This window comes from Drosophila pseudoobscura, chromosome 2 (genome assembly GCF_009870125.1).
Source record: "Drosophila pseudoobscura strain MV-25-SWS-2005 chromosome 2, UCI_Dpse_MV25, whole genome shotgun sequence".
Classification (NCBI taxonomy): domain Eukaryota; kingdom Metazoa; phylum Arthropoda; class Insecta; order Diptera; family Drosophilidae; genus Drosophila; species Drosophila pseudoobscura.
Genome location: NC_046679.1, coordinates 31,779,344 through 31,851,432, shown reverse-complemented (window position 1 = coordinate 31,851,432; position 72,089 = coordinate 31,779,344). Strand labels below are relative to the sequence as shown.

At 44.2% G+C, this 72,089-nt stretch overlaps 3 protein-coding genes across 5 annotated transcripts in view; 1 reads left to right on the top strand and 2 right to left on the bottom strand.

The window, feature by feature from the left end:
- LOC117183229 (uncharacterized) overlaps positions 1–1,617 on the top strand; it is a 7,829-nt gene extending 6,212 nt beyond the window's left edge. For both annotated transcript variants that reach the window (XM_033376413.1, XM_033376412.1), the window contains exon 2: positions 619–1,617. In XM_033376413.1, coding sequence (XP_033232304.1) covers positions 637–1,584 — 948 coding nt within the window. In that variant the 5' untranslated portion in view covers positions 619–636 and the 3' untranslated portion in view covers positions 1,585–1,617. The remainder of the gene's footprint in view (positions 1–618) is intronic.
- A 42,911-nt stretch (positions 1,618–44,528) lies between these two features.
- On the bottom strand, positions 44,529–46,159 carry LOC117183275 (uncharacterized). Its single transcript, XM_033376643.1, has 2 exons — positions 44,750–46,159; positions 44,529–44,679 (listed from the first exon to the last, which is right to left on the bottom strand). Exons 1-2 carry the CDS (start codon positions 45,533–45,535, stop codon positions 44,650–44,652), a joined length of 816 nt encoding a protein of 271 aa, XP_033232534.1. The 5' UTR covers positions 45,536–46,159; the 3' UTR covers positions 44,529–44,649.
- An 11,525-nt stretch (positions 46,160–57,684) lies between these two features.
- On the bottom strand, positions 57,685–70,778 carry LOC117185672 (uncharacterized). 2 transcript variants are annotated; one of them, XM_033385962.1, is made up of 2 exons: positions 70,427–70,778; positions 57,685–59,055 (listed from the first exon to the last, which is right to left on the bottom strand). In XM_033385962.1, the coding sequence occupies exon 2, from the start codon at positions 59,035–59,037 to the stop codon at positions 58,090–58,092; it is 948 nt and encodes a 315-aa protein (XP_033241853.1). In that variant the 5' UTR covers positions 59,038–59,055; positions 70,427–70,778; the 3' UTR covers positions 57,685–58,089. The 2 variants fall into 2 exon arrangements, with proteins under 2 accessions (XP_033241853.1, XP_033241852.1); XM_033385961.1 differs by lacking the exon at positions 70,427–70,778 and adding an exon at positions 59,124–64,870.
- Positions 70,779–72,089: the final 1,311 nt, after the last annotated feature.

Here is a 72,089-nt window from a genome sequence, read left to right as displayed (position 1 = left end):
GTGAAGAGTTTCAAAACTCTCTTCTACAAGGCCACGTCCACTCGGAGGTATACGTTTGAAGAGCTTTCTACGCTGCTCGCGAAGATTGAAGCGTGCCTCAATTCCAGACCGCTCTCACCGATGTCCGATGATCCGACGGAGCTGCTAGCCCTCACTCCCGGGCACTTCCTTATTGGGGGGCCCTTAATGAGTACGGCCGAGCCCGAAATAAAGGGGAACCTTAATTCGATCATCAATCGGTGGCAGCATTTGAAGGCCCTCAACCAACAGTTCTGTCAAAGGTGGAAGGAGGAATACCTCAAGGAGCTCCACAAGCGGACTAAGTGGCAGACGCCGACGCCAAATCTGCAGGTTGGCGATATGGTGGTTATCAAGGAGGATAACCTGCCGTCCAACGAATGGCGGCTCGGAAGGATAACTTCCGTGTATCCCGGTGCCGACGACATAGTCCGTGTGGTAGATATCCTTACTGCCCGCGGTACCCTCAAAAGACCGATTGTCAAGGTCGTTCTCCTGCCAGTAGAACCCCGTAGTTCCATCCAACAATAACGTGAATGTGCACTTGTCCCATTCACAGCACCTTACTAATACTTCTTCGACTTCTCTATTCCATCCTAGTTCCATCCTCATCCAGACATGGCCCCACGGATCCGCGCCAGCCGCACCACGGAGAGCCAGCGTGATCGAGGGATCAACTCGTACCGTTGCCGGGTCTGCCGAAAAATTCATCCGCTACGGACCTGTCACCATTTCCCTCGCCTGAGCCCTGAGAAGAGACTCCGAGCTGTCCTCATTAACAAATATTGCGGGAACTGCCTGGCCCACCAACACTCCGGCCAGGATTGTCGCAGTGGCGGGCTGTGCCGGGTGTGTGGCAAAAACCAGCACACTCTACTCCACATACCCTCGTCTCGTCATCCAGTCCGCTCGGCCTCAGGAGCATCGTCGCCATCTACAGCACCCCACGTCAAACGCCGACCTCGGCGTCCAGCCCGCTCAGCCTCGGCTGCATCGTCACCATCCACGTCGGCCCACACCGACCGCCGCCCGCGTCTCCCCGTGAGCCGCCCCGTGGCAGGGCCCCCCGCACCATCCGTCGACTCACTTCTACAACATCGAAGCCTCATCATACTCCCGACGGCGCTGGTGGTCTTGGATACGGGTTCCAAAAACTTCGAGACGGCGGCGCTCATCGACCCATGCACGCCGGTGAGCTGTATTGACGACTCCTTGGCCAGCGCCTTCAAGTTGCCCACCACTTGTGTGGGGGACGAGAAAGTGTGTACGGCGGTGATCCGCGCCAAAATGGGCGACTTCCAGTTGGAGACGATGCTCAAGGTCGAGCCCCGTGTGCGCAACCGCACGCCTATCCGACAGCTGAGCGATTCCGTGCGGGCGCGTTTCGGTGACCTGAGGCTTGCCGATGAACAATTCCATCGACCGGCGACAATCTCGCTCATCTTGGGAGCAGATGTCTACCCGAAGGTGATCCACCCCGGGTTCCTTGCGCGTGAGGACGGCCTGCCGATGGCCCAGAGCACCGTTTTTGGATGGATCGTGTCGGGGGCGTGCACCCAGCCATAGGCCACCCCATTATACTTTGCAATCCTGCAAGGGGGGGGGGGGGGAGGATGTTCAGGCCAGCAATAGACAGTTTCCGCGCACTGTGCCGGCTCTGCGCGCCTCGGTCCCGGCTCGCGCTCGCGCGCTCGGAGGGGCGCTCGGATCCACAATCCACGATCCACACGGCGCTCACCGCAGCATAAAGGCAGCATAAAGCATAGATCATAAGGCATAGAGAGTCAGTTACGTTTTCCACCCCGTTACAAGCTGCCGTCGCACATACGCGCGTCTACAATTCACACACCTATACGCAAATACATGGAATACATTTATTGAAACCGAATCTGTTTTTTCCTTTGGATATTTTCCCACTCATCGCTGGCAACTCGCTCCGGTGATCCGCCCTCCTACAACCAATCTGAAATACTTAGTTGCCCAAACTATGGCTAGTAATTCCTTTTCTACTGCTGAATAATTGATTTCATGTTCGTTTAAGGTTCTACTTGCATAGCAAATTGGTTTGTGGTCTTGCGACAACACTGCTCCTAATGCAATGTTACTTGCATCGGTTGTTACCGTGAACATTTTGTTGAAACCTGGGAATGCGAGGATGGGGTCTGAGGTGATAAGTATTTTCAACTTTTCGAAGGCCTCGACGTATTTTTCCTCGGATGGGTCTATGACTGCTCGTTTCTTTAATTTGAGTGTCATTGGTTTTGCTATTTTAGCAAAATTGGGAATGAATTTAATATAAAATCCACATAAACCTATGAATGATTTTATTTTTGTGGTTGTATTGGGTATTGGGAAGTTTATTATGGCGGATATTTTCTTTGGATTAGGAACTATGCCGTTAGTTGTTATTACATGGCCTAGGAATTCCGTTTCTTTCTAAGGAATTCACACTTATCCATTTGAAGTTTGAGGTTTGCATCTCTCAACTTTCCAAAGACCCTTTTAAGAGACAACAAATGTTCTTCCAATGATGTTGGAATAGATAATGATGTCGTCTAGATACACAAGGCAATCTTTGAAAATTAAATCTTCTAACAGATTGTTCATGCATCTTTGAAATGTGGCGGGGGCAGTGGTTAGCCCAAAAGGCATACGAGTGAACTCGTAATGACCATGCTTCGTGGAGAAAGCTGTTTTTGGGATCGAGCTAGGTTCCATGGGAATTTGATGGAATCCCTTAGCTAAATCGATTGTTGTAAAATATTGGCACCTACCTAGTTTATCTAGGATTTCGTCCATTCTGGGTGTAGGAAATTTGTCCTTGATTGTCACCTCGTTTAGACTTCTATAATCTACTACCATACGATATTTCTGCTTTCCTGAAGCATCTATCTTCTTTGGTATCATAGCAATGGGTGCACAATAGGGAGAATTCGACTTACGAATGATTCCCTGTCTAATCATATCTTTTATTTGTTGGGTCACTTCCTGATCGTGTATTTGAGCATCCTTATATGGTCGACGATATACAGGATCTTCGTTATGTGTTTTAATTTCGTGCTTTATAGTACTAGTGAAGGTCAAAATGTCACCTTCTTTATACTGCACGTCCTTAAATTCATAGAGAACTTTCTTTACTTTCTCCTTTTCTTCGTCATTTAAATGTTCCAACCTTAGCTGGTTACATTCCCTTAATTCATTCTCTAATGCGGAAGCGAAGTATTGCTCTCCTTCAGGAGATGGGTCAAGGCACTTGGGTGTAGTTATATCTTCCTTTGAAGATGACTTATCACCTTTGTGTGCGGTCTTGCCGTCGGCAATTGCTTCTCCACTTTGGATGATTGGGTATGACCTTTCTCCTAACGTTACCGTTTCATTTCGGTAATCGATGACGGCTTTGCTGGCCATCAAATATTCTCTGCCTAAGAGTATGTCATAATTTTCAGAAAAATTATGAATATAAAATTTTTGTTTTTTGGACAGTTTTTGGTTGCATTACGTGTAATGCTCTGAGTCAGACGGACGGGTCCCTTGATAGTATGGACGGTGAGGTTGTCGCTATCGACTTTGGAATCTGTATAGTTTTCTTTTATTATATTTATTGACGATCCCGAGTCCACGATACCTCTTAATTTTTTATTATTTACAATTATTTCTATATATGGTCCTCCTCGATTTCTTCCGAGGCACTCTGCTAAAAATTTACATCCATTTTCATTTGTCCACTTTGACTTTCCCTAGATCGTTTGAACGGCTGATTCGGTGCACTGTTACCTGCCTGAGTCTGGTTAATTTGATAGTTAGTGGGATTCTGTACTCTGCCCTGGTTTAGGGAATTTCTAAATTCGTTAAATAATCCTTTATTATTTACTGCATTATTTCCTGAATTATTTCGATTCGATCCATGATTATTTCTGGAAGTACTTGGGTTTTGATTGTTATAATCGTTACTACTATAGCGAGGGTAATAAGTTCCAACGTTCCTACGATTGTTAATTCCGTTTCTTGAGTGTTCGTGATTCTTGTTATCATTTACGAAATTTTCGTAGATTTCTAACTCTTGAGCTGATTTTTCTAGTTTAGCCATAGTAGAAATGTCCTTCTTTGCTAAGATAATGAACAGTCTATTGGGTAGAGCATCTTCTATGGTATGTCTGGTGGCATTTTCCAGAGCGTTTTTAAAGATTATCTTATTTTCTGCGCTAGTTTCCAGATTTAGTTTGCTTATTATAACATTGGACTTAATTTCTAGTTCCTCTATGAACTTACGAATACTCCCATTGAATTTGGTATCGTGTAATTGTTGTAGTAGCGTCTCGTATGGAGTGTGGTTGTTGAATTTGCTGATTAGGGCTTCCTTTAGATCACTCCAGGTGTTGGGTTGAAGGCTCTGTGATAAAAGTTGTGCTCGTCCGCACAGTTGACCCTCAGTGGCTCCGTACATGATGCTTTGTTGTCGGAGGTCTTCTGTTGGGTACAATCCGGAGATGTACTCAATTCTGCTTATGAACGAACTTAGACGTTCTTGGCATCCGTCGTATGGTGGAATTTGCCTGATTGACTTCAAGGCTTGGTTCAGGTGTATTTCTGATAGCGGCATGTTGATTTCTTTTTATTTATTGGTTTTTTCTAATATTAATTGAGTTTGAATCGTGTGTAGATTCTTTGGCGGATCTCTTTAGTATTAGCGTTACTTTTTCTCTGATCACTGTAGGTTATTCCGCACTGTAACTGTAACTACGCCAATTGATCGTCTTAAAAAAAGAGTTCACTTTTAACTGAGATCCTACCGACTGCGCAAGTTAAATATGCGACACTGCAGTTTACGTTTTAAAAAAGATATTATTCTTTCACTTAAACTTAGTGCACATTGATTAGTTATTTCCCCGACGATGACTGATGTCCGATGTCTTGAATGGAATTAACTTTTGTTGAATTCTCCGACGGTGTCGCGATTGACGTTTGTCTTGAACAGAACTGATTTTCCTTCCCAAATGTAGACTATTTATATCATGATGCTCGGCTTGGGATTCGGATTTGGATTCGGAGGCGTTGGCTTCGGCTTCGGCTTCGGCTTCGGAGATGGAGTACGTGACTCGATCGATATGTGGGAAAGGCGGCTTTAGATGAAAGGCTTGATCGGCTTGATGAAAGGTATGATCGGTGTTGCATTACTTGGGGGTAGCTGAGAATAGGGCTACGATGGCGTGGTTCTTGAGAATCGATTAGTAAATGGTTCTCTGAAGAGTGGCGTGATTCTAGTGCGGCTGGATTTTAGTGCGGCTGGATTCTAGTGCGGCATCTATTGTTTTATGTTCCACTTCTAGTTTAGGGTGTTTATTTACATTGCCTGCAATCGGCTACGCGTGGTCCATTTCGAGCGTGAGATTGTTTATGGGGTTTCGAAGCTGAGAGTGTCGGATTGTTTATAGTAGTGTCGGATTGTTTATAGTATTGTGGGTGCAGGGTAATAGACATAGACAAGGGTATGCGGAGCATGGACTATAGATATGTCACTATATATATGTATATATTTTTTTATTTTTTTTTTATTTTTTTATTTATTAATTAAGTAATATCCGATTAACTATTTGTGTATGGCCATACAATAAAGTAAAATGATTATGTAATACAAAGTTTTAATCTATCCTTATGTACTTTTTGTTTTTTATCTTTTATATCTGATATTGTAATGTTATCATTATCTACTGTATACGGTCCGGTGTATTTGAAATCTAACTTATGACCTTTTCATTTTTCTTTTTTTAATAAAACCTGATCTCCTGTTTTTAACTTGAAATTGAAGGCTTGATTGTCATATTTAGTTTTTTTTTTTTTTGTTTATTTGATTCTAACATTAATCTGGCTCTTTTATAGGCTTGTTCTAACCTAAATTTTGATTCCTTAGCGTAATCATCTATATTGTATAGGGGGTCTATTCTATCTATACTATTAAAATGTGTTGGCAAGTTTGAAGTCTTACTGAAAATTAACTCTTATGGACAATAATCATGTGCCATAGAGGGTGTCGTGTTAAAACAATATGCGAAGTATTGTAGCCATACATCCCAATCTGTTTTATCGGTTGAGATGTATGAGCGTATGAACTCATTGAATGTTCTGTGGCTTCGCTCCACGGTTCCTACGGTTTGGTGATGATGTGCAGTCGATGTTATGTTTTGAATATTTAAGTATTTACATAAATTTTTATATTCTGTTCCCATGTCCGTAATGAACGTCTTCATTGGACCGTACTTTAGAATGAAATCTTCAAATATAGCTTTAGCTACTGTTTTTGCACTTTGTTCTGTATTGGTATGGCAAGAAGGTATTTTGTTAGGTCACAGATTAAGGTGACTGCATATTCATTTCCTTGTTCTGATTTAGGAAGTGGACCGATCGTATCCACAATTACTCTATCAAAAGCCATGTTTGGTGTTTGTGTTATAGTCATTGGGGTCTTGGTATGTTTAGTCGTTTTGGACATTTGGCATTTTGGACACTTTCTCATATAATTTGTAATTTGACGTGTAATGTTTTTCCATAAATAATGCCTTCTTATCTTTGCTAATGTTTTAGCTATACCTGTATGACCTCCTTGTATTGGATCGTCATGGAATGTAGACAATATCTCTTCTTTTTATTTATTTTCTTTTATTGTGGTCACCGGCTTGAGTAGCGCTACTCTTAAATTCTTTAGTATTTTATTGCCCTTATTTTTAAAAGAATTTATTGAAATGTTCTCAAAGATTTCTTCGCTCGGTGCCATTTTAAGTTGGCTGATTTTATTTATACCGGCTTCTTTTTCAGGAATTGGAAGAATTGACCTAAGACGAATGTTCCATTGGTATAAAGATCGCTAACTTCAATTCTTACAATTATCTTCTTTCCATGCTTGAGGAAACATTTAGTCGAAGTTAAATGTAAGGTCACTGCTTTTTTAACATCATCTTTTTGTATGAAGTTGTATATATTCGGCTCTGAAGAGATCGAATGCTTTTGCAATTCTTTGTTTGGACCTGCGCAGGTTTTTTGTCTACTTTGATTTCTTGTAGTGACTTTCATTACTTTGTTGGTTGTCTGAATATTTTTTAGGTCTGTAATGGTTATTCTTGATAACGCATCTGCTATATGATTGTCCTTTCCCTTGAGATACTCCACGGTGAAATCATATTCCTCTAGATCTAGTCTCATACGTGTTAGTTTAGAGCTTGGGTTAACCATTGAAAATAAATATGTAAGTGGCCTGTGGTCAGTTTTGACAGTGAAGTGTTTGCCATAAATGTATGGTCGAAAATAATTCTTGTTCTGTTGTGTTTTTATTACTTTCGCCTTTCGTAAAAGATCTTATTGCATACGCTACTGGTAGCTGGGTTCCGTTATAGTTTTGTGTTAGAACAGCTCCACATGCTTGTTTACTTGCATCCGTTGTTATACAAAATTCTTTGTTAAAATCTGGATATTGCAATAAGGTTGACTTCATCAATTGTATTTTTAAATATTCGAATGCTTTCTGACATTTATCTGTCCATTCGAAGTTAACATTCTTTTTACATAATCTTGTTATGTGGCATGAATGATCGGAAAAATTTTGAATAAAACGTCTATAATAATTGCAGAATGCAACGAATCGTCTAGCGCTATCTGCGTCCGTTGGGACTTGGTATTTCTCTATGACGTCATATTTCTTGTCGTCTGGTAAAATACCTTTGTCAGTACACTTATGACCTAGAAAGGTTACTTCGTGTTTGAAGAATGAGCACTTTTCAGGGTGCAACTTAAGGTTGTGTTTCCTGCACAAATCAAAAACATTTGTAAGGTTTTTAATCATATGTTTCTCGGAACAACCAATGACAATTAGGTCATCCACATGATCTCCAGAATGCCTGAGAAGGTTCGATACCTGAAAATGCAATTGTCATCTTTGAAAAGAATTGGGCGTTATTTTTAAACCGTACGGTAATAGCGTGAAGCGATACGAGAAATTGCTCGTTGAATAGGACGTTATATTTCTTGAACTTTCTTCAAGCTCTATTTGATGAAAGCCTGACATCAGATCTAGACATGAAAAGTATTTGGCTCTACCTAATTGATCAAGAATATCATCTATTCTGGGCAGTGGGAATTTGTCTGATAATACTTTTTTGTTTATTTGGCGGTAGTCAATCACTAGGCGCCATCTTTTACAATCTGAATTTGGTAATGATTTTTTCGGTACGATTAATAATGGACTGTTATATTCTGAGACTGAGGGTTCTACTATTTTGTCTTTTATTAGTTTGTCCACTTGTTTTATTGCTTCCTCTTTTTGACTCTGGGGAATTCTATAATTTTTAATATATACCGGTTCATCATCTTTCATTCTTATCTTTTGTTTATAAAAATTATTAGTTGATATCGATTCGGTTTCTGTTCCGAATATGTCACTGTATTTGGTGCATAGTTCTGTGAGAATGGTTTTGAACTGTGGGGGAAAATTTGTATTTAGTTTGTTTAAAATTTCGGTGTGTTTAGGATTGTTGCTGTTATTTACTATGTCGTAATCATCTAATGACTCGAATTGAATGGCATCTAGTTTAATAATTGCATTTTTGTTTGTTGTATTTAGGATTCGGACGAAGGTGTTTCGGGAATCTGAAATAGAGTTTCCTATGTATACTCCATTTTGGATCTCTTGGTTTGGTATGACTATGTATTTGGTTGCTGTATTTATAGCAATCTTTCGGAAAACTTCGGAGCGGGCTGGTAAAATTGTTAAGTTGTTATGTAGAGTGTGTTGAATTGGAATGTTGATGGGGAAACGAAGATTATTTGGTCTCAGTATGAGCCAATCATTTTCATGTTTTAAGTCTATTTGGCAATTAAATTTTTTCATGAAGTCTATACCTATTATTTCATAACATGGTATGGGAAAGTCTGAATCTACTATATGAAAACTATGGCGAACAGCATATTTTCCTGAAAGAAGTTCTATGAATGCTAATCCTTTAGAATTGATGGTGCCTTCACCAATGCCTGATATTTTTGTGATATTGTTGTAATTTAGGTTACGAAATGTGTCTGAACTTTCTTTAAGTAAAGATATGTCTGCACCAGTATTAACTAATAATATGTATGTTTTGCGTGTTTTTTCATTTTGTAATTAAACAAATAGATTGAAATTGAGATTTATCGTGTAAACCGCTGTTATGACTGTTGTTGTTTTCTCAAGGGTGCCTCCTAGTTTTCCGGCATGGTTTGAACCTGTCGGACATTGTTGGTCTGTTTATTGTTGTTACTGTTATAGGTACTACCGTTTTGACGGTTGTTTCCTCTATAAGTTCCACGTCCCCTTCAGTAGTTGTTGTAGTTATTCTAGCTATTATTTCGGTAATAATTGTTTCTATTATTATTATTATTATTACGACCATTGCCTCTACCGCGGTAATAGCCTCTATTATAATTGCCTCTTTGTGAGTACAAAATGGAACTTGCATTTCCCGTCATCTCAGTGCTGCAATGTATATACTTAGAGACGGCTTCATTCATGGTTCTGAATGTACCTGCCTCTAGTATTGTTTTCAACTTGCAATGCTCACAATTTTTGATCATGATGCCAATTGCTTCCTTAGTGCTGAAATTATCAGCATGCTCTGGTGGCAATCCCTCATCGATATACGAAGATTCGAGTAACTTTCGTAAACTGTCGATTTCATTGGTAAATTGAGTGGCTGTTTTGCCTTTTTGATAGACATTTGCCATTTTTGCTTTTACAACGTCGGATGTTTCACCGACAATTGTGTCTTGCAATTTCTTTATTACTGCACTAATCGTTGTCTCGTTTTGAACTTTATAGAGGGTTGAGCCAATTATTTTAGACTTTATTACCTCTATTGCTATGGCTTCATATGAGCCTTTTGTCATATCAACCAATTTTATTGCCGTTATGAATCTTTGTAAATGGAGTTTTTTTCCATCAAATTTTGGCACTGCATGCGAAATTTCTTTTATATACGCCCTTTGGGCGGCTGATTCATCGGCCATGGTGCTAAGTTTTTGTTCTATTTTAACAGATTTTGATTCTAATTCTGGTTCTGATTCTACTTCCAATAAGGTTTGGTCTTTTATATACTTAGATTGTGGCAAGAGTGATTGGTCAAAAACAGCTAGTTTGGTGTAATCGTTTGGCAATATAAGTTGTAAATTATGTATTTTATTAACGTTTAAAATGTTACTTTTTAGACGTGCTATTACATCTCTAATTTGAACTGTATGCAAAGATGTTAGCCTTTTTTGATTATTTAGATGAAGAGTTACTATTTCGTTGTACTTTGTAATGAGGATTTCAGTATGTTTTACTATTGTACGCGTTGTGATAGGCACACTTTTATTTAAGCATTTGTATGATTTATCAAATTCGGTTCTATTGTTTGAAATTTTGCTTACTATCTCTTTCCATTCCATAGATATTCGGACTTACTTTATTATTATTAATAAGCATTTATTTATTTTTTTTTTTAAATTTTCATTTATATATTTTGGGTGTATCTTTTCTTAAGATGCTTGTTATGCATTGTATAAAGTTTAAGAACAAGCATTACCGAAATTAAAATGATTATTATTAATAACTGAGTCCATAGACGTCCTATGTTCTCGGTATGATCAATAACTTCAACTTTATTAACGACATTGCCCGTTGGATTTTCATCTTTAGACTCTGTTTTACCCATGATTAATTATTGGGTTTTTCTTCTATTGTCAAAATAATAATTTTTTTTCGAGTAAATTATTAAGTGGATTTGGATAACATTTTGTTCCTACCTAATTGGCGTATGGATTTATGGGCCAAACTTCTCATCGGGCAATGCAATTATTGCTCAATGGTACATTTTACTTTTTGATTATTTATATATATAAGTAAAACTAAATATTATTATATGCTGCTGTCGTGTTGTCTTCTTTGCGTTTCCTTCGGAGGTGCAAGAGGCGGCCTATATGCCACTCGCACTTTATTCCTGCGCTGGCGCAAGAGGCGGTCCTATGCCTCTCGCACTTTATTCCTGGCCCAGCTTGGCGCGCTGGGCGGGGCCGGTGCTGGTCATTGCACAGTCCTTATATTGGGCGATCTGTGCAGCGCTGTCAGTTTTTTCAGGGTTTTGGCACGTTCCAAAGCAGCCGACGTTGTAGAGCGGGCCTCCGCAATCGGTCGGGCACTTCTTTTTAAATTTTGGTAGTTCTTTTTTGGGTGGAGGAGAAGTTTTAGTTTTGTCGAATATTGATTTGATACTTGAGTGAGAGGGGGTGGAGCTCTTTTTCTGTCGTTTTTGGTCTTGTTGCCAAGACTCTATATGATCTATTTTGTCATATATCTCGCTGGCCGTCTCCCAACGTGGTGGTTCGTTGGTGGCTAGTAATTTTAAAAGTTGGGATTTTTCTCTTTGTCTTACTTTTATTCCACTGCATTTTTTATTTTTGAGCGCACTCATCCTCTACTCACTCAGTATTTAAGTAATCCTTTTTTTTTTGTCCAGTGCCTCAGTTTCTTTGTTTGGTTTTTTGTTTTATTTTTTTTTTCACTTTTACCATTTTTTTTTTTTTTGAACACTTATGTGCCATGAGCTTTTAGCTCTCAGTCACGGTCGCCATGTAAAGAGTTTTATTTAATACTTAGAAGAAGGTCCGTTGTGTTTGAGCTCTGATAAGTGAATGTTTATTGGAATATTTTTGAGTCTTAGCCTAGGGTACAATTTTTCTTATGTTTATCGGAGAGCGGGAGTTCTCCCATGCATCTTATGAAGAGAGTACCACTGCATTAGTCTGAGTCTATATTAATGCATGATCAGCATTAAGTGGATTATTGAAAGAGACCCTTAGCCTCAGTATGAGTGCGTTGGGGTTCTGCCTGTGTTTTAGGGAAAAGATTGATCAGCAGTTTGGGCAGCTAGCTGATCCGCGCTCAAGAGGCAGATCATGTTGCTGTTCAGATGGAATGTGTAACATAAACAATAGTTGTTTATGTCACTGCGCTTATATACGCGCTCATATATGAGTTTATATATATAACAGAGTATTACATATGTACATGCATGGGTTCGCTACACGATCGTCGTCGGTGCATACGTATAAACAACATCCAGTTTTCAGAACTACAGCGGTGAATTTTTCGTTTCGCTTTCGCTCCTCACCGTTGCTTATCGCTGTTCTTTTTGTTTGGTTTTCGTTTACGCGCCAGCCAAGCGACGCTCTACCATAAATTTGTCGGGTATATTGATTTTCAGCTCGTTGGGTACAACCACGAACTAGATACGTAAGCACTTGAGCTGCGTGACGCATTACCCAAAATTTGTCGGGTATATTGGTTTTTTACCTCGTTTGGGTACAATTACCCATTATTTCATTGAGTGCCTAGGCATTGAATAAGATTATTATAAACGACCTTTCGCCTTCAGTTGCTTGTATTGAGAATCAATATGACCTCAAAAGCCAACAATATCGTCATTGAAGAGCTTAAGAAAAAGCGCAGTTGCCGTGTCAAAGGCATTCGTTTATTAGCGGATATTCCGCTGGTATTGACGGAGCTCGAGTGCTGACTCGTAACGCTGATGCGTAGCATTGACACGGCACGCGAACTTCAAGAGAAGATTGAAGATATAACCACTGACGATGAATTTGGAGTCGAGTTGGAAGAACTCTCAATTGTCACAAAGGCAAAATTAATGTCTCTTATTTGCGCGTTGAAGACAGCAGATGAGACAAAACCTGCAGTACCAGTTTATGGTGGCCCAACTCGTGCTCGACTGGTTCACAATGACGAAAGCATTCCAATTATCGAAAAGTTCAACCATTTGCTTTCGTGTCTGTGGTGAAGCATTGGAAACAGTTAGGGCTTTCCAAGTAACCGAGACCAACTATGAGAAAGCAATAGCTAGCTTAAAACGGGTCTACAATAATGATTGTCTGATCTCTAAAAATCAAATTAATGCCCTATTTAGTCTGCCCAAAATGAATCAGCATCGTCCTTAAGGAACCTCATCGATACCGCCTCATCCATATATGTATGGTTCATTGTTGTCGATAGGCATTGATAAAAAGATCTCGAATGCAATGATTATTCATCTCGTCTTGAGCAGAGTCGATCCGGTGACCAAAGAGAAATGGGAAGAACAGCTCGATTATGAGAAGCTGCCACTTTGGGCTGACTGTGAAAAGTTGCTTAATCGCAGACATCAGCATCTTTCCGCCTAAAATTCGGACAAACAAAAGCAGGAGCAGAAAGCTGTGCCAAGCAAGTCGCATAATCGGAGCTCATTCGCGTGTTCCACCGCGAATACCAAAAACCAACAATGCAGCTACTGCAATGCGAAAGGCCATTTGTTGACAGATTGCAGTCCATTTGGTCGGCTGGCAGCAATGCAAATGTTCGAATTCGCAAAAACTTCATCCCTGTGCATCAATTGTCTGCACAAGTCGTTCTCTTTCGTAGTGATCAGACGTGTTTTTGTTTTGCGCTCCGCATTTTTTCCTTTTGTTTTGAATAAACAGGTGTTTTCCTAACTAAATTCTAATTATACTTCCTAAGCAGACAACAATCTGGAAACCTATTCTATTACGCGAGTGCATGCCTTTTGATTTGTGTTAAAACATTATTTAACTTTCTATTTTTCGGCGTCGGCTTGTGCTTGTTTTTGTGTTGTTGCAGTGAGTAGTCCGCTCTCGTCTGGTAGCTTTTGTTGTTTTATCACTCTCTCGCTATCACCTCAACTTCAATAACTCTTCCTTCTCTCTCGCTCTTTAAACTTTCTGAGCAATAGCGCTCTCTGCTTAGTAGCTCTCGCTATAACCGCTCTCCACTCTGCTCTCTTTTTTTACCAATTCCGCTTTGAGCGTTGTCTGGCACATTGGTCTGATACCAATTTGTTTTGCAAATAATAGTAAATAAATAAATAATAAAATGGAATACGCTGTGGTCTGTGCCAAAAAAAACCTGTAAGAAGCAGATCACCCACGATCAGCCGAATGTCCCCTGCTGGCTGTGCGACAGCGTAGTGCACGCAAAATGCGCTGGATTTTCTGGCCTCGTGAGTGATGCTATAGCCAAACGTAATGGCTTGCATTACAGTTGCGAGGCATGCCGTGCGGTGGAGAAAGACATGGTAGCTTTTATGAGGCAGACGCGGAGTGGCTTTAAGGAGCTGACCGTTGGTTTTAAAAACCAATACGATCGGCTCCTAGCCATGGAGGCTCAGTTTAGCGGTTTAAAACTGCTGAATGAGTCTCCGAGGCGCAAAAAGGTCACTCCGCGGTCTGCAAGTGCCAACCGTCACTCAGCCGTGCGCCGCCGAAAAACTGACTCCGACCACTCCAAGTGTGCAGCAGTTGATCTCGTTTGCCACTCCAAAGGCAACGACAGCTGCTGGCGATGCAGATTCGGTTGCCGAATTTTTCGCCTCGGAGAATGTGCAGCCAAGTACGTCTGCAGCGTCCGTGGTGTCCGCAAGCTCGTTAGTTGTCCCGTCTATCCCGATCCCACCAGTAAATAGACGTTCCGGACCTCCGGATATTGCCACCACAGGTAATAGACCTGTGGTGACTAAACCACTGGTGGGAGTCCCTCCAAAACGACAAGTTTTTGTTTCACGGCTGGCCTCTGACCTCACATCTAATGATGTAATTGCTTTTATTCAAAGCAAAATAAAAGCCGTGGGTTTAAAGGTGGAGAAATTTAACTTCTCTTATCCCAGGGAAATTTCCTCGTTTAAGATAAGCATCTCCCCAACTCAATTTGACACCATTTGTTCCGCCAAATTTTGGCCAGAGCATTTGGTGGTGAAGTAGTTTAAGGCTAAGAAGAAGAATAGGCCCCCCATATCCCTTTCAAATCTTTCCAGTGTGCCACCCTCAACCTCAACTCAGCAGCAACTCAGTAAGCTCAGCATTCTTTTCCTGGATAGTGTTGCATTTGCTTCCCACCTTATTGTGTTTACTGAAACCTGGTTAAAGCCGGACATTCTTAGTTCCGAGGTTTTGGCAGGTCGGTACACAACTTTTAGAAAGGACCGTTCGTCTCGACGTGCAGGAGGCGTTCTAATTGCAGTGGACTCTTACTTCACGTCAGAACACTTCACAGTCCAAGTTCAACAGGAACTGGAATTCCTGTGTGTAAAACTGATTCTTCCCACTTTCGCTATATTCGTTACTTGCTCGTGTATCCCACGTTCTTCGGATATTTCAATTTATGAGCAGCACTTGTCCGCTTTAACCGCTGTTTCTTCCTCGCTATCTGATAAAGATCGTATGATAGTTCTTGGTGACTTCAACTTGCCAGGAACTGTTTGGTCTTCGGTAAACGAGTCTAGTCTCCTAGAGCCTATGTCACGACATGACTTTTTTGACGGCTTGCTTGACCTGTCCCTGTCTCAAGTCAATCATGTGAAAAATTCCTTAGGTCGATTGCTTGATCTATGCTTTGTATCGGATCCGACCATAGTGTTGTTAACCCGAGCCCTTCCGCTCACTATACCTGAAGACGCCTACCACCCTACTTTCGAGGTGTCGCTAGATATAGGACCAACTGTATTGGATCGGTCAAGTAGATTACCTGAACGTGTCCGCTGCTTTCGTAAAGCCGAGTTTGCGAAGCTTAATAACCTAATTAGGGATTTTGATTGGTCCGCTTTGTACTTGTGCACTGATGTCACAAAAGGCACAAACATTTTTTACAATGCTCTTGGCACATTTTTTGATTCTTGTGTCCCGCTTTCTTGTCCGATTAGATCTGGAAAACCCCCTTGGTTTACCAAAGAGTTATCCAGTCTAAAAAACTTAAAATCAAGACTTTATAAAAAATTTCAAGAAGTGGGCTCTCCTACTTCTCACTCTCGCTATGTTATAGCTCGGTCAAACTTTTCAGTTCTTAATGCTCAATGCTATAAGAACTACCTATCTCGTTGCAGGATACGTTTTTCTCAGGACCCTAAACAGTTTTACTGCTTCGTAAACAGTAAGCGTAGAACGTCCGCACTCCCATCCTCGCTATCATTTTGTAATACGTCGGCAAATAATGATCAGGCAATTGCCGATCTTTTTGCCCAATTCTTCCAAACAACCTATTCTGAGGAAAGCTACTCTGGTCATCCGTACCCATACGGATTACCGAGGTCGAACGGCATTTTCAGTCCCTTGTTAAATGAATATTCCCTACTTCATGATCTTCGACTAGTTAAGCCGGTGTTTTCACCGGGTCCAGACGGGGTTCCAGGTTGTGTACTCAGGTACTGCTCCGAGGCTCTGTGTGGACCATTGCTTAAACTATTCACCCTGTCCCTTGATTCCTCTTGCTTCCCCCCGATCTGGAAGGAATCGTTTATAATTCCTCTCCATAAAAAAGGTAGCAAGTCTGATGCAAAAAATTATAGAGGTATAGCAAAGTTATCCGCTATTCCCAAAATGTTTGAGAAGGTTTTAACTCCGCACTTGCAACATCTCTGCAAGTCACTTATATCTCCAACTCAACATGGATTTATAAGGCGGCGATCAACCACCACGAATTTGTTAGAGTTTACCTCTTTCATTATTAAAGGCTTTCAAGGTAACTTACAGACGGATGTTATTTACACCGACTTTAGTAAAGCATTCGACTCTGTAAACCATTCCCTTTTAGCACATAAACTTGACCTTTTAGGGTTTCCGCCCAACCTCCTGAGATGGATTTCTAGCTATCTTTGTTCTAGGTCTCAAAGAGTCCTCTTTAAAAACTCCCTATCTTTACCAGTAAAGGTTTCATCGGGAGTACCACAGGGCAGCCATCTAGGCCCCTTACTCTTCTCACTCTTTACTAATAACTTGCCTTCAGTATTAACATACTCTCGAGTACTTCTGTATGCGGATGATGTTAAACTCTGTGTCCAGTACAAGGACATTTCACTTCGTTCTCGCCTGCAAACCGATCTCAATGACTTTCAGTCATGTGTTGTGCAAACTTGTTACACCTTAATACCTCGAAATGCAAAGTTATGACATTTCATCGTTCTAGCCCTTTGTTGGCTCCCTACACCCTATTTGGTGGTTCTCTTGAGAGAATTACCCTGGTGGATGATCTGGGTGTTATGTTAGACCCCAAGTTAAAGTTTTCCGAACACATTTCTACCATGGTAAATAAGGCCATGGGCGTGCTTGCGTTTATAAAGAGGTGGTCAAAGGAATTTGACGACCCGTATATAACAAAGACTCTCTATACCTCGCTTGTTCGTCCGATCTTAGAATACGGCTCCTGTGTATGGTGCCCTCAGTACAGAGTACAGCAGGACCGTATAGAATCAGTACAGAAAAACTTTTTACTCTTTGCTCTGCGGGGCCTTAACTGGGATGCGGGTGTAAGACTCCCATCTTACTCTAGTAGACTACTATTAGTAAACCTCCCATCCTTAGTTAACCGTAGAAAAATGCTTGGTGTGATATTTATGCACAACTTGATCAGGGGTGACATAGACAGCCCTGATCTGTTGAGCAGCATAAACTTCACGATTCCTATTATACTGACTAGAAATTGTATACCGTTGTTCCTTCCACTTTGTAGGTCGAATTATTCCTTGCATGAACCGTTTAGGGTCTTATGCTCGGATTATAATTCCCTCTACCATATTATATCCAACACTAATTCTCTTCCTCTTATCAAATTATTAATCCTTACACACCTTTCTATTAATTAGTAATTGTAGTGGTATTTGTATTTTGATTGCATGCTTAGTTTCTTAGTAAGTTTAGTGCTAATTTTTCTCGAATGTTAGTCTAATAGCTATCTTTCTTGCATGTTCGCGTTTGGTTCGGCTACGCACCGCGCGTCATGCGGCAGCGCCCCTCGGTCGGTTGGCCGGGAGGAGGGCTGCGTTTTGCCTGGGATCCGCGCGTAACAGCCTTCTGCTGGTGTCACACGGGCCACTTGACGGTGCAGTAACTGCATCGCCTCTTGAAAGATGCAGTCATTGCATGTCAACGTCCAAATAACAAGGCCACTCTGTAGTACGATGCAAAGCTAAGAAGTGTCGAGTGTGTGGCTGCTCACACCATACCTTATTGCATAGGTACACAGTGGCGAATAAAAGTCTAGCGTTACCATCACCCCCAGAGAATTCTTCTCCTCCTCCCAATCAGAATCAACCTTCCACTTGGCATGCTCTCCATGCGACAGCTATGGATAGAGTTATTCTGTCTACGTCGATCGTAAGCGTCCGAACAAATAATTGTAGGGATCCTTGGTGGGCTCCCTACAAGTGAGTAAAAATCCGCTCCAGAAACTCCATCAAATATACGCCACACGTCGTTGTATTATATTTATTTTAATAAATGGTTACAAATAGGTTTCTTAGCATAGTTCTTTTCGCACGTCTGCTCGCTTCTGCAGTCGAACTCTTACTGACTATCGATATATCTTCCTCTACCCTTGACTATCCCTAGCGATAGATCGATACTCATTAAAGGGCTGCCAACCCTACATTCGGCCGTCCTGACTCATCATTCGACCCGAATGATTGAGACCACATCTTCATATACTCTGCCACCGTATTGGTCTTCAAAGGACCTTCACCATCACCCACTTTCTCAACAATGTACCGTCCATGTCTTAGTTTATGCGTCACAATATAAGGACCCAAGAATCTTCCCTTTAGCTTCAATCCGGTTCCAAATTGGGTACTCTTAATAGCTACCATATCATTAACTTGGTACTCTTTTTCTGGTTTCCGGGACTTGTTGAACGACTTGCAATTTTCATTTTGTATCTGCACTATGTTATCTCTGGCTATCTTGCGAATTTCTTCTTTCTCCTGCTGCAGCTCTAAAATATACTCTTCCTCTACAAGCTTTTCTAAGTCACTGTCATACTTTGTCCTCATTTTTATGCCTGTCAAAATCTTAAATGGGGATATCTTGGTACTTCTCGGTGGAGTGGAGTTTATAAACGATTGTACCCTACCAACATGCTTGTACCAGGCTTTCGGATCTTCTGCGCAAAGCTTTGTTAACATAGGAGTAACGACCTTATTAATTCGCTCTACCTGTCCATTACCACGCGGCACTCCTGTCGCTATCAGCAAATGTTGGATATCCTGTTCCTTACAATATTCCTCGAAAACATTAGCAGTAAATGCAGTGCCTCTATCCGTGATCACACGCTTCGGGTTTCCAAAAACTTCGCCCTGTTTCTGCAACCTATCAACCACATCATCAGCGCCTGTACTCTTTGTTGGATAAAGCCAGACAAATTTAGAAAAAGCGTCGACAACTACTAGGACGTGGTTATACTGTTTCTTAGTCAACTCCATCGGTCCAATATGGTCAATATGATACGTTTGCAAAGGCTCATCAGATTTGTCAATTACATTCAAATACCCTTCTTTCTTTCCACATTTTGCGTCGCTCACAATGCACTCCACACACGACTTAACAATCCTATCCACTTTTCCTAACAACTCTGGAATAAAGTATTCGCCCTGCACTAAATCGATAGTTCTTTTGACACCAAAATGACCCTGACGATGAGCAATCATTATGATTTCGCTTTCCATCCCAGATGGTATTACGATCAACTCTTTAACTGGATCCTTGTGCAAAATGTCATACTTCAAATAAAAGTCGTCGTAAGAACCCGACTCTAGCACCTTACAAATTGCTGATATCCAAATATCCTGACGTTGAGCCTGCTTTATTCGATGTCTCAGTGAATCTTCCAACAACAAACAATGCACTCTACTCAATGCATCGACGTGTTTCATCTTTGTCCCTGAACGATGCTCAATTTCATAATCGAAGTCCTGAAGAAAAATGGCCCAACGAGATACCTTAACTGGAACATCTTGTTTCCTCATCGTTAACGCAAAAGCATTACAGTCAGTAATAATTTTTATCTTTCTCCCAAGCAAATACACTCTCCACTTCTTTAAAGCCTGCACTATAGCGAGTACTTCAAGCTCGTATGAAGGATACTTTTCTTCAGCTGGGGTTGTCTTACGACTCATATATTCTACCGGGTGGAAACATTGATCCTCTGAGTCCATTTGCAAAAGTATAGCTCCATACCCATACATACTTGCATCGCAGTGAACTTCAGTTTTACCCTTCTGATTAAACAACTTTAAAACAGGAGAACAGGATAAATAAACTTTCAACTGATTGAATGATGACAACTCTTCTTCACCCATTTTGAAAGAAACATCCTTTTTCATCAAGTTTGTCAGTGGTCTGGCCACGACAGCTAAATCCTTAACAAATCTACGGAAATAGGAAGTTAGGCCCAAATAGCGTTGAACTTGTTTCCTGTTTCTCGGAATTGGAAAATTTTCAACTGCCGAAGTTTTATCTTGAGATGGTCTTATCGTTGAATTCTCTATTATGTAACCCAAAAAATTAACCTTGCGCTGTAACACTTGCGATTTCTCCCATTTTATGCGTAATCCTGAAATCTCTGCGATACTCAACACCTTCTTTAATTTTTCAAGTCCTTCTTGCACATCCTTTGATGGAATAATAATATCGTCCATATACAAAATCAAAATACCGTCATCTATCAATGGTCTGAAAACAGCATATATGTACCTCATAAATACTGGAGGGGAGTTAGTCATCCCAAATGGTACATAATTAAATTCATACTGTCCACTCTGTGTGACAAAAGAGGTATATTTACGAGAATCCTCATGTACTGGCACGTGAAAAAACCCATTACACAAGTCCAACGTAGTGAAAACACGTCCATCCTGAAGCTTGAGTAAAACATCGTCGATTAACGCCATTGGAAAATTGTCACGAATTATCTTTTCATTAAGTTTTTTATAATCACAACAAAGTCTTTTTGAGCCATCCTTCTTGGCGACAAGCACTACAGGGGACGAGTATTCAGAAACACTATGGCGAATTATTCCCTCCTTTAACCAATCCCTGACCTGCTTATCGACTTTCTCATTGTCCACGTAAGGTAGGCGTCTAGGTCTTTGACAGACCGGTACTTCATCTGACAATATTATCTTCATTTCAACAGGGCTGTTTTCTGGTTTTACGGGCTTATAATTTTCTACCAATCGTGCTATTATTGACCTCACCTCACGGTTCAAATGCGACAGGTCTATTCCTCGTGAAAACTCTTCAATAATATTGCTCGACAGTATCTGATGGAACGTCTTTTCCAATTCATCAATTGCGCTCCCTGAATCCGGAGGCCTGCTCACTTGAGTATCACTATATTTAATGAACTCTAGATTGTGGCTGCCTTTAGTGAAACTACTGCTAACATACTCCTTTTCCGGTGGAACTTCAACCTCCCCTTGACGGATGTCATTTATTGAATGAAAGAAAACTCCTTTCTTCCCTATGCTTGCACTGACAAAATCAAGAACATCACTTCCAATTACACCTTCGTACAGGGTATCATCGTCACGGACTACATGGAAACACATTTCCAAAGGAACGTCATCCAACTTAGTAACAACATTAAATGAACCCAACGTATATATTTTCTTGCCTCCTATTCCGATCAATTCTTTTATATCGTTTTTCAACGCAACTGGGAAAATCTTTTTGTAGACTTTCTCGCTCATGGTACAAATATCGCTGCCCGAATCAAACAATGCAGTGATATCTTCATTACCGATTTCAACATTCTTAAAAGCCCGATTAAAACTGGTCTGAGAAAATTGCTGGACATTTGAAATTTTCTTCTCTGTTGCCATTCGTGAACCTTTTGCCTCGCATTGATTTGCCTTGTGACCTAGTTGATTGCAATTAAAACATTTGACGGCACTTTCCTTGCAATACTTTGCAATATGATTACTACCTCCACATTTGAAACAACGCCTTTCATCCTTGATTTTTACCGAACTATTCTCAAACTTTGGGTTTGCCTTTAGCGTACTTCCTTGATTTGCACTGATCTTTTCATAAATCTTAATTTGCTCACGAAAATCTTTAAAATTGTTTGCTTGGTACAGACAGCTTTTGTTTTGCTTGGAGTCTGGAATGCCCTCAATAATATATTCAATAATACTTTCTTCATCTAGCTGGGATTGACTTGCCAAGGTACACATGCTATAAAAATATTCAATTAAAGTCTCTTTATGGGTCTTCTTTCTATTTTCTAATAGCTTATGAACTTGCTTTGCCGTTAACTTCTCACTAAATTCACTTTTTAGTGCTTCCTTCAGAGAATTCCAATCATTAATGCCTGATTGACTGCTCAAAAATAATTTCGCTGCACCTTTCACTAATGTCCTGCCATATATAAACTTTTGCAAATCATTCCAATTCACTGTTAAGGCATTAAGTTCAAAATCACGTAGCCAGTTATCAACATCCGGAGAACCATTGCCCGTAAATGCTGAAAGGGATTCTTCGATGTCTCTTAATGTGAACGCCATGTTTACTGAACTACCAACTGCTGTTTCTCCTACCGAATTTAAAATTGGCGCGTCTTCTGTCTGTTCGTCCCCAGTTATATTGATCGTTTCTTCGTATACAGATTCTTCGTTTTCGTCTTGATCTAGTCTAAAATACGAATATAGTCTCTCCCGTAAAACTGATTTAACACCTGAATGCTGCAGATGTAGCTCTTTCAACTTTTCCTTCAACTCTGCTACGGTTAGGTCTAAGATTTCTTCGCGTTGCATATTACAATTAGCTAAAATATAGTTTACATTAAATCAGCTTCTTAAAATTTGCAACACCCTAAATCTATTCTGTATATTCAATACTTGCGTATACAGACATCAGGTGTGAGAATCGTCTTTTCCAATACACGCAGATAAACGATGCGTTCTTCTTCTCTGTCTTCTTCACGTCGTTGTCGTTCGCAGGGTATACAAGCCGCACGTGGCCGTGCGAAGTACCACTGTTGTTGTTTCGTCGTTTCTGCTTTCCTCTTTTCAGCACGTTCGCAATCTGAACGTCTCTTCAGTCCTCTTTGCTCCGTACTTTCGTCGTTGGCTTTTCACTCTTTCCCGTTTGCCGTGCTCTTCTGACGAAAACGAATAGTGTCGTTTTGCGTCCTTTTCCTCGTCGTTTTCGGGTCTGCGTCGTTTTGTAGCCTCGTCGTTTTGAAGCCTCGTCGTTTTGTAGCTCTGTAGCTCTTCGTCGTTTTGTAGCTTTGTAGCTCTTCGTCGTTAGCTACCTCTGCTCTCTGAACCTTGACGAAAACGAATGGAGTCGTTTTGCGTCCTCTTTCCTCTTTATTTTCGTTTCTCACAGCCGCTTCTCGGCATCTGCTTTCGTCTGATCTTCGTTGCTTCGTTCGTCGTAATTTCACAATGTTGCGCAAAACTTGATGGCATTGGCAACTTGTACACGAATACACATTCACTTGTGGTTCTATCCCGGTTGAGCCCCCAAATTGTAGGGATCCTTGGTGGGCTCCCTACAAGTGAGTAAGAATCCGCTCCAGAAACTCCTTCAAATATACGCCACACGTCGTTGTATTATATTTATTTTAATAAATGGTTACAAATAGGTTTCTTAGCATAGTTCTTTTCGCACGTCTGCTCGCTTCTGCAGTCGAACTCTTACTTACTATCGATATATCTTCCTCTACCCTTGACTATCCCTAGCGATAGATCGATACTCATTAAAGGGCTGCCAACCCTACATAATGGTGAACATGTTTTGGCCCGAGCTCTGCTTGACTCGGGGTCTCAAACCAATTTTATAACTGAGGACTTAGCACAGCGCGTACAGATCCGTAGGGAGGAGTCGTGTATCAACTTGCTTGGTATTGGTGAATCCAATTCACAAGTCAAGAAAAAGATACACACGGTGGTGAAGTCGCGCTTTACTGGTAGTGAGTTTTCGGTTGATTTCTGGATTCTAAGGTCCATTTCGGGGTATCACCCTGATCAAACACTTAACGTGAGTGACTGGAAAATCCCGAAGAACTTACCACTTGCAGACCCATATTTCTTCAAGCCACAGAAGATAGATATATTGATAGGTGTAGAAACATTTTTCGAACTTTTATCTGTTGGTCAGATTCGACAAGGTCCTGACTATCCAACTCTGCAGAAAACGCTTTTTGGCTGGATTGTGTCGGGCAGATACACTCCAAAGGTGACTGCCACCCAAGAAGCGAGGAATTGTTTGAGTTGTCGAGAAGAGTCAGTGATACACATCGACAACACATTACAAAAGTTTTGGTCACTGGAAGAATTGCCGTCTTCTAAAAAGTCTTTATCTCCTGAACACAAGTTATGTGAAAAGCATTATAGAAGTACTACTCAGGTCGTGACTTCAGGTCGGTTTGAAGTAAAACTGCCGTTCAAATCAGATCTCAGTATCTTAGGCAACTCCTTTGAAGTGGCTTAAACGCGGCTTTTATCGCTTGAAAAAAGATTGTCTCGTGACCCCGAGTTACAGAAAATGTACTTGGAGTTCATGGAACAGTACCTCTCCTTAGGTCATATGTCTCCTACTGACAATACAATTCCTTCTACTCCACACTACGTAATCCCTCATCAGTGTGTTCTGAGGCCCCAAAGCACGTCGACCAAGCTCCGCGTCGTTTTCGATGCGTCTTGTAAAACGTCCTCTCAGGTGGCCTTGAACGACATATTGATGGTCGGTCCTACGATACAGGATGAGCTGTATTCGACATTGCTCCGATTCAGACTACACAGGTACGCCTTGACAGCCGATGTCAAGAAGATGTATCGCCAAGTCTGGGTCGCTGATGATAGACAATTCCAGCTCATAGTGTGGAGAAGAGACCCGTCTGAGTCCTTGAGAATATACCAGCTCAACACCGTAACATATGGGACTGGACCAGCCCCATTTTTGGCTATTCGGAGTTTGAAGAGGTTGAGTGAGTCTGCAAAACTCTCATTCCCTAAAGCTGCTGAAGTTATTGACTCCGACTTCTATGTCGATGACATGTTGACTGGTGCTGGTTGCGTAGAGGAGTTAAAGACAATTAAGTCTGATATGGCTCAGGTTCTTCAAACCGCTGGGTTTGAATTGACTAATCCGAGAGCACAGTTAAACCGATAACGATCTCGGACTCAGAGTCAACTAAGGCGTTATGAAAATCGTGGCTGCCACACGAAGACGTCTTTAAGTTCCAAATTGACACGTTAGTTATGGGTCTCCGAGCGACAAAACGGAACATATTATCGGTGACATCAAAGCTGTTTGACCCCTTTGGCTTGTTAAGTTCTTTAGTAATTAAGGGAAAGATCCTACTGCAGGAGCTTTGGCTCAACAAGCTAGATTGGGATGAGTCAATTCCAATGAACTTGGAAACAGCATGGAACTTATTAAAAGAATCCTTGGGTCAGTTGGAGAAGATTACCATACCTCGATTTGTGCATACTGATCCCATGTCATCGATTCAAGTACATGCCTTTGCCGACGCATCCATGAGAGCTTACGGAGCCTGCGCCTATATCCGTAGAAAGACTGCAGAAGGTTTCAAGGTCTTCTTGTTGACTGCAAAGTCGAAAGTAGCGCCACTCAAGACGAAAACGCTCCCAAGGTGAGCGGCACATAACGCTCACCTTCTAGCAGACCTTTGTCACCGAATCAAATCACTGCTCAAGGTTCCAATTGAGAAAATGATATTCTGGTCAGATTCAGAAGTTACTCTTCATTGGATCAGATCCCACCCTTCGTCGTTGTCAACATTCGTTGCGAACCGAGTAGCGGAGATTCAAGAGTGGTCAAGTGAAGCTACGTGGCGGCATGTGCCAACAAAACAGAACACAGCAGACATAGTTTCGAGAGGTTGTGACGTAGAGGAAATCGTGCAGTCGATCTGGTTTGGTGGACCAGAGTTCTTAAAGTTTGAAGAAGAGAGCTGGCCCAGAAATCCACACTTCGAGCTTTCCGAAGAAGAGATACAGATGGAAAGTCGGAAGAAATCGGTCGGACTGACCGTCGCGGCCAAGCCAAATTATTTGGTGGATGTAATCAAGGGATACTCGTCACACCTCAAACTGCTAAGAGTGTTCGTTTTAGTGTTCCGCTTCATCCGAAAATGCAAAGACAAAACTCTCAACTTTGAGAAAATTCCGTCATCTGCTTCAGACCCAAATGATGGGCAACTTACCCGCAGACCGGCTCTGTGCTCTCCGCCCATTTTCAGTATGTGGCGTTGATTTTTGTGGCCCAGTCTATACGACTCTGAAAATTCATGGAAGGCCCCCTTATAAGTTCTACATAGCGTTATTTGTCTGTTTTGCGTCCAAGGCGGTTCATTTAGAAATTGTCTCCGATTTGACGACTAATTCCTTCTTGTTGGCATTCCAAAGGTTCGTCGGTCGTCGAGGATGTCCGCAACGCGTGAACTACGACAACTAGCGAAATGCTGAGGAAGATACAGGAGGAAGCGGACGCGATACGCGAATTTGCGTCAAGAAGCGGGTGCGATTTTGCCTTCATACCGCCTCGAGCACCGCACACGGGCGGACTTTGGGAGGCCGGTGTGAAGTCTGCCAAGGGCCTACTCCTACGGGCAGTCGGAAGCGCTCTCCTCACCGCAGAGGAGCTGGAGACCGTGCTGGTCGGGATCGAGGCGGTACTCAACTCGCGCCCGCTAGGACCCCTAAGCCCAGACCCAAGCGACGGAGACGCGCTGACTCCCGGGCACCTGCTGACAGGCGGGCGGCTCATCGCATCCCCAGCACCCAGGACCCCGGACCAGGAGGGTCTGAGCTGCTTAAAGCGATGGCGGCTTGTCTCGTCAGCCAGGCAAATGTTCTGGCAGCGATGGTCCCGGGAGTATGTGCTGGGATTGCAAATAAGATGCAAGTGGCACCAGGAGGAGCCAAACATAAAGGAAGGCGACCTCGTAATCGTCTCCGAGGACAACCTGCCCCCTCAACAGTGGCTCCTCGGAAGGGTGGTCGGAACAACCGCCGGGCAAGACGGAAGGGTCAGAGTGGTCGACCTAAGGACGAGCAGCGGAGCCACATTCAGGAGGCCAATCCACAAGTTGGCGCTTCTGCCACTGGTTTGAAGCCTTCCAGGCCTTCAACGGGGCCGGTGTAGCGCCATTTGGCTTATAATTGGTATTAAAATAATATAAGGATCGAATTTGATGAAGTCTAGTGTAAGTTAGGCTAGGGAAAAGCGGGAGCGCAATAAAAGCTGAATATGGAGGAGTCGACAAAATCTATTGAAAACGAACGCACGCACTTATTAGTTTTTCGTCGTCAAATACATTAATTTGCAGCCACCCAAAGTTTTCGGTATTTCATATTTAGAAAAACTATTCTAAAATTTCACTGTGGCATCCACAAGACTACAGAATCTGAATTTGATCGTATCATTATTATACCCAGCATCAAGAAATCAATTTCATTTATTCTCGCCCTGTTTGTCTCTAACACACACGTAGCATAGCCGACTCCGACTCCGACTCCGACTTCTATGTCGATGACATGTTGACTGGTGCTGGTTGCGTAGAGGAGTTAAAGACAATTAAGTCTGATATGGCTCAGGTTCTTCAAACCGCTGGGTTTGAATTGACTAATCCGAGAGCACAGTTAAACCGATAACGATCTCGGACTCAGAGTCAACTAAGGCGTTAGGAAAATCGTGGCTGCCACACGAAGACGTCTTTAAGTTCCAAATTGACACGTTAGTTATGGGTCTCCGAGCGACAAAACGGAACATATTATCGGTGACATCAAAGCTGTTTGACCCCTTTGGCTTGTTAAGTTCTTTAGTAATTAAGGGAAAGATCCTACTGCAGGAGCTTTGGCTCAACAAGCTAGATTGGGATGAGTCAATTCCAATGAACTTGGAAACAGCATGGAACTTATTAAAAGAATCCTTGGGTCAGTTGGAGAAGATTACCATACCTCGATTTGTGCATACTGATCCCATGTCATCGATTCAAGTACATGCCTTTGCCGACGCATCCATGAGAGCTTACGGAGCCTGCGCCTATATCCGTAGAAAGACTGCAGAAGGTTTCAAGGTCTTCTTGTTGACTGCAAAGTCGAAAGTAGCGCCACTCAAGACGAAAACGCTCCCAAGGTGAGCGGCACATAACGCTCACCTTCTAGCAGACCTTTGTCACCGAATCAAATCACTGCTCAAGGTTCCAATTGAGAAAATGATATTCTGGTCAGATTCAGAAGTTACTCTTCATTGGATCAGATCCCACCCTTCGTCGTTGTCAACATTCGTTGCGAACCGAGTAGCGGAGATTCAAGAGTGGTCAAGTGAAGCTACGTGGCGGCATGTGCCAACAAAACAGAACCCAGCAGACATAGTTTCGAGAGGTTGTGACGTAGAGGAAATCGTGCAGTCGATCTGGTTTGGTGGACCAGAGTTCTTAAAGCTTGAAGAAGAGAGCTGGCCCAGAAATCCACACTTCGAGCTTTCCGAAGAAGAGATACAGATGGAAAGTCGGAAGAAATCGGTCGGACTGACCGTCGCGGCCAAGCCAAATTATTTGGTGGATGTAATCAAGGGATACTCGTCACACCTCAAACTGCTAAGAGTGTTCGTTTTAGTGTTCCGCTTCATCCGAAAATGCAAAGACAAAACTCTCAACTTTGAGAAAATTCCGTCATCTGCTTCAGACCCAAATGATGGGCAACTTACCCGCAGACCGGCTCTGTGCTCTCCGCCCATTTTCAGTATGTGGCGTTGATTTTTGTGGCCCAGTCTATACGACTCTGAAAATTCATGGAAGGCCCCCTTATAAGTTCTACATAGCGTTATTTGTCTGTTTTGCGTCCAAGGCGGTTCATTTAGAAATTGTCTCCGATTTGACGACTAATTCCTTCTTGTTGGCATTCCAAAGGTTCGTCGGTCGTCGAGGATGTCCGCAACGCGTGAACTACGACAACTAGCGAAATGCTGAGGAAGATACAGGAGGAAGCGGACGCGATACGCGAATTTGCGTCAAGAAGCGGGTGCGATTTTGCCTTCATACCGCCTCGAGCACCGCACACGGGCGGACTTTGGGAGGCCGGTGTGAAGTCTGCCAAGGGCCTACTCCTACGGGCAGTCGGAAGCGCTCTCCTCACCGCAGAGGAGCTGGAGACCGTGCTGGTCGGGATCGAGGCGGTACTCAACTCGCGCCCGCTAGGACCCCTAAGCCCAGACCCAAGCGACGGAGACGCGCTGACTCCCGGGCACCTGCTGACAGGCGGGCGGCTCATCGCATCCCCAGCACCCAGGACCCCGGACCAGGAGGGTCTGAGCTGCTTAAAGCGATGGCGGCTTGTCTCGTCAGCCAGGCAAATGTTCTGGCAGCGATGGTCCCGGGAGTATGTGCTGGGATTGCAAATAAGATGCAAGTGGCACCAGGAGGAGCCAAACATAAAGGAAGGCGACCTCGTAATCGTCTCCGAGGACAACCTGCCCCCTCAACAGTGGCTCCTCGGAAGGGTGGTCGGAACAACCGCCGGGCAAGACGGAAGGGTCAGAGTGGTCGACCTAAGGACGAGCAGCGGAGCCACATTCAGGAGGCCAATCCACAAGTTGGCGCTTCTGCCACTGGTTTGAAGCCTTCCAGGCCTTCAACGGGGCCGGTGTAGCGCCATTTGGCTTATAATTGGTATTAAAATAATATAAGGATCGAATTTGATGAAGTCTAGTGTAAGTTAGGCTAGGGAAAAGCGGGAGCGCAATAAAAGCTGAATATGGAGGAGTCGACAAAATCTATTGAAAACGAACGCACGCACTTATTAGTTTTTCGTCGTCAAATACATTAATTTGCAGCCACCCAAAGTTTTCGGTATTTCATATTTAGAAAAACTATTCTAAAATTTCACTGTGGCATCCACAAGACTACAGAATCTGAATTTGATCGTATCATTATTATACCCAGCATCAAGAAATCAATTTCATTTATTCTCGCCCTGTTTGTCTCTAACACACACGTAGCATAGCCGGCTGTGCTTAGCGTAAAACATTAGAGCCTAGATCTCAGAGGCTATAAAAGCTAGAGCAACCAAATTTGCTATCCACACTCCTGTGATATTTCGCCACACCAGCTTCCACCCCCGCAAAGGACGAAAATCTGGGGCATCCACAAATCTCAGAAACTACTAAGGCTAGGGCAACCGAGTGTGGTATCCCGACTCTTGTTAGATCTCACTATAAAACGTTTATTTCAAAATTTCGCCCCACCCCCTTCCGCCCCCACAAAGGACGAAAATCTGTTGCATCCACAATATTGAAGATTCGAGATAACTAAAAACGCACAATCATAGGGAATGACCATATCTACCAGATTGCCTAACCTTGCCGAATCCGAATCAGATCGGATTATTATTATAGCCAAAGTTAACGAATCAATTTGCAATGGCCAGGGCCCGACGTCACGCTCAGACTGATTTTCTTTCTCCCTCGCACGCACTGTTTGTTGTGTCGTGTCGTTTAATATTCGCAGGAAAGCCATACTGACTAAGTATCGGGTATAAATGTAGAGTTGCGGCCTCAGCAGCAACTTACAACGTTCCCCCTCATTTATTTTGGAAACACATATGCAGCGGCAGCCGCGGTTCTTGACTTTTCGTGTCTTCCATTCTCGCTCTCGCGTCTATATATCGTCGCTTAAGCGGTATTACATTTTCCGTTGTTGTGTCGAATTGCACAACGGTTAACATGGACAACGATCCGAATACAGGCGCGGGCGGAAATATTGTGGTGGCTGATTCCAGACTGAGTCTGTATAAGCGTAAAAGTCAGTCATTATATGATCGATTGCACAGGCTTGGCGAATCCTTCGCGGGGAATAAAATCGATAAGTTGACAGCCGCGGAAGTCGAGGTGCGACTTGATATGTTGGCAGAAATTCGAGAGGAATTCAATAAGGCCCATAATGAATTGGAGGCTCTCGATCAAAACGAGATTGGGAGTGAGCTGCGCGTTCATATCGCGTTCATATCGTTGAAAGCTGAGTTGATGGCTGCTGTTGATGTAAGCCAGTCACACGCCGCTGCCCATTCTACGACTCTGCCAAGCCATTCCGGACGTACCATCATCATGGCTCACAAGCAGCGACTTCCTGAGCTGAAGGTGCCTAAGTTTTCTGGTGGATACGTCGAGTTCTCGGATTTTATGGCAATGTTCAAATCGGTGATTGAAGCGGATGCGGATCTCAGTGACATTGGCTTTGGATTCGGTTCGATCGTTGGAGCTCTCCAGTGCCAACGATCGTGCGGCTCTGGATATACTTAATAAACGTATTAATAACAAAGGACTTGTTTTTCAACCAACTTGTAGCTATTGCAATTCAGGAGACCATGCAGTGTTAAATTGCCCTCCATTTTCTCGTCTCTCGGTTATGTAAAGGTTTGATTTAGCCACGTCGGCATCTTTATTCATTAATTGTCTTCGAACATGCATGTAACATGCGCAGCCAATAAAAGTCGAGTGTGTAACCAACCGCTCACATCATACATTATTGCATAGATACACATCGATTGCGTTCCCACCACGCCAAGAGAGTACTTCTCCTCCGTCAAATCAGGATCAACCTTCCACGCATGCAGAGCATAATTCTGGATACGTCGTAATTGTCCGAAATAAGAGCGGTGAACACATTTTGGGTAGAGCTCTACTTGACTCTGGATCTCAAACCAAATTATTTAGAGAGGACCTCGCTCATCGCCTACAGATCCGTAGAGAGGAGTCGTGCGCTAATAAATAGTCGTGAGTTCTATTTTGATTTTTGGATCTTAGAAGCAATTTCAGGTTATCATCCTGACCAGTCAGTGAATGTGACTGACTGGCGAATCACAGAGAACCTACCACTGGCAGACCTTACTACTACAAGCCACAAAGACTATATATGTAGTAGTTTAAGTTGCTTGATGGCAACGAGTAACATTTATTTGATAAGTATGTTGGACCAAAGACTATACAATACCAAGATGTTGCATGAGGAACAAATTCTTTTTCAATTTTCGTTTGACGCTTCATGGTACGTGCGCGCGGGGTTATTACTTCAATTCTCTTTTACGCTACCTTCGCCTCCGAAATGCTACTCGGCTTCGTCAATGCCTCGGTATGTCTCGAGAGAAAGAATACAAAAACGAAATATGAATCGTATGCATGCCGAAACCGTAGGGCAGCGTGGTCGCTGATGTCTTTGGCGCGGCACAGTGGGGACTCAGCCGAAATAGTAAAAAAATTGTATGAGTGCTTTAGATAAATTTAATGTACGCATCTAATAGAGAATTTTCCAATCGAATTTTCAAGATAGTTTTAGTTTAGGAGATATAAGCACTCAAAGTTTAACATTTTTTCAGTGTGCAAATATTTATTGAACTCATATTCACTAACTAATTTAGCAAGCTGAGACGGCCAAAGGTCCCACTGTGCCGCTCCAAAGACATCAGCGATCCGCGACGAGAGTCCAGAATTGCCGAACAGACGAAACCGATAGGCAGCGGGGTCGCGGTAGAGCCGAAGTACAGGCGAAAAGGGAATTGAAACCCCGCGCGCTCCCTCGTGCCTTTTGGGTTCTAATGTTAGGACCCGCCATAGAACAGCTTTTTGGTCGCTCCTGAAACATCTTGGTATTTTATAGTCTTTGGTTGGACTTAAAATTATAACAGCTCCAAGTTTTACATTAATTATGTTTGTGAGTAATTATATGCGTGGCTGAACTGACAACTGAGTGATCTCTCTCTCTTGCCCTATCGGATCTCTCAGAGCCGATTACTGCTCTATCCCGACGACACGACGAAAAAACGACCGCTTCGTGTCTCTCTCTTTCCTTTATTTCCTACATATATACTGATAGGAGCAGAATCGTTCTTTGAATGATTAGCTGTTGATCAAATTAAGCAAGTTCCTGTCTTTTCAACTCTTCATACAACCCTTCTTGGCTGGGTTGTTTCGGGAATATATGTTTTCAAGAGTTCTGCACCCCAAAGTCAAATGGTTTGAGTTGCAGTGAAGAGCTGCTAATGTCTATCGATAGCACTTTGCACAAATATTGTTCCCTGGAGTGGATCGGCAGTTTCCGCTCATGGTGTACAGAAGAGACCCTTCTGAATCCTTGAGATTCTATAAGCTCAACACTGTAACCTATGGGACTGAACCAGCCCCATTCTTGGCTATCCAGTGTTTGAAAATGTTGAGTGAGCCTGCAAAGCAAATTCCATAAAGATACTAACATTTTTTGGTCCGACTTTTACGTCGATGACTTGGTGACTGGTGCTGCATGCGTAAAGAGCTAAGTCCGATGTGTTTCAGGTTCTTCAGACCGCTGGGCTTGAGTAGACTAAGTGGCTTTCAAAGAGTTTTCGCCCGAGATCACTGCATCTGGGAGCATAGCCAAACCCATAAAAACCTCGGATTCAGAGTCGACAAATCCGTTAGGAATCTCATGGTTACCTATTGACGATGCCTTTAAGTTCAAAATTGATAATTCAGTTATGGGTCTTTGAGGCTGGCAAAAACCCTCTAGCTGAACCTGCCGGATGAGCAATGGACACTGCATTATCCCGGGAAGGGTAATGCACTGTCGCTTGCTCTGTCCGGGGTAATGCAGTGTCTAGCTCTACCTCCATAATTTTTTGCATCAGAATTGCTACCTTTTTTAGGGAGAGGAATTATAAACGATTCCTTCCAGATTGGTGGTAAGCAAGAAGAATCAATGGACAGGGTGAATAGTTTAAGCAAGGGTCAAGCGTTATTAAGCTTCGTAAACTCGGCTTTACGCAAGCAGCGGACATGTTCAGGTACTCTACTCGACCGATCCAATACAGTTGATCCTATATCTAGCGACACTTCGAAAGTAGGATGGTAGGCGTCTTCAGGTATAGTGAGCGGAATGGCTCGGGTTAACAACACTATGGTCGCATCCGATACAAAGCATAGATCAAGCAATCGACCCAAGGAATATTTTACTTGGTTGACTTGAGACAGACCCCCCCCTGCACTTCGATTCAAACAGTCTTTTCTAAGAACTTGAAACTAAGAATGTCCGGCTTTAACCAGGTTTCGTAACCACACTGGAATGATTTGTAGGAGTTATGGGTCTTCTTCTTAGCCTCAGCCGTGAAAGAAAAACTTGTCGTTTTGGTGGGACTCCCACCAGTGGTTTGGGCACCACAGACCTAGTACCTGTACCTGATCACTCGTGGGATTGGAATTGACGGGACAGCTAGCGAGCTGATTTCCTATGAAGATTGTGTATTTAATCTGGGGATAACATTCAATAGTACTCTGTCATGGAGTAAACATATATCAAATATATATATATCAGCTCTCAGCGTCTATAACTTTTTGGACAGAAGAAATAAGACTATTCATTGCTAAAGTCATTCTCATCCATACTCTCTTTTATGGCATACAATTGTTGGTCATTGTGACGCTCGTGACTTGCGCACATTAGTGGTAGGCTTTAATTCCGTTCCATTGTCCGTTATGCTTTTAATTTAAGTCGTTTTGACCATGTTTCACACCTGTCTCGCTAAATACTTAACCTCAACTTGACCTCATGGATTGATTTTAAAACCTTAGTAGACTTTCATAAAATTGTGACCACCAAAGAACCGATTTACCTTTACCGCAAACTTAGCCACGCTACATCACAAAGAACAAACCATTACTTATGCCCTCGAATTCAAACGCTTTGCTCGAAGAGACAGTTCTTCATTAACGCTATCCGTTTATGGAACAATCTTCGCCATAGCAAAAAAAAACCATTAGGTGCGCAAAACAATTTCACTTTAAAGTTAAAAAACTCTTGGGATATCAATAAAATTGAATTAACAAATACAAATAAAAAATATAGATAACAAATAAATAAAATATATAATATAATCATTAAAAACTTATGTTAAATTATAAGAATAACATAAACTTCTCTAAAAATGTTAGATAATATTTATTAGATTTAAGTAAATAGCTTCCTACACAAATTCGAAAGGTGACTAGCGCAATAAACACAGGTGTAAACTTGTAGCGCTAAGATAGAGCATGAAAATAAAATAAATAAATTGGAACAAAAAATCACTCACTACACTATACGCATAGCGCCAGCGTAGCAGCAAAGCCCTTAACTATGCTCACAAGACAGGAACGTGACAAACACTGGTTTATAGAAACATATCGACTCGGTTTGAATTATATATACATTTTATAGGGTTGTAGATGTTTCTGTTCGTTAAAAACGTACGCCCATTTTAATATACCCCTTCATGGGTATACAAATTAGAACGCTAACTGGAACAGTTAGCAAACAAAGAGTTATGGGACTACATTTAAAATATTAGTAATAAACTAGAGTAATATACCTTTGTGGCAAAGTTTTGTACTGAATAGCGTCGTTCTGAAATAATTGTTTTTTAACAGAACCTTCAAAATAATATGGTGATCGTCTAATTCGTCTTTTAAAAGTTGAATGATTCACAAGGCTTTTGAAATTTAAAATTTTTTTCGTAATGTAACCTGATATCAAAACGTTTTGCTTTAAATGTCTGAAACAAAATTAAATTTTTTAAAACATGTATTTAAGTGTTTATAAAATTATCACCTGTGATAGTTCATAATTTGAAAAATGGTTGTATTATATGTATTTTGTTCTTTATTAGTCCGAATAATAGGGTTGAAAAACAGATCAAATGGCATAATTCCACTATTCAGTAAATCGTTTAAATTTAGATAAATATTAATTTCGGCAGCATTGTTATGAAAAAATGTATTCCAAATTGATATCCAACACAATATGATATAATAACGCATTGTATTTAAAGTAGACGCTACAACCAGTTGAAGATATAAACTGCAGATGCTTTCAATCAAAGAGCTTGGGTGAAATATTTCGGTTCCACTGGTTGCGTTCTTATTAAAGCATGATCAGTAAGTAAGAAAACATAGCTTCGGTGATGGAAGCTTTGAACACTCTTACAGATCTACTATTCTTATTTAGGTACGATTTAAAATAATAATTTAATTTCTTTCAAGTTTGGCTGATTGATTTTTTCGTTGCCTTTATATAAATAAAAAAAATATTATTTTTCGAGGGATTTTTCTGTCGGCAGGGTAAGAAATTTATTTTCCGTATTTAATAACGTATACCCTATTTTTCCTTTCGCCTTAAAGTGTATGTTTACTGCCTTAAGTAAAGAAAGACTTTTCTTGTTTTTATACCCGATACTCAAAATGAGTATTGGGGTATATTAGATTTGTGGTAAAAGTGGATGTGTGTAACGTCCAGAAGGAATCGTTTCCGACCCCATAAAGTATATATATTCTTGATCAGCATCAATAGCCGAGTCGATTGAGCCATGTCTGTCTGTCCGTCTGTCCGTCCGTCCGTCTGTCCGTCCCCTTCAGCGCCTAATGCTCAAAGACTATAAGAGCTAGAGCAACGATGTTTTGGATCCAGACTTCTGTGATATGTCACTGCTCCAAAAATATTTTAAAACTTTGCCCCGCCCACTTCCGCCCCCACAAAGGGCGAAAATCTGTGGCATCCACAATTTTAAAGATACGAGAAAACAAAAAACGCAGAATCGTAGAGCATGACCATATCTTTTAGACTGCAGAATCTGAATTGGATCGTATTACTATTATAGCCAGCATCAAGAAAACAATTTCATTTTTTCTCGCCCTGTCTCTCTCTAACACACAAGTAGCATAGGCGGCTTTGCTTAGAGTAAAACATTAGCGCCTAGATCTCAGAGACTATAAAAGCTAGAGCAACCAAATTTGGTATCCACACTCCTAATATATCGGACCGAGACGAGTTTGTTTCAAAATTTCGCCACACCCCCTTCCGCCCCCGCAAAGGATGCAAATCTGGGGATATTCACAAATCTCAGAGACTATTAAAGCTAGAGTAACCAAATTTGGTATCCGCACTTCTGTTAGATCTCACTATAAAATCTTTATCTCAAAATTTCGCCCCACCCCCTTCCGCCCACACAAAGAACGAAAATCTGTTGCATCCACAATATTGCAGATTTGAGAAAACTAAAAACGCAGAATCATAGATAACGACCATATCTATCAGATTGCTGAATCTGGATCAGATCAGATCATTTTTATAGCCAAAAGGAATAAATCAATTTGCAGTGGCTACGCAGCGCCCGACGTCACGCTCAGACTGATTTTCTGTCTCTCTCGCACGCATTCTTTGTCGTGTCGTTTAATATTAGCGGCGTCTGCCGGAGGAGAGCCATACTGACTTAGTATCGGGTATAACTCTAGAGTTGCGGTGTCCGCAGCAACTCACAACGTTCCCCCTCGTTTTAAATAGGATGAGTTATTGTCACATGATTAACGGCACAGGCTCAAAAATTTGTTTTTAACTTTTTCATTTTATGAAATGATATCTTGCTTTTTACGGATATGGTTGTCTACAATGGAAAAAATTGAAAAAAATTACAGACATTTTTGAGTCTTTTTAGTCACAACCTAGGAATACTATAGAGGGTTCAATTAACTCCCGAACATCTTGTTTTGCATAATTTTTTTTCCGTTTCACTCCAAGCTCTCAAAAAATGTTGAACAATTAAAGTGCGCTTCCAAATTTTGTAGACCAGATTGTATTTTTGAATGCTCCAGATTTTTTCAAGAGCCCTTTAGCTTTTTAAAAAGGGAATGTAACTTTTGCTTCATACAGAGTTTTCAGTACAAGCTCACAGCTGTGATAGCGGCAGGCCATATAAAAATATAACCGTGCCGTTGCATTTCTGGCAAAGCAATGAGTTGTTCTCTATTTTCAACCATATAGAGCTGGGAAAAGCATTCCATCTTAACGAAGACTGACCATTTCTGGCATATTATTGTTGAAATTATTGGCTTTTACCGCTACCACCCGTTTCATCCGACTTTCTGTACGCATTCGTTGACTTATTAATACTAGGCTCATGAAAATTATAAACAATTGCCTCTATTGTAGCTTTTAGAATGTAAACAGAGTCAAGAGTAAACAAATAAGCCGGCACCTATCAAAGGCTGCCGCGAGCGTGATTAAAACGATGTTGTTCTGAGATTTTGCATGGAATATTTCGAATGGAATAGTCGAATATTTTTTGAATAGGTAATCATTGACTAAAAGATTAAATTGTGAAAAATTAGATTCATTCTTTCAAATCCGTCTTGCCGAAATAAATAATAAATAGCCACCCAAAGTTTTCGGTTCTACGTTCTCTTCTGATTTTTCATGGCGCCCTCGGGTTGCCTGTAAATTTGATTATAGGCAACTTAATTTTCAGTTTTTGCAAGTAATCATTGCCCTGTGTGCATTCCCTGCGATCAAGCTAGGAAAGTAACAGGTGGACTCAAAGATCCAAAAGCAGCTGTGAAGCTTTCTGTGAAGTGTCTTGTGCTGAAAACATTGGACATCGCTCTCAATTCTAGGCACATGCGTATGATATACATAGTAGAGATTGATTGCATGCATTTTTATTAATAATTTCATATACATATAAACAAAATACACATAAATACATACATGTCGACATATACAGACATACATATGTGAACCGCTATTTGCAATAGCACTGCAATCACTGTCGCCCCTCCCCACACTTTTGTTCTAACTTCCCCGTCACCAAACCTCACCAGAAAGTTTGTTCGTTCGCCCAAGTCCAAGCTTTCGCTTCTCCACAGCCACTTGCGATGTGTTTGTTTGGAGCATTTTTGCTGCCGCTCTTGAGCTTAACTATCTAAGTGGTATCTAAGTGGTATATTCTTTTCGGCTGTTACTTGCCAAGTGACTCGCTACCCTGTATCTGAGGGGTATATGTTTTCTTACGTTACTTTCAACCACTCTCTCTTGATACCTCGTGCCTCAACATTCAATATTACAATTCGTTTTCGAATAACGTTTTTGTTCAAACGAGGGGGAACGTTCTGAGTTACTGCGGCTACCGCAACTCTACATTTATACCCGATACTTAGTCAGTATGGCTACATTGAGCGAAAGTGTGTGCGAGCGGGAGAGACAGAAAACGTGTTTGAACATGACGTCGGGCGCTGCGAAGCCACTGCAAATTAATTTTTTTCTTTTGGCTATAAAAATGATCCGATCTGATCCAGATTCAGCAATCTCATAGATATGGTCATTCTCTATGATTTTTAGTTTTCTCGTATCTTTAATATTGTGGATGCCACGGATTTTCGTCCTTTGTGGGGGCGGAAGGGGGTGGGGAGAAATTTTGAGATATACGTTTTATAGTGAGGTCTAAGAGGAGTGCGGATACCAAATTTGGTTACTCTAGCGTTAATAGTCTCTGAGATTTGTGGATTTTCCACAGATTTTCGTCCATTGCGGTGGTGTGGGGAAATTTTTAAACAAACTCGTCTAGGTCCGATATCTCAGTAGTGTGGATCAAAATTTTGATTGCTCTAGCTCTTATAGTCTCTGAAATCTAGGCGCTAAGCAAAGCCGGCTTTGATACGTGTGTTTGTTTGTTTTCTGTAGATTAGATTGTTTGAATCCTTCAACTGAAAAGGCGAACTATTTGCAAGAGCAAATCGAGGAGATAATAGGTGATGATGCATATGCAACCGAGTTGGAGGAGCTGACGATTATAACTAAGATAAGAGGTAAAGATAAGAACGCTTATCGCCTTTGATGCAGCAAGCGATACGAAGCACTGGTCTTCTTCAGCCCAAACTTGTACGAGACTTCCGAAGTTGGCATTACCCAAATTTAGTGGTAAACATTCGGAGGTCAAAAATTTCATTAGCATTTTCGAGAGACTAGTCCATAGCGACAATAGCATACCGGTGATAGAAAAATTTAAAATTTAATTTAAATTAGGAACAACAATGGAGTTTCAAGTCACCGAGCCCAATTATGAAAAGGCCATGAGTAGTTATTATATAGGCACATTGCTATGGGACTGTGTTAGGTACACAAAAGAGGAATATAAATTATAGAGAAAGTAGAAAGGTTCAGGAGTATCGAAACCATTTTTCAGGAAGCACTTAAAAAATACCTTTAAACTATCACATTAGATTCATTGCAAGGGGATGACCTACCTGTTTGAGGGTTGTTTGAATCGTAACATGGAACCAATCGTAAAAACAGGTTCATTGACAGTAAGAGGGAGGAGAGAGAATATAAATGAGCAATGGATCGATTTGAGAGGGCGCCACCAAGTAGTAAGGATATAATAAGAATATTTTATGTATTGTTCTAAAAATATTATATATACATATGTATATAATAAATATAACACATTTAAACACTATTTATTTTTAATGTTTTCTGTTTTACTTTTGATTGGTTGAATTTCACTTCCTCTTATTACAAGAGAATCATAGGATTCGTTTGAAACAGGTTTCTTCCAAGTGAGGATTGCACAAAATAATAAGTGGATTTCAGGTAGAATAGAGGTTGTAACCTGTACCTCATATTATTAGATTGACCCAGTAGGAATCGTTTGAAACCTTTGGATGCACGTGGAAAAACAGTTTAAAGTGCAAATTCAGTCAGAGTGCGACTGGAATATTTATATACACATTCCGGTACTTTAAGCGTCGAATCTCTCATTCTCTGCGCAGCTACAGACGCGGATCTTGACTTTTCGGTTCTCGCTCTCGCGTCAATATATCTTCCGTCTATACATCTCTGCAAGTAAATTATATCTCCGACTCAGCATGGATTTATAAGGCGGCGATCAACCACCACGAACTTATTAGAGTTTACCTCTTTCATTATTAAAGGCTTTCAAGGTAACTTACAGACGGATGTTATTTACACCGACTTTAGTAAAGCATTCGACTCTGTAAACCATTCCCTTTTAGCACATAAACTTGACCTTTTAGGGTTTCCGCCCAACCTCCTGAGATGGATTTCTAGCTATCTTTGTTCTAGGTCTCAAAGAGTTCTCTTTAAAAACTCCCACTCTTTACCAGTAAAGCTTTCTTCGGGAGTACCACAAGGCAGCCATCTAGGCCCCTTACTCTTTATTAATGACTTGCCTTCAGTATGAACATACTCTCGAGTACTTATGTATGCGGATGATGTTAAACTCTTTGTCCAGTACAAGGACATTTCATTTCATTCTCGCTTGCAATTCGATCTCAATGACTTTCAGTCTTGGTGTTGTGCTACCTTGTTACACCTTAATGCCTCGAAATGCAAAGTTATGACATTTCATCGTTCTAGCCCTTTGTTGGCTCCCTATACCCTATTTGGTGGTTCTCTTGAGAGAATTACCCTGGTGGATGATCTGGGTGCTATGTTAGACCCCAAGTTGAAGTTTTCCGAACACATTTCTACCATGGTAAATAAGGCTTGGGTTTATAAAGATGTGGTAAAAGGAATTTAACGACCCCTATATAACAAAGACTCTATACCTCTCTTTACCTCGCTTGTTCGTCCGATCTTAGAATACGGCTCCTGTGTATGGTGCCCTCAGTACAAAGTACACCAGGACCGTATAGAATCAGTGCAGAAAAACATTTTTACTCTTTGCTGTGCTCTGCTCTCCCATCTTACTCTAGTAGACTACTTTTAGTAAACCTCCCACCCTTAGTTAACCGTAGAAAAATGCGAGGTGTGATATTTATGCACAACTTGATCAGGGGTGACATAGACAGCCCTGATCTGTTGAGCCGCATAAACTTCACGATTCCTATTAGACTGACTAGAAATTGTAGATCGAATTATTCCTTGCATGAACCGTTTATGGTCTTATGCTCGGATTACAACTCCCTCTACCATATTATATCCAACACAAATTCTATTCCTCTTATTAAATTACTAATACTTACACACCTTTCTAGTAAATAGTAATTGTAGTGATATTTGTATTTTGATTGCATGCTTAGTTTCTTAGTAAGTTTAGTGCTAATTTTCCTCGAATGTTAGTCTAATAGCTATCTTTCTTGCATGTTCGAGTTCGGTTCGGCTACGCGCCGTGCGTCATGCGGCAGCGCCCCTCGGTCGGTTGGGCGGGAGGAGGGCTGCGTTTTGCCTGGGATCCGCGCGTAACAGCCTTCTGCTGACTTCACACGGGCCACTTGACGGTGCAGTAAGTGTATCACCTCTTGAAAGATGCAGTCTTTGCATGTCAACGTCCAACAATACCATCATCCTATCGGTGCGGAAACATACGGCAAGACCTCATTTATTATGAAGGAGTTAGAATAAATTGAGTTTCCAATAACAAGCAAACGAATCAAGCGATTCGAATCAGCAAATGAGGATTTTAGCATGTTTATGAAGTCGATGAGAATAGAAAAAACATTGTGAGTCCCACAGTGAGGACTAAGAAAATTCTGACTCACCACATAAACTTGCTTGGAATTAATAGTGATAATATGTAAATTATGCATTATGCATATGTATATAACGTGCATGAGGAAATTATTCTGTTATTCACAACATAGTAAATCCCATAATACTGCATATTTTTGTAGTAGTTTTTATGCTGACATCGAAGCAGTTCTGGAAAATTACCATATAAATCTTAATGAACCATCAAAATCATCAACTACTATGGCACAGAGGCATACAGCATGTGCAGCATCATTTTATATTGTACATAAATACAATGCTCATCTAAATGAGAAGTGGACGTACGAACGTAAATATTTTCACAATCCAGCAAAGGTAATAAACTCATAAACATTATGATTTCGTTATTTCAGGACCGGATTATATCCAAAAATGTTGTCAAGCGCTTAGGATGAAAACCAATGGACTTTATGTGCAGAAGGCGTTATAAGGGATTGACAGTCTAGAGGCATGGTTGCCGATCTGCCAGTGTCCCGTAATGGCTCGAGTAACTGCAGAGCATTGTGCTCTGCTGAGTCTATACAGCTCGGCTGAGCGCTTCTTCGATCGATGTGGCCATATCAATCTTGAGACCCCACAGGAAAAGGTTTGCTGCCATCTCCTATTGGCATTTTGCTCGAACAATTCGTGCGTGAGGAGCCTGCACGTAGCCAGAGGCATCGCTACCTGACTGACTCTTCAAATACACCAGTCGCCCCACGAGCAATCAAGTAATCGTATCGTAAGTGATTATCCTGAACCAAGTAAGCCATCTGAAAAGAATAAATGTGCGGTAACTATTCGTTGGTCTTCAACCATGATGACGGTTTTATACACGTATTACTCATGCCTTTAAGCGATTTTTCATATACCCGATTTTTGTCTGGTTTTGGCACTGACCAAGTTAACGTAATGAAGTTTGAAGTTTTCTTGTTCCTATGATGAACACATAACTGTAGGCCGTCTAACCCGGGAATTGTAGTGACCAACATCGGTGCGTGGGTGAACTGTCTAGGTATAAAAACACAAGCCCGGCGATTTGATATAACCCTTTTTTATTAGCTGCGCGTCTGTCTCCCACAATCGCCATTTACAAAGTGCACTTACTCTATTATCGATGTTTCTTATCCGATATCTCACTATTGGTATTTCCCGCCGAGTGTATCGATGGTGCGGTAAATACCAATGCGCGCTGTATGCTATTTTAAATACTAGTTGAATGCCTCACTAATTATTACCTTGCTACAATTCGGCCATCCTGACCGGAGTGCTCCTGAACTCCTTACATTTAAGTTAGTTTCTAGATAGGTTGATTTATTACAGTTGGGTGTGGTTTACTCTTAACATTCTCAGTTTACGTATTACAATCATTTTCTTCATTTTGATTCCCTGTGACATTTGCATTATTACCATTTTCAATCCACGGCTTCATATTTGCCACCGCCCAAACTCCTTTACATCTTCTAGCAAATACCTATCATTTTTTAACACCTTTAATATCTTATAAGGTCCTTTGAACTTCGGGATAAGCTTTTTAGACACCCCTATATGAGTGTCGAAATTTCTCACTCTAACTTTTTCGCTATACGACATTCTTCCAGGTGGGCAATGAAACGGTTTTTCGTGTTCGAAATTCAACTTCATTTCCCACTTGGTTTGTGGTAAGTTTGGTCTTTCTGCGTTTACATACGCTCTCCTAAACATGTATTTAAGTCGTCCTGCGAGTTCTTGGCTACAATCTGTCCCTACTTTCAACTCCCAATCGTTTTCTTTGTCTGGATACTGGCTTGGTAGTTCGTTGAAATTGGCTTTTACGCTCTTGCAGGTATCGCTGTCTTCCAGACACTCAACCATTGCAGAACACTCATTTTCTACCTTGCCTTCACTTTCTACTTCATGCTCGTTCTCTTTACCACCCTCATCTTTTACTTCACACTCATATTCTCCTAAACGATCATTCTCTACTCCACACTCATTTTTTATTTCACACTCATTTTCTCCTAAACACTCATTTTTTATTTCACACTCATTTTCTTCTAAACACTCATTTTCTCCTAAACACTCATTTTTTATTTCACACTCGTTTTTCGTCTCACTCTCCTTCTCCTTGCAAATGTCACTTACAATTTTAAATTTGCATAAATTCATAAAATCCCTACCTAACACAGCCTCATAGCCCATCGACTCGTCTGCCACTACTAGTAATTCAAAGTTGATTCGATTTTTGTTAATAATTACAAAACTGGGTATTTTACCAAATATGTTAAGTTTGCTATTGTTTAGTCCAACATAAGCGTAATTCGCATTTTTATTCAAAATAAATTCAATTTCTCTGTCTTTGTTAAACTTATATAAACTTAAATCATCTTCTTTGATTTCATTCGAACTTAATCGTGAGCGCTCTTCCGCTTTATTTAGATTGTTTTCCGACTGGTGCTCTAGACATGATAACTTTATAAAACTTATTGGGCTCCCTGAGTCGATGAGGCAATCTAAGGACAAGCATTTGTTATTGTAATTGCTAATGTATATATTAAATTTGTATATGTAATCGTTATGTACCTTGTACTTATTTTCGTCACAGTGTGACACCTGGTGACTCATGCTGCCGCATCCGTAGCACGCTCCTCTTTCGCGCTTGGGCTTGCGGCACTCCCCTGCCACGTGGCCCAAAGAGTTGCAGTTGTAGCAGCGAATGGGTGTTGGCGAGGCTCCAGTGTTTGCCCCTTCAGTTGAACCGTACTTCTTTGGCAGCATGATCTTCTCGAACGCCTTGAGTAGTTGATGTGGAGCACCAAAGCACTGCATGTGGGCTTGCCTACGCAGGCCTACGTCTGGGATACCTTCGATGACTCCGTCAATAAACTCCTCGTTGTCAATGACTATGCGGGATGCCAGCGACACTTTGGCGTTGAAGTACATCGAGAACTCCTCGTCACGTGCCCCTGAACGGGACTCGAACTTGCGACAGAGCAACAGTTTGCTTTCCTTGGGATGGAAAGTGTCTTCCATGACGTTCAACAACTGATCGATTGGCAACGACATGTGGTCCGAACTCAAATGCAGCCACACCAATGCTTTGTCCTTAAGCTTCGACATTAGCAGCATTAGTAGTTTCTCATCCTTCAGTTTGTTCACTTTTGCGATGGCCTTAAACTGCGCGATCCAAGTTGTGACGTCATCGTTGTTTCCAGAAATGTTGCCATGATATGTTGGCAACATGTCTTTGGCGGCATTTAGCAACATGACGCCAGCGTCATTGTTGGCGGCTGGTGTTGTGTTCTCTCCTCTCCCTTCCTTCTCCCTCTCGCTCTGCAGCTTCAGCAGCTCGACTTGCAATTTTAACATTTCAACCTCTGCTCGATATTCGCCGTGGTTGTTGTTGTGCCCATGCGCTTGCGGTGCTTTTTCGTTCTTCTCTTTGCGTTCGCTCTTCGTCGAGTCTTGATCTGCGGCTGCCTCATCTTCCCTCTCGTTCTCGCATGTTTCGGCTGCCGGTGGTCCCGCAGCTCTACTGGTATTTCGTTAAGTCTCGCTGCCATGGCAGCTTTGCTTCCACCTTTTGGTAGATTGAGTGACTCCAGCCATCCGCGCAGCTGGGCGGCCGAGAACTCCTCCGTGCCGACCAAGTCCGACATGTTTTTTTTTCCAGCAATGGCGTCTTCGACGGACGAGAAAAGAAAAATTTTCGCTATTTTTCACTGGCGGCGGTTGATCCTATCCCACTTCTGAAATTGTAGGCCGTCTAACCCGGGAATTGTAGTGACCAACATCGGTGCGTGGGTGAACTGTCTAGGTATAAAAACACAAGCCCGGCGATTTGATATAACTCTTTTTTATTAGCTGCGCGTCTGTCTCCCACAATCGCCCATTACAAAGTGCACTTACTCTATTATCGATGTTTCTTATCCGATATCTCACTATTGGTATTTCCCGCCGAGTGTATCGATGGTGCGGTAAATACCAATGCGCGCTGTATGCTATTTTAAATACTAGTTGAATGCCTCACTAATTATTACCTTGCTACATAACCTAGCTCAGGCATTTATATATACCTACTACTAATCATTTTTATAGATTTAAGATCATTATACCCTACCTTGCCCCTATGATATTCTTTCCCCAGTATATGCTGTATAGTAATACCCTATAAATGTAAGACAATATCGAATAGCAGGCTTATATTATGGACTAGATTCTATTAGCGTTAGGTTTTATAGGAATTTAAATGAAGAACTATGGATTGCTTTAATAAAGTTAGTTTGGAAATGAACCAAGGCTAAATATCTTATATCGGATATAAGATGCAACCTCGTCTGACGGAGATGTGACCCACTGCAGTCTTTGTTGGAGGGATCCTGACTGTTAATAGGTGGCCCTGAAGGATCATGGTAGGGTGGGCGTTCTCGCCAATGGGCGATACCGCAGCCGACAAAGATCTGACCGGTGATCTTCTTCGCTTACGTATCCATGCTGATCTGTCCCTTTGACCCCCTGTATCCCGTTTCCTAGTATCCTTTCCCTACTCGTACGCGATTTATTTTTTTTATATAATTTCTTATCTCGACCATTTGCTAGAGCTCTAAATGGGTAGTAAAATATCCTCCATGCCCACACCCCGCCGACCAGCGACAAAAGCGGAATCCAGCGCGTACTTCCTACTCCCGTTTAGTTATCATCAGCTCCTATAACCTGTACGTTGTATGCTACAAGAGGTGATCACTAGGGATACAATAATCTGTCCTCTCTGGTAATTGCGGGAGTCTCATCAGGAGTCCCGAGTGCCCAACCGCGGACGCCTTCCACAGTCTGGCTTCTCTCATTCTGAGGGCAGAAAGTGTTGCCACCTTCTTTCCCATGAGATCTACAGGGAGGAGGATACTGTGCGGGGTATCCAGGGCTTCCCCTGGAGTAGTGCGTAGCCCGCCAGTGATGCATAGCTCTGCCATGCGTTGAACTCTGCTGAGTTTATTGAGGCATGTCCTTTTGTCTAAGGCTGGCCACCATACCATACCATACCATACCATACCACTCCATAGAGCATGATCGGTCGTATGATGGCGGTGTAGAGCTACCGGACTATCTAGGGGGTCATTCCCCATTTTAGTCCGATGGCTTTCCTGCAAGTATAAAGGGGCCACTGTGGCTTACTTTACTCTGTCCTTGATGCTCAATTTCCAGTCGAGCTTTCTGTCGAGGATTAGGCCAAGATACTTGGCGTTGTTGCTGAAGACCAGCGCTTCCTCACATAGTTTTGGGGGAATCAGTGCCGGAACTTTGTACTTCCTAGTGAAGAGCACCCGTTTCACTTAAGACGGGTTGACGCCTAACCCGCATTTGTCTGCCCATTTCGACATTTTCGTCCGGAGCAGTGTGTTCACTGCCACGTTCCATAGGAGGGGCGAGAGGACTCTGCCCTGCGGTGTGCCTCTGCAGACGAATCTGGTGCATGTTGACGTCCCCAGTGATCAATCAGGCTCACCGTACTGGAGTTAACCCCCAGATCCGTCAGTGCGCCCGTGATAGCGGTCGGAAGGATGTTGTTTAAAGCACCTTCTATGTCGAGGAAGACTACGACGGTGTACTCCTTAAAGTTAAGTTAAGTTTCGATGATCGATGTGATCGAGTGTAGGGCCGTTTCGGTGGATCTTCTCTTCCGATTGGCATGCTGGGAGTCTGAGATCAGACTGGACGGAACACACGCTTTGAGATGCAGCCCCAGGAGCCGTTCCATCGCCTTTAGAAGAAAAGACGATATACTAATGGGCCTGAAATCTTTTGGCGCAGTGTGCGAGGGCTTGCCTGCCTTGGGTATGAATACGACTTTGGTCTGAAGCCAGGTGTCAGGAATACACCCGTGGGAGAAAATTCCCTCGTAAATTATTTTGAGCGAGTTAATGGCTTTAAGTCCCGCGCGAATCAGTTGGACAGGAAAAATGCCGTCTGGCCCCGCGGACTTGTAAAGTTTAAAACTTCTGATCGCCCAGGAAATGTTCTCCTTGCTTGGCAGGCTCAGGAGGGCATTTGAGACGACAGAAGGAGGCGCGAAGTTGTTGGGTCTGTTTTCATCGCAGCCAGGGAAGTGAGTATTTAGGAGAAGATTTAGCGATTCATCGAGTCCACGATTGGTCGGTGCTCTTCAAGTAGCCCAGGGTGGGTGTTGTCTTCAAGAGAACTCTGCGCAAGTGCGAGGCTTCTGAGTTACTCTCGATTTCGCTGCAGAACTTACGCCAGGAGGCGCGTTTGGCTTTTCTAAGTTCTTTGTTGTAGGTTGACAGACTGGCCTTGTATTCGGTCCAGTTTTGCTCAACGTTCTCAGCCTTACCTTTATTGAAGAGTCTCCGGGAGGCTTTCCGGAGTTCATCCAGTTTCGGATTCCACCATTCCGGTTTCCTCCGGCCTCTGTTCTTGCCAGAGGGGCATGCTTTGTCGAGCGCCTTATTGCAGGCGTCGGTAAAGATCTTAAGAAGGCGCGACGTGGCCTCCGTGGAGAACTCCTCCTCAGATGGGGGCTCGGGAGAACAGGACAGAGGTAATCAGAGTACCGAGTCCAGTTTGTCCGCCTGATGTTCCGGAAACGAGCTGGCTTCGGTACTAAGAAGGAGAAAACAGTTTCCACGTACCTGTGGTCCGAGAAGGAGTTCTCTTTCAGGACTGTCCAGGATACAATGTTACTCTGTATCTCATGAGAGGCAAGCGTGAGGTCCAGGACCTCCTTGCGGTTTTTAATAATAAAGGTGGGATCACTACCCCGGTTTACTAAGACCATCTGAGTGGTCAGTAAGTAACTGAAAGGGTACTCACCCCTTTCGTTTGTGTCAGTGCTTCCCCACTGACAGTGATGTGCATTGGCGTCGCACCCCACAATTAGGCCGATGTCTTTGGACGAACAGTCTGTGATTAGAGCCCGGAGAGGCGCGTGTGGAGGTGGGTCTGGTTGATCATGTCACATGTATGCGGAGCAGATCCTCAGTGAGCGCTCCTGGCCTTCGAGGCTCACTGCGGTGTGGTCTTCATTGCTGAAATTTTGGAGCAAAAATAAGTGCAACTCTCTTTTTGCAAGAATGCAGGTACGAATTTTACCTGCGGTTTCAGCTACGTATAGCTTATAGTCAGAAGTCCTCAGACCGGAGACCCTGTTTCCGAGGATCCACCCTTGGCCAGGTGGAGCTGTAGAACAGCGCATGCTGCCTTACAATGGTGGAAGTTTATCTGCTGGAGTGTCAATGACATTGCTGAGGCTCACCTCCACCATTGTTGCTTCTAGATCGCTGTCGGGGGACTCCGTCTCCTCCCCGACAACGATGTAGCTGAGACCTCTGGCTAGGTCGCTCTCATCGAACGCGTAGTCGTCCAGGATGTCGTCCGACATCAGCCACGGGTTTGGCTCGACCTCTGCTTGCCTGACCCTGCCATCCGACTTGTAGGTGGATATGGTGACCATTTTATATCCGTAGTCGACCACACGGTCCGTCTTCGCGAGGGGTTCTAGCGACTCCTCATTAAGGACGAGGATTATATGGCGCCTCTGCCCCTGGATATCCTCCACCTTGGCCACCTTCCAATCGACTGTGGGAAGGTGGGGGTTGCAGACCTGCAGTAGCCTGAGGATTTTCTCAGGCTCTGCAGGTTTAGCCGAGACCCATGCTCTGGCTCTCGGACGGCTGGCAACATCCTCCCATCTCACGGCCTCCAGTTTCGCCCCTGGATAGACCTCTTTGAGAGCGGCCACCGCCTTCATGTAGAGGGCCGCAGAGCGAGCGTCTTGGCAGGCGATGGTTTTCACCTTGCCTTGATGCCACCCTGCGTCCTCACACTTTGGCGGGGGTCCACCGTTCTCCTCCAGTTCCTGTAGGAACCGGCCCTGGAGCTCGTTCTTCACGAGGGACATGGCCGTCCCTTTCGGCTTTCCTCCCCGTGGTGCAGAGACGCTGCTCGCCGGGGCCCCCATGGGTTCCTCGGTCCCGGTGCGCTTACCATCCGCGATTATGCTTTGCTTGGCAGCCACCCCGGTCTCCGATTCGCCCTTGGAGCCACCCCCCTCGGAAGGACCCGATTGGCTTTTCGGGCCCCCCCTCGCTGCGGCCGCTGCCTGAAGACGGTGGACCGACTCAGTCTCCTTCCCCGTCTTCCTTAGACCTGGTTTCCTAGGCGCTGGTACAGAGGGATTGGCTTGTCCCTCCGGTACTTTAAAAGGAGTACCGAGCTCCTTTGCGGTGTTGTTTGATTTTATGTTTTTGGTAGATTGTATTTTGTTCCCACGAGTAGACGGGAAGGGGTTGGACACCCGAGGCATAGCCCGCTTGCCCCGGGAAGCCTAATTTAAACTGGAGGTCGGCAGGCCCCCCGGCCATGTATCTCTCGGCATATAACAGTGTCGCCTTGGATTGGGGCAATTTCACTGAGAGTTTTCTTCTCTCCGCCCGACTACCATTCGCCAGCATCCTGGCAGAGACATGACCGTACCAGGACCTGTTTCCAGCCGCCCTCACGGGGAGAGTGTATTCCCACTTCCACCGGTGTGTACAGTTACGGCAGGTGACGGTTCGCTCGCAACCCTCTGTGTCCTAGGGGTGTGGGACGCCAGCCGCACCGGGTATTCCTAACCGGAGTGGCTGCGCCTCAATTCCGAGCTTACAGTTGTGCGAGCCGACCCGCCATCCGTTTATCCCCCTGTAGCAGTAGTATATATTGCGTTAACTGAAATTTGTAAGCTCGATGAATCATATCTTCATCAATATAAAATCAGATATATAGATTCAAATAGATTTTTAAATTCAAGCTTAGAAAAACTCGCTAGTTACATGGACATAGGGAATTTTAAAATTTTGAAAACTAAATATCAAGGTGAAAAATTTGATATGCTACGACGAAAGGGAGTATTTCCGTATGATTATTTGGATAGTTTGAACAAATTTGATGAATCCCTGCTTCCTTCGCGAGAATATTTTTATAATTCACTAAATGACGAGGAATGTAGTGTTGAAGACGACAGCCTTGCTCAGAAGGTTTGGAGCGCATTTATTTTTGGACGTTGACATGCAATGACTGCATCTATCAAGAGGCGATGCAATTACTGCACCGTCAAGTGGCCCGTGTGACACCAGCAGAAGGCTGTTACGCGCGGATCCCAGGCAAAACGCAGCCCTCCTCCCGCCCAACCGACCGAGGGGCGCTGCCGCATGACGCGCGGTGCGTAGCCGAACCAAACGCGAGCATGCAAGAAAGATAGATATTAGACTAACCTTCGAGGAAAATTAGCACTAAACTTATTAAGAAATTAAGCATGCAATAAAATACAAAATACAAATACCACTACAATTACTAATTACTAGAAAGGTGTGTAAGGATTAGTAATTTAATAAGAGGAAGAGAATTAGTGGAGGATATAATATGGTAGAGGGAATTATAATCCGAGCATAAGACCCTAAACGGTTCATGCAAGGAATAATTCGATCTACAAAGTGGAAGGAACAACGGTATAAAGTTTCTAGTCAGTCTAATAGGAATCGTGAAGTTTATGCGGCTCAACAGATCAGGGCTGTCTATGTCACCCCTGATCAAGTTGTGCATAAATATCACACCAAGCATTTTTCTACGGTTAACTAAGGAAGGGAGGTTTACTAATAATAGTCTACTAGAGTAAGATGGGAGTCTTACACCCGCATCCCAGTTAAGGCCCCGCAGAGCAAAGAGTAAAAAGTTTTTCTGCACTGATTCTATACGGTCCTGGTGTACTTTGTACTGAGGGCACCATACACAGGAGCCGTATTATAAGATCGGACGAACAAGCGAGGTATAGAGAGTCTTTGTTATATAGGGGTCGTCAAATTCCTTTGACCACCTCTTTATAAACCCAAGCACGCCCATGGCCTTATTTACCATGGTAGAAATGTGTTCGGAAAACTTTAACTTGGGATCTAACATAACACCCAGATCATCCACCAGGGTAATTCTCTCAAGAGAACCCCCAAATAGGGTGTAGGGAGCCAACAAAGGGTTAGAACGATGAAATGTCATAACTTTGCATTTCGAGGCATTAAGGTGTGACAAGTTTGCACAACACCATGACTGAAAGCTATTGAGATCGGATTGCAAGCGAGAATGAAATGAAATGTCCTTGTACTGGACACAGAGTTTAACATCATCCGCATACATAAGTACTCGAGAGTATGTTATTACTGAAGGCAAGTCATTAATAAAGAGTGTGAAGAGTAAGGGGCCTAGATGGCTGCCCTGTGGTACTCCCGAAGAAACCTTTACTGGTAAAGAGAGGGAGTTTTTGAAGAGGACTCTTTGAGACCTAGAACAAAGATAGCTAGAAATCCATCTCAGGAGGTTGGGCGGAAACCCTAAGGGCTCGCGCACACTGTAGCTGAAAGCGGAGCTGAAAGCGGAGCTGAAATCAAAGCTGAAAGCTCAGCTGATCTGAGAGCTTTTCTCAGGCAGAATCAGCTTGCAGGTGCGTACATTGTCGGCTGATCTGATTGCTGAAAGCTGAAAACCACCGCCTCCCTTTGTCTATCTCCTTAAGTGGCATCAATAGATATCATTATAATTATTATTGTTATTTTGTAAATGAATTATTACTTCACAGCACGTACAATAGCCAGACGTACAGTAGCCAGACGGAAGTTTTCGTATTACTTTTTTTTTACGAATTATTACATTTGTACATTACATTGGTAATGGTAAATATTAAAACTTTTTTGCCCAATTTATCGCCTTCATAGAAATTATAGAAATAAAACTATTATTCAAATATTTTTAATAGTCCCGCTTATTCCCCAGCGCTGGGTTAACCGCAATTTCGCTTAAAAATGTTTTGTAGCCCATTTTCGATCACTTATGAACCAATACACACGAACAAAATCAGCAATCAGCTTGCTGAAAAAACAAACATGCTTGATCGATCAAACTAAGCTGAGCTGATTTGAGCGAGCTTTTTCAGCTTTCAGCTCAGCTCAGTCTGCAATGTGCGCACTTGCACCGGTGCAGTGTGTTTGTTTTTTCAGAGCTGAAAAATAAGCTTTCAGCTCCGCTTTCAGCTCCGCTTTCAGCAACAGTGTGCGCGAGCCCTAAAAGGTCAAGTTTATGTGCTAAAAGGGAATGGTTTACAGAGTCGAATGCTTTACTAAAGTCGGTGTAAATAACATCCGTCTGTAAGTTACCTTGAAAGCCTTTAATAATGAAAGAGGTAAACTCTAATAAGTTCGTGGTGGTTGATCGCCGCCTTATAAATCCATGCTGAGTTGGAGATATAAGTGACTTGCAGAGATGTTGCAAGTGCGGAGTTAAAACCTTCTCAAACAATTTGGGAATAGCGGATAACTTTGCTATACCTCTATAATTTTTTGCATCAGACTTGCTACCTTTTTTATGGAGAGGAATTATAAACGATTCCTTCCAGATTGGGGGGAAGCAAGAGGAATCAATGGGCAGGGTGAATACTTTAAGCAATGGTCCACACAGAGCCTCGGCGCAGTACCTGAGGACACAACCTGGAACCCCGTCTGGACCCGGTGAAAACACCGGCTTAACTAGTCGAAGATCTTGAAGTAGGGAATATTAATTTAACAAGGGACTGAAAATGCCGTTCGACCTCGGTAATCCGTATGGGTACGGTTGACCAGAGTAGCGTTCCTCAGAATAGGTGGTTTGGAAAAACTGGGCAAAAAGATCGGCAATTGCCTGATCATTATTTGCCGACGTATTACAAAATGATAGCGAGGATGGGTGTGCGGACGTTCTACGCTTACTGTTTACGAAGCAGTAAAACTGTTTAGGGTCCTGAGAAAAACGTATCCTGCAACGAGATAGGTAGTTCTTATAGCATTGAGCATTAAGAACTGAAAAGTTTGACCGAGCTATTACATAACGAGAGTGAGAAGTAGGAGAACCCACTTCTTGAAATTTTTTATAAAGTCTTGATTTTAAGTTTTTTAGACTGGATAACTCTTTGGTAAACCAAGGGGGTTTTCCAGATCTAATCGGACAAGAAAGCGGGACACAAGAATCAAAAAATGTGCCAAGAGCATTGTAAAAAATGTTTGTGCCTTTTGTGACATCAGTGCACAAGTACAAAGCGGACCAATCAAAATCCCTAATTAGGTTATTAAGCTTCGCAAACTCGGCTTTACGAAAGCAGCGGACACGTCCAGGTAGTCTACTCGACCGATCCAATACAGTTGGTCCTATGTCTAGCGACACCTCGAAAGTAGGGTGGTAGGCGTCTTCAGGTATAGTGAGCGGAAGGGCTCGGGTTAACAACACTATGGTCGGATCCGATACAAAGCATAGATCAAGCAATCGACCCAAGGAATTTTTCACATGATTGACTTGAGATAGGGACAGGTCAAGCAAGCCGTCAACAAAGTCATGTCGTGACATGGGCACTAGGATACTAGACTCGTTTACCGAAGACCAAACAGTTTCTGGCAAGTTGAAGTCACCAAGAACTATCATACGATCTTTATCAGATAGCAAGGAATCAACAGCGGTTAAAGCGGACAAGTGCTGCTCATAAATTGAAATATCCGAAGAAGGTGGGATATACGAGCAAGTAATGAATATAGCGAAAGGGAAGAATATAGGGAAGAATCAGTTTTACACACAGGAATTCCAGTTCCTGTTGAACTTTGACTGTGAAGTGTTCTGACGTGAAGTAAGAGTCCACTGCAATTAGAACCCCTCCTGCACGTCGAGACGAACGGTCCTTTCTAAAAGTTGTGTACCGACCTGCCAAAACCTCGGAACTAAGAATGTCCGGCTTTAACCAGGTTTCAGTAAACACAATAACGTGGGAAGCAAATGCAACACTATCCCGGAAAAGAATGCTGAGCTTACTACGCAAGCCTCTTACATTCTATATGTTACTAAAAGAGAAGTTAGTTTTTTGCCTTCTTCTTAGCCTTAAACTCCTTCACCACCAAATGCTCCGGCCAAAATTTGGTGGAGCAAATGGTGTCAAATTGAGTTGGGGAGATGCTTATCTTAAACGACGCTATCTCCCTGGCATAAGAGAAGTTAAATTTCTCCACCTTTAAACCCACGGCTTTTATTTTGCTTTGAAGTAAAGCAGTTACATCATTAGATGTGAGGTCAGAGGCCAGCCGTGAAACAAAAACTTGTCGTTTTGGTGGGACTCCCACCAGTGGTTTAGTCACCGCAGGTCTAGTACCTGTGGTGGCAATATCCGGAGGTCCGGAACGTCTATTTACTGGTGGGATCGGGATAGACGGGACAACTAACGAGCTTGCGGACACCATGGACACGGACGCAGCAGACGTACTTGGCTGCACATTCTCCGAGGCGATGAATTCGGCTACCGAATCTGCATCGCCAGCAGCTTTCGTTGCCTTTGGAGTGGCAAACGAGATCAACTGCTGCCCACTTGGAGTGGTCGGAGTCAATTTTTCGGCGGCGCACGGCTGAGTGACGGTTGGCACTTGCAGGTCCCGCGGAGTGACCTTTTTGCGCCTCGGAGACTCATTCAGCAGTTTTAAACCGCTAATCTGAGCCTCCATGGCTAGGAGCCGATCGTATTGGTTTTTGAAACCAACGGTCAGCTCCTTAAAGCAACTCCGCGTCTGCCTCATGAAAGCCACCATGTCTTTCTCCACCGCACGGCATGCCTCGCAACTGTAATGCAAGCCATTACGTTTGGCTATGGCATCGCTCACGAGGCCAGAAAATCCCGCGCATTTTGCGTGGACTACGCTGTCGCAGAGCCAGCAGGGGACATTTGGCTGATCGTGAGTGATCTGCTTCTTGCAGGTTTTTTTGGCGCAGAATTCCACAGCGAATTCCATTTTATTTTTATTATTCAAATATTTTCTTAAGAAAATTTGCAAATAAAAATTAAAATCAAAAAAATTAAAAATTTCCAAAACAAATCGGTATCAGACCAATGTGCCAGACAACGCTCAAAGCGGAATTGGTAAGAAAAAAAAGAGAGCAGAGTTCAGAGCGGTTATAGCGAGAGCTACTAGACAGAGAGCGCTATTGCTCAGAAAGTTGAAAGAGCGAGAGAGAAAGAACAGTTATTGAGGTTGAGGTGATAGCGAGAGAGTGATAAGACAACAAAAGCTACCAGACGAGAGCGGACTGCAATGCAATACTCACTCACTGCAACAACACAACACAACACAAGCCGACGCCGAAAAATAAAAAGTTAAATAATATTTTAACACAAATCAAAAGGCATGCACTCGCGTAAATGAATAGGTTTCCAGATTGTTGTCTGGTTAGAAAGTATATTTAGAATTTAGTTAGGAAAACTCCGGTTGTTTATTCGAAACAAAAGGAAAAATGCGGAGCGCAAAACAAAAACACGTCTGATCACTACGAAAGAGAACGGATTCTTGATTCTTTAATTGCAAATGTATCAGAGATTATTTAAAATTATATTTGGAAAGCGATGTTTTAATTCTTGCTGATGTATTTGAGAATTTTGGGAGTCTTTGTTCCCGAGTGTACATTTTAGACCCCATTAATTATGTTACTGCTCCTTCATTTTCATGGGATGCAATGTTAAAATACACAACGGTAAAATAAGAACTTGTTAGTGATCCTGATCCTGATCTGATCTGGTGTGATGAGCTCGTGAGGTGGCTCAAAGGGGGCCTAGCTGAGCCGTACGAGAGTCAGTCTGGCTGGGGGCCCGGTATATAAAACTAGCCCAGTCGTTAACGGAGAGCTCAGGGACTTGGCAGTCCCCTGTTCTAAGTATGCCTTATCCGGGCAACGTGGATCTCTGCCCGGACGGACCGTACCCCTTCTCTGCAGCTCGTGGGAAAAGAATGGAAGAATTTAAAAACAAACAAAATGAGTCTGGCACTCCCCAAATGCCAACAGGGAGCAATCCCGAACAGGGGAAGGCAGCGGCCCAAAGGCCTGGCCCAACCCGCAAACTAACAGTGAAAACCTGCGCGGCGGAAGATGCTAGGGAGAGCCCAAAGGGGTCCCATCCCGGTGTCGGGGTGGGTGGTGAATTGGCTCCCAAAACCGATACCTTGGCAGAGTGGCTATGCAATCCTGCGGCTGCTCTGCCTGCTGGTAAAGTGGCTGGTGATGAATCACCATCTACTAGTGTCCAAGCCAAATCTTTTACATATGCCGATAGAAGGAGTGCTGGCAATATACTCCGTCGGCAGAACGCAAGCCAGATGTCCAGCCCGACGGACAAATGGATAAAGAAGGTTGAGTGGGCCTCGAAGGTGCTGCCGAACTTTGGCAAGGAAGCACCGAAGAAGGAAGCCCCTCAGCAAAAAAGGCAGCGCTCGCAAGAGACTCCGGGGCCGACACCGAAGCCCGGAGTGGCAGAGTGCTGCCTAGCACATCATTAGCGCAGATTGCCAGAGAAAGGACGCTGATTGGCGTCCTGGACAAAGGCAGCGCGGACTCCCGGATACATAGAAACCAGTGGAAGTGGGTGGAAGCGGCACTGGCCGACCGCTGCTTCGAGCTGCTGGAAAAGCAGCCTGAACCCCCTGTTTGTAGTGGAGCGGATCGAGGATCAATTATCCAACGGCGAGGTGTATGTTCCAGTAACCCTCCTAGCAGTCGTCACAGAAAGGAAAGGCCGATGGGTTTCGTTGTGTGTATATGTATATATATATTGTTCATGTATTGATTCGGTATTCGCGCGGTATGTCGACAGGTTGAAGCGGGGGTGAAAACGTAACTAACTCTCTATGCCTTATGCTCTATGCTTTATGCTGCCTTTGTGCTGCCGTGAGCGCCGTGTGGATCGTGGATTGTGGATCCGAGCGCCCCTCCGAGCGCGCGAGCGCGAGCCGGGACCGAGGCGCGCGGAGCCGACACAGTGCCCGGAAACTGTCCATTGCTGGCCTGAACATCCTCCCCCCCCCTTGCAGGATTGCAAAGTATAATGGGGTGGCCTATGGCTGGGTGCACGCCCCCGACACGATCCATCCAAAAACGGTGCTCTGGGCCACCGGCAGGCCGTCCTCACGCGCAAGGAACCCGGGCTGGATCACCTTCGGGTAGACATCTGCTCCCAAGATGAGCGAGATTGTCGCCGGTCGATGGAATTGTTCATCGGCAAGCCTCAGGTCACCGAAACGCGCCCGCACGGAATCGCTCAGCTGTCGGATAGGCGTGCGGATGCGCACACGGGGCTCGACCTTGAGCATCGTCTCCAACTGGAAGTCGCCCATTTTGGCGCGGATCACCGCCGTACACACTTTCTCGTCCCCCACACAAGTGGTGGGCAACTTGAAGGCGCTGGCCAAGGAGTCGTCAATACAGCTCACCGGCGTGCATGGGTCGATGAGCGCCGCCGTCTCGAAGTTTTTGGAACCCGTATCCAAGACCACCAGCGCCGTCGGGAGTAGGATGAGGCTTCGATGTTGTAGAAGTGAGTCGACGGATGGTGCCGGGGGCCCTGCCACGGGGCGGCTCACGGGGAGACGCGGGCGGCGGTCGGCGTGGGCCGACGTGGATGGCGACGATGCAGCCGAGGCTGAGCGGGCTGGACGCCGAGGTCGGCGTTTGACGTGGGGCGCTGTAGATGGCGACGATGCTCCTGAGGCCGAGCGGACTGGACGACGCGACGAGGGTATGTGGAGTAGAGTGTGGTGGTTTTTTCCACACACCCGGCACAGCCCGCCACTGCGACAATCCTGGCCGGAGTGTTGGTGGGCCAGGCAGTTCCCGCAATATTTGTTAATGAGGACAGCTCGGAGTCTCTTCTCAGGGCTCAGGCGAAGGAAATGGTGACAGGTCCGTAGCGGATGAATTCCTCGGCAGACCCGGCAACGGTACGTGTTGATCCCTCGATCACGCCGGCTCTCCGTGGTGCGGCTGGCGCGGATCCGTGGGGCCATGTCTGGATGAGGATGGAACTAGGATGGAATAGAGAAGTCGAAGAAGTATTAGTACGGAGCTGTGAATGGGACAAGTGCACATTCACGTTATTGTTGGATGGAACTACGGGGTTCTACTGGCAGGAGAACGACCTTGACAATCGGTCTTTTGAGGGTACCGCGGGCAGTAAGGATATCCACCACACGGACCCTGTCGTCGGCACCGGGATACACGGAAGTTATCCTTCCGAGCCGCCATTCGTTGGACGGCAGGTTATCCTCCTTGATGACTACCATATCGCCAACCTGCAGATTTGGCGTCGGCGTCTGCCACTTAGTCCGTTTGTGGAGCTCCTTGAGGTATTCCTCCTTCCACCTTTGACAGAACTGTTGGTTGAGGGCCTTCAAATGCTGCCACCGATTGATGATCGAATTAAGGTTCCCCTTTATTTCGGGCTCGGCCGTACTCATTAAGGGCCCCCCAATAAGGAAGTGCCCGGGAGTGAGGGCTAGCAGCTCCGTCGGATCATCGGACATCGGTGAGAGCGGCCTGGAATTGAGGCACGCTTCAATCTTCGCGAGCAGCGTAGAAAGCTCTTCAAACGTATACCTCCGAGTGGACGTGGCCTTGTAGAAGAGAGTTTTGAAACTCTTCACTCCGGCTTCCCATAGGCCTCCCATATGTGGAGCTCCTGGTGGGATGAAGCGCCACGAAACCCGCTGATGGCTATACGCATCAGTCACCGAGTCCTTAAACGCGTCAAGGAAGTCACTGGAAAGCAGGGTTGCTGCACCAACGAAAGTTTTTCCATTATCTGAATGGATACGCTGTGGACATACGCGCCTTGCGACGAAACGAGCGAAGGCGGCGAGAAATTTTTCGGTGGTGAGGTCGGACGTGGGTTCTAAATGTATCGCCTTTGTGGAAAAACACACGAATACGCACACATACCCCTTCGTGATCAGACATGCTCTCCCTGTATAGTTCCGTATTTCGAAAGGACCCGCGTAATCAATCCCTGTATGCGTAAACGGTCTGGAAAAGGACGACCGCTCGGTTGGGAGATCTCCCATCATTTGGGTTTGCAACCTTCTTTTGTGAATAACGCAGACCTTGCAGGAGTTCACAACCCCCTTCATAAGCCTTTGAACCTTTGGAATCCAATACTTTGATCGAATGAGGCGCACCATCAATTGGTTGCCGCCATGAAGAGTTATCCGGTGTGTAAATTGCGCGAGAAGGCGAGACAATTGACAATTATATGGGAGAATGATCGGATGTCGTTCGTCGTATCTTAGCACTTCAGAGCCTGCGACACGGCCGCATGCTCTGATCAACCCATGGCGGTCTAGGAAAGGGTTCATGTTCAGGATAGAACTTGACCTTGGCGTTGGCCGCTTACCGCTTAGGCAGCGGTACTCCTCGGGGTATTCTCTACGCTGCGTCTCTAGGATAAGAGTTTTTTCAGCTTCGGTAATTTCGCCGCTCGTAAGATGGCCCTTTTGCGCGGTGGCTAACTTCCGGCAGCGCTTGGTGAAGCGCAGGATATATGCACGGACTCGTAGAGCTCTCTCCAGATTGGAGAATCGTTCGAGGAAGTCTTCGGCTGGGTTGAGTGCGAAATGGGCTTTTACAGTTCGCTGCTCTAAGGTCATAACGGGGGAGTTATTAACTGGTGCCGGCCATTGATCTCGGCCCTTCTGCAGCCAAGTTGGTCCGTGCCACCAGAGTTGGTTCTCCACCAACTCCTGTAACGGCACGCCTCTGCTGGCTAAGTCCGCGGGGTTCTGTTCGGATGGAACGTGGCACCACTTCTCAATATCGGTCGCTTGAGATATCCTAGTCACTCGGTTGGCCACGAACGTGGTCCAGTGACACGCGGGCTTTGCCAGCCAGGCGAGGACTATGGTGGAATCGGTCCAGCAATAGCAGCTCGTACTTGCTGTTGGCATATTCGGCAGGATAGCCGCCGCCATTTCGGACAAAAGCACTGCCCCGCAAAGCTCTAACCGGGGGAGCGACACGGTTTTCACGGGTGCGACTCGCGTTTTCGCTGTGAGAAGCTGCACCTCGACCAAACGGTCAACCTCAATGCGGACGTAGATGGCGGCACCGTAAGCCCTCTCGGATGCATCGCAGAACCCATGATGTTCGACTTTTACTGCTGGCCGGGAGCCGACCCATCTTGGAATATGGATTTGGTCGAGAGCGGAGTAGCTCCGCAGGAAACTTTGCCAGCGCTGGCGCATCTCGCTTGGAAGCTCATCGTCCCATCCCAGGTCCTGCAACCAGATTTCTTGCATGAAGATCTTGGACCGAACAATGAATGGGGCCAACCACCCCGCGGGGTCGAACAGCCTTGCGATCTGGGACAGAACTGCTCGCTTGGTGTATGACGACTCAGGCGCCAACTCGGGAGGGACAAAAAAAAACTCGTCTGAAGTCGCTTTCCAGCGAATCCCGAGAGTCTTAGCCGTGCTCTCTTCCTCCATCTCCAGAAAATCTGTGTGGAGACGATGAGCACTCGGAATTCCTGCCAGAATAGCTTTGTGGTTTGAAGTCCACTTCCGCAGCGGAAAACCTGCAGAGCTAAGTGCGGCCTGCAACTCGCGGATCGTTAGTCGAGCCTCATCGGTAGAATCCGCTCCGGCTAGGACATCGTCGACATACATGAATGATTGGATAATGCGACTTGCTTTCGGAAATCTGGACTGGACGTCGCTTGCTAGCTGTTGCAACACTCGGATGGCAAGAAAAGGAGCGCAATTGACTCCGAAGGTTACGGTCTTAAGTTCATAGTCGCGGATGAGTCCCTCCTTGTTTCGAAATAATATTCGCTGGAAAGGGGTGTGTTTCGGGTCAACCCAAATTTGGCGATACATCTTGGTGATGTCCGCGTGGAAAACGTACCGGAAATAGCGCCACTTCAGGATCTGGAGGGTCAAGTCAGATTGGAGGACCGGGCCGGCGTGCAGAAGATCATTCAAACTCACACCGTTGGTCGACGGGCTGGATGCGTTAAATACCACGCGGACCTTCGTGGTAGTGCTCTCAGGCTTGAAGACAGCGTGGTGCGGAAGGTAGTAGGTTGAGGACCCATGAGTCGGAGGAACTTCTGTCATATGTTCAAGCTCTAGGTATTCTTGGATTACGGTGTCGTACTGCTCTTGTAGGGGACCGTTTCTTTTCAAGCGATTTTCGTTTCTTAGGAACTGGGCCAGCGCGGCTGCCCTTGAATACCCCAGATCTGATCCGGGATGATCTGGGTCGCGAAACGGTAACGTGACGACGTATTTCCCGCTTGGCGTTCTTGACGTAGTTCGGAGGAAATTTCTTTCGCAGTACGAATCCGATTCGCTTTCTATTTTAGTAGGAATGTCCTCCACCTCCCAAAACTTTGTGAGGAGCTTGTCCAACGGAGTCTCTAGCTCGGTGGAAATTTGCGTGGAGAAGGATGCGACCCGGCCTTGTACCGTGTTTGGCACTGGGCCTGTAAGAACCCACCCGAAAATGGTTTCCTGTCCGAGGAGAGATCCACAGATGTTCGTCTGTGAGCCGCTCAAGAGGATGGATGGAAGGATGTCGGCACCAATCAGGACATCTATTTGTGAGCTTTCGTAAAATGTCGGGTCTGCCCATGGCAGGTTTGGCAAGTCTCGCAACGAGTGTTGCGGGATCGGATGGGAGGGAAGGCTGCCTGATAGTTCCGGCAGGACATAGGCTGTGGCGTCCAATTGTAAGCCCGGCTTAGTCGGGGAACGGATGGAAAAATGGCAGAGTTTCTTGGACTGAGCGGATATTGTCTGATTGAGGCCCGAGACCTGTGCCTGGGCGAGTCGGAATGGCAACTTAATGATCTGGAAGAGACGTTCCGTAATGAACGTCGCCTCGGAGCCCGGGTCGATTAGAGCGCGGGCGCGAAAATTTGTCCCCAAGTGGCAAATATTAATAATAGCCGTGCCTAGGAGTACCGCCCTCTTGCCGGAGGCGAAATAGTTCTGAACGCTAGGCTGAGCTTCGGCAGGAGTCGGAAGTGGTACGGAATTGGGCGCGGATTGGCTGGAAACTGGAGTGCCACGGTGCAGCAGCGTATGATGCCGGTCTCCACACGTGTTGCAGTTGTGGGCGCTTTGGCATTCACGAATCTGGTGCCCTCTTGCGAAACAGTTTAAGCAAAGCATTTTTTGCTTAATATAGCTGGAGCGAGCATCAGGTCTCATCTGAAGGAATTGAGGGCACACCCGGATCGGATGGTTCTCTTTGGAGCAAAGATCACACGCTCTCCGCTTCGGATCCACAGTTGTTCCGAAAGAGTGAACCCGCCTTGCAACAGGGCTCTCTTGGGAACGGAAAGGGTTGGGATTGCCCTTTGACCTCTCTGACATGGGTAGACTCGCCCTGGAGTGAGCCTGAGTCTCCATGCCTGGATGGCCGTCCTCGGTCACCTCGAGAGACAGGTACCGCTCCGCCAGGAACTTGTCCATAGCGTGCCAGGTGGGAATTTCGGACTTGTGGGTCACGGACTGCTCCCAAAGCTCCAAAGTCGTTTTCGGCAACTTCGCGGATATGAGGTACACTAACACTCCGTCAGCGAAAATGCTGTCTGTGGAGACTTCGGAGTGGTTGAGTGTCGTAAGGCACTTGTGGACGGCCCTCTGAAGCTCTTTTAGCGCTGCAGCTGACTCGGTGCGGATTTGGGGCAGACTGAAAAGGATCTTCAGCTGGGCTTTGAGTATCAGCCTCTTGTTCTGGAAACGCTCACGGAGGGCGCTCCATGCGGACGCGAACCCTTCGTTCGTGAGTGGAGCCTGTGCCACTATGTCGTGGGCCTCACCGCTTGTTTTTTTGTTGAGGTGGAACAGTTTTTCTACTGGAGCCAACCTATGGTTCTCTATATATATGGCGGTGAACAGGTCTCGGAACGTGGGCCACTGCTGATAGTCCCCACTGAAAACTTCAGTGTCACATGGAGGAAGACGGCAACCGCCGGACGTCGGCACTTGAACGGCCAGTTGAGGCGTGTGAGGGACAGTCGGGGGTTCGAGCTGATCGTTCAGTTCGGCAAGGCATTGCGCGTAGACCGCGTAGCAGTCATCGTACATCCCCTGGACGTCAGCTACCCCCTCTGGATCTACTTCCGTTATCGCCTCCACACAGGCCTCGAACTCCGCGTCCACCTTCGCCCACAGGCTTCGGAGTTGATCTCGATGGACTTGGGAGAGCGAGCGGGTTGGTGTGCTAGCATCTGGAGCGCTGAGCTTCTGGTCGAAGCGTGTCAGTCTGCTTGCAGCCAAGGCAAACTTAGACCGTGCGGAACTGGCGGCCGATTGGGCCATAGTGCTCGGAACCGTGCGAGGGACGACCGAGGGGAGCAACAAGGCCTCAAAGGCATGTGGTGCGTGAGCCCTGGACGTGGTCGGACCTCGCTCAGTTGGGGACGGACGGGAAGATGTGGGCGTAGCGATTGAGCCGTTGGAGCTGGGTGGATGGGTTAAACTCAGCGAACTCACCCGCTTAAACTTCTTGCGAGATTTCTTATCACCAGTGGGCATGGTTGGCTGATGGATTTGCGATAACGCGTATCAGAGTCGCAAAGCAGGTGAGCGGAATGGAGAAGTGGAAGTTTTGAACGACGAACCGTGGATATGTGGCCTTGGCGGAATTTATCGCGAGTATTTATATAGTAGAAGTCGGGCTCCGTGGCCGGAATATAAATATAAAATACTACGATCAAATACAAAAAAAAAAAATGTCCAACCAAGAGCGACTAATGGATGAGCAATGATATTGATGCACAAGGTCCCCCTATATAGAGTCGGTTACAAAACGAATGTTCAAAACAATATACCCTTGAAAAGCAGTGTAGCGCGTCACTTGGCGTTCCGTTACGGTCAAGCGCGGCACCGAAAAATATTCTCCCACCAACAACAACGCAAGCAAACGGTGGAGAAGCGAAAGCGAAAGGAAAAATGAACAGAATGCGTCGCTGCTGTTGCTTGTATGTGTGTGTGTGTATGGGTGTAAGTGCTAGGTACCGTGGCTTGGATTAACGACCCCCCCTTTTGACGAGATTGAAACAACGGGTAAAAAAAAAACGGAGTAACCGTTTTATGAGGTAATACAATATATGTATGTATATACAGATGTGCAAGAGTTGTTAGTTGAAAATGCGTGCGCATATGTAAGATGATATGTATGGAGTCGTGTTTTATTTTTATTGGCAATATAATGAGTTAAATAAAGATTGGTTGTGATTTGTGATTTGTTATTCTATATTCTTTAAAACAAACGAAAGAACTGTAACCCGTTGAGCATGCACGGAATGAACACCAAATTAATTGCAAGAATATGTCTTTTTGTTTGTTGCCAGCCGCTTGGATTGCGTTGCTTACACATACAAAACTTCGTTCTCTTTCGTAGTGATCAGACGTGTTTTTGTTTTGCGCTCCGCATTTTTCCTTTTGTTTCGAATAAACAGCCGGAGTTTTCCTAATTAAATTCTAAATATACTTTCTAACCAGACAACAATCTGGAAACCTATTCTTTTACGCGAGTGCATGCCTTTTGATTTGTGTTAAAATATTATTTAACTTTTTATTTTTCGGCGTCGGCTTGTGTTGTGTTGTTGCAGTGAGTGAGTATTGCATTGCAGTCCGCTCTCGTCTGGTAGCTTTTGTTGTCTTATCACTCTCTCGCTATCACCTCAACCTCAATAACTGTTCTTTCTCTCTCGCTCTTTCAACTTTCTGAGCAATAGCGCTCTCTATCTAGTAGCTCTCGCTATAACCGCTCTCCACTCTGCTCTCTTTTTTTCTTACCAATTCCGCTTTGAGCGTTGTCTGGCACATTGGTCTGATACCAATTTGTTTTGGAAATTTTTAATTTTTTTGATTTTAATAAAATATTTGAATAATAAAAAAAAAATGGAATTCGCTGTGGTCTGCGCTAAAAAAACCTGCAAGAAGCAGATCACTCACGATCAGCCAAATGTCCCCTGCTGGCTCTGCGACAGCGTAGTCCACGCAAAATGCGCGGGATTTTCTGGCCTCGTGAGCGATGCCATAGCCAAACGTAATGGCTTGCATTACAGTTGCGAGGCATGCCGTGCGGTGGAGAAAGACATGGTGGCTTTCATGAGGCAGACGCGGAGTGGCTTTAAGGAGCTGACCGTTGGTTTTAAAAACCAATACGATCGGCTCCTAGCCATGGAGGCTCAGTTTAGCGGTTTAAAACTGCTGAATGAGTCTCCGAGGCGCAAAAAGGTCACTCCGCGGGACCTGCAAGTGCCAACCGTCACTCAGCCGTGCGCCGCCGAAAAATTGACTCCGACCACTCCAAGTGTACAGCAGTTGATCTCGTTTGCCACTCCAAAGGCAACGAAAGCTGCTGGCGATGCAGATTCGGTAGCCGAATTCATCGCCTCGGAGAATGTGCAGCCAAGTACGTCTGCTGCGTCCGTGTCCGTGGTGTCCGCAAGTTCACTAGTTGTCCCGTCTATCCCGATCCCACCAGTAAATAGACGTTCCGGACCTCCGGATATTGCCACCACAGGTACTAGACCTGCGGTGACTAAACCACTGGTGGGAGTCCCACCAAAACGACAAGTTTTTGTTTCACGGCTGGCCCCTGACCTCACATCTAATGATGTAACTGCTTTCATTCAAAGCAAAATAAAAGCCGTGGGTTTAAAGGTGGAGAAATTTAACTTCTCTTATGCCAGGGAGATAGCGTCGTTTAAGATAAGCATCTCCCCAACTCAATTTGACACCATTTGCTCCACCAAATTTTGGCCGGAGCATTTGGTGGTGAAGGAGTTTAAGGCTAAGAAGAAGAATAGGCCCCCCATATCGCTTCCAAATCTTTCCAGCGTGCCACCCTCAACCTCAACTTCCTCTTCCTCAACTTCCCGTCTTGCTCCAACCTTTGCAAAAAACTAACTTCTCTTTTAGTAACGTATCAGAATGTAAGAGGCTTGCGTAGTAAGCTCAGCATTCTTTTCCGGGATAGTGTTGCATTTGCTTCCCACGTTATTGTGTTTACTGAAACCTGGTTAAAGCCGGACATTCTTAGTTCCGAGGTTTTGGCAGGTCGGTACACAACTTTTAGAAAGGACCGTTCGTCTCGACGTGCAGGAGGGGTTCTAATTGCAGTGGACTCTTACTTCACGTCAGAACACTTCACAGTCCAAGTTCAACAGGAACTGGAATTCCTGTGTGTAAAACTGATTCTTCCCGCTTTCGCTATATTCATTACTTGCTCGTATATCCCACCTTCTTCGGATATTTCAATTTATGAGCAGCACTTGTCCGCTTTAACCGCTGTTGCTTCCTCGCTATCTGATAAAGATCGTATGATAGTTCTTGGTGACTTCAACTTGCCAGGAACTGTTTGGTCTTCGGTAAACGAGTCTAGTATTCTAGTGCCCATGTCACGACATGACTTTGTTGACGGCTTGCTTGACCTGTCCTTGTCTCAAGTCAATCATGTGAAAAATTCCTTGGGTCGATTGCTTGATCTATGCTTTGTATCGGATCCGACCATAGTGTTGTTAACCCGAGCCCTTCCGCTCACTATACCTGAAGACGCCTACCACCCTACTTTCGAGGTGTCGCTAGACATAGGACCAACTGTATTGGATCGGTCGAGTAGACTACCTGAACGTGTCCGCTGCTTTCGTAAAGCCGAGTTTGCGAAGCTTAATAACCTAATTAGGGATTTTGATTGGTCCGCTTTGTACTTGTGCACTGATGTCACAAAAGCCACAAACATTTTTTACAATGCTCTTGGCACATTTTTTGATTCTTGTGTCCCGCTTTCTTGTCCGATTAGATCTGGAAAACCCCCTTGGTTTACCAAAGAGTTATCCAGTCTAAAAAACTTAAAATCAAGACTTTATAAAAAATTTCAAGAAGTGGGTTCTCCTACTTCTCACTCTCGTTATGTAATAGCTCGGTCAAACTTTTCAGTTCTTAATGCTCAATGCTATAAGAACTACCTATCTCGTTGCAGGATACGTTTTTCTCAGGACCCTAAACAGTTTTACTGCTTCGTAAACAGTAAGCGTAGAACGTCCGCACACCCATCCTCGCTATCATTTTGTAATACGTCGGCAAATAATGATCAGGCAATTGCCGATCTTTTTGCCCAGTTTTTCCAAACTACCTATTCTGAGGAACGCTACTCTGGTCAACCGTACCCATACGGATTACCGAGGTCGAACGGCATTTTCAGTCCCTTGTTAAATGAGTATTCCCTACTTCAAGATCTTCGACTAGTTAAGCCGGTGTTTTCACCGGGTCCAGACGGGGTTCCAGGTTGTGTACTCAGGTACTGCGCCGAGGCTCTGTGTGGACCATTGCTTAAACTATTCACCATGTCCATTGATTCATCTTGCTTCCCCCCAATCTGGAAGGAATCGTTTATAATTCCTCTCCATAAAAAAGGTAGTAAGTCTGATGTAAAAAATTATAGAGGTATAGCAAAGTTATCCGCTATTCCCAAATTGTTTGAGAAGGTTTTAACTCCGCACTTGCAACATCTCTGCAAGTCACTTATATCTCCAACTCAGCATGGATTTATAAGGCGGCGATCAACCACCACGAACTTGTTAGAGTTTACCTCTTTCATTATTAAAGGCTTTCAAGGTAACTTACAGACGGATGTTATTTACACCGACTTTAGTAAAGCATTCGACTCTGTAAACCATTCCCTTTTAGCACATAAACTTGACCTTTTAGGGTTTCCGCCCAACCTCCTGAGATGGATTTCTAGCTATCTTTGTTCTAGGTCTCAAAGAGTCCTCTTCAAAAACTCCCTCTCATTACCAGTAAAGGTTTCTTCGGGAGTACCACAGGGCAGCCATCTAGGCCCCTTACTCTTCACACTCTTTATTAATGACTTGCCTTCAGTAATAACATACTCTCGAGTACTTATGTATGCGGATGATGTTAAACTCTGTGTCCAGTACAAGGACATTTCATTTCATTCTCGCTTGCAATCCGATCTCAATAGCTTTCAGTCATGGTGTTGTGCAAACTTGTTACACCTTAATGCCTCGAAATGCAAAGTTATGACATTTCATCGTTCTAACCCTTTGTTGGCTCCCTACACCCTATTTGGGGGTTCTCTTGAGAGAATTACCCTGGTGGATGATCTGGGTGTTATGTTAGATCCCAAGTTAAAGTTTTCCGAACACATTTCTACCATGGTAAATAAGGCCATGGGCGTGCTTGGGTTTATAAAGAGGTGGTCAAAGGAATTTGACGACCCCTATATAACAAAGACTCTCTATACCTCGCTTGTTCGTCCGATCTTAGAATACGGCTCCTGTGTATGGTGCCCTCAGTACAAAGTACACCAGGACCGTATAGAATCAGTACAGAAAAACTTTTTACTCTTTGCTCTGCGGGGCCTTAACTGGGATGCGGGTGTAAGACTCCCATCTTACTCTAGTAGACTATTATTAGTAAACCTCCCATCCTTAGTTAACCGTAGAAAAATGCTTGGTGTGATATTTATGCACAACTTGATCAGGGGTGACATAGACAGCCCTGATCTGTTGAGCCGCATAAACTTCACGATTCCTATTAGACTGACTAGAAACTTTATACCGTTGTTCCTTCCACTTTGTAGATCGAATTATTCCTTGCATGAACCGTTTAGGGTCTTATGCTCGGACTATAATTCCCTCTACCATATTATATCCTCCACTAATTCTCTTCCTCTTATTAAATTACTAATCCTTACACACCTTTCTAGTAATTAGTAATTGTAGTGGTATTTGTATTTTGTATTTTATTGCATGCTTAATTTCTTAATAAGTTTAGTGCTAATTTTCCTCGAAGGTTAGTCTAATATCTATCTTTCTTGCATGCTCGCGTTTGGTTCGGCTACGCACCGCGCGTCATGCGGCAGCGCCCCTCGGTCGGTTGGGCGGGAGGAGGGCTGCGTTTTGCCTGGGATCCGCGCGTAACAGCCTTCTGCTGGTGTCACACGGGCCACTTGACGGTGCAGTAATTGCATCGCCTCTTGTTAGATGCAGTCATTGCATGTCAACGTCCAATATATGTACATATGTATGTATGTTGGTGTGCATGTGCAGTTGTCAGCAGCGAAAGCTCAGCTGGTAGCTGGGAGCGGTAGGAATATGATTTACAGACAGCTATGTATATATTAATGTGGGCACTGGATCGGAGGAGGAACGCAGGAGCTAGCTCGGATCAAATTAAACCTTTGGAGAAATAGGAGGCCACAACCGTTGGCAGAACGAAGTATGGTTTAATTTGGAGCTAGAGCGAGAAAGGCATATATGTACATATGTATGCCGCGGGCACTCGGACTGGGATGGGAAACTCGCACAAAATCACTGCACTGGTGTTGGGCACAATCGAAGGGTTGTACTTATCTTACACTTGGAGCGATCCGCCGATGCTGGCTGGGGTGAGCTTCTCCTTATGGGGAAGGCGAAGATCCGGCTCGAAGGACCAATGTTTGTAGTGGAGCGGATCGAGGATCAATTATCCAACGGCGAGGTGTATGTTCCAGTAACCCTCCTAGCAGTCGTCACAGAAAGGAAAGGCCGATGGGTTTCGTTGTGTGTATATGTATATATATATTGTTCATGTATTGATTCGGTATTCGCGCGGTATGTCGACAGGTTGAAGCGGGGGTGAAAACGTAACTAACTCTCTATGCCTTATGCTCTATGCTTTATGCTGCCTTTGTGCTGCCGTGAGCGCCGTGTGGATCGTGGATTGTGGATCCGAGCCGAGTCCCATGAAGGAGCCGGAGCGCATCCTAAAAATGTTGCAAAGATGCAACCCCCACCTCCCAACAGCGGATTGGAAGGTGGTCAAAGTTGAGACGACACAGGGCCCCACAAACCAGGCGGTGGTCGTCCTCAACAAAGAGTCGCTGGCCCCGATTGAGGCTGCCAAAGGCGAGCTCAATTTTGGGTTCAGCTCTGTGACCGTAAAGGTCTACAAGTCGGATGCAGCGGCCGAGGCACGTCCTGTCGACAAGCCAGTCGAGCACGACGCTGCCTCGGAGATCGAAGCACCCGATCACACAGAGATAGACCCAGAGGGCTACTCCACCGATGGCACGCTGAGATGCGACTTCGAGGCGATGGGTTGCGACGAGGAAGTCGAGGACGATCCAGATGCCGACATTACAGTGGTGGAGACCACTAAGGATGTCCTTGAGGCTCCTTCAGATCAATCTCCACCACTGTAAAGCAGCATCCGCTGCTCTTATACTCCGCCTCGAAGAGAGCGGAGCAGACGTAGCCCTGATCCAGGAACCTTGGATAATGGGAGACAAGGTTTGTGGACTAGGGTCGAAGGATTACAAGATAATTGTATCTTAACATGAAGGTAAAACCCGCACCTGCATTCTCGCCAGAAAGCACCTTAATATCTTTCTGCTCCATAATTATACCGATAGCGACAACACGGCGGCAAGCCTAGAGCTGAAAGGGACACATCTAAGGCTGATGTCGTCCTACATGGCCCATGAGGGAAACGATCCTCCCAACGACCTTGTTCGCAAACGCTCACCACACTCGATGGGGGAGCTCGAACACAAATGTAAGGGGTGAGTCATTTTTCAGCTTCATCCTTAACTCAAATCTATTTATTTGTAATCGGCCCAACGACCCCATCACCTTAGTGTCTCCCAACCTGTTAGACATAGTCAAGAGTTGGCAAGTCCTTGATGACCACTCTTTCTCTGACCACAGATACATCGAGACCACACTATCCCTCGAGTGTCCGAAACCTAAGGACTATATTAATCCCAGGAAAGCCAACTGGGAAAAATATAGCTCAGCCCTGGAGGACTTACTCCCCTCCAAAGCACCATCATGCCCCGACACAAAAGACGACCTAGATCGCCTAGTGAATAGGTTAACAAAAGCATGCAACAAAGCCTTCGCGGCAGCATGCCCCTCTAGCAAACCTAGGGGGAAAAAGAAACACCCCTGGTGGTCAAAACAAATAGACATCTTACGTAAAAGCTGCAGGACCCTCTTCAACAGGGCCAAAAGCGCGAACGAGGAGAGCCACTGGGCAGA

Excerpts from the sequence above, each read along its gene's own strand:
- LOC117183275 (XM_033376643.1), bottom strand. The coding sequence starts at position 45,535 with ATGTTAAAATTGCAAGTCGAGCTGCTGAAGCTGCAGAGCGAGAGGGAG. Across the intron at positions 44,680-44,749 it reads GTGACGAAAATAAGTACAAG|ATTGCCTCATCGACTCAGGG; the intron begins GTACATAACGAT and ends GCTTGTCCTTAG.
- LOC117185672 (XM_033385961.1), bottom strand. The coding sequence starts at position 64,569 with ATGCCCACTGGTGATAAGAAATCTCGCAAGAAGTTTAAGCGGGTGAGT.